General features: G+C 53.2%; 2 protein-coding genes and 1 long non-coding RNA gene across 3 annotated transcripts in view; 1 reads left to right on the top strand and 2 right to left on the bottom strand.

Moving 5' to 3' along the window:
- Nucleotides 1–26,244: 26,244 nt before the first annotated feature.
- On the bottom strand, nucleotides 26,245–46,172 carry LOC132321559 (maestro heat-like repeat-containing protein family member 2B). The gene is made up of 35 exons (XM_059835053.1): nucleotides 46,166–46,172; nucleotides 44,221–44,294; nucleotides 43,572–43,711; nucleotides 42,751–42,873; nucleotides 42,057–42,222; nucleotides 41,556–41,654; nucleotides 40,914–41,065; nucleotides 40,381–40,524; nucleotides 39,519–39,588; nucleotides 39,294–39,407; nucleotides 38,742–38,815; nucleotides 38,281–38,400; nucleotides 37,146–37,253; nucleotides 36,791–36,950; nucleotides 36,365–36,405; nucleotides 35,957–36,098; nucleotides 35,320–35,372; nucleotides 34,773–34,880; nucleotides 34,447–34,566; nucleotides 34,139–34,261; nucleotides 33,150–33,311; nucleotides 32,802–32,924; nucleotides 32,418–32,485; nucleotides 31,922–32,057; nucleotides 31,721–31,816; nucleotides 31,159–31,263; nucleotides 30,810–30,933; nucleotides 29,757–29,857; nucleotides 29,174–29,326; nucleotides 28,473–28,618; nucleotides 28,063–28,225; nucleotides 27,570–27,766; nucleotides 26,817–26,954; nucleotides 26,514–26,625; nucleotides 26,245–26,358 (listed from the first exon to the last, which is right to left on the bottom strand). Exons 2-35 carry the CDS (start codon nucleotides 44,234–44,236, stop codon nucleotides 26,320–26,322), a joined length of 3,936 nt encoding a protein of 1,311 aa, XP_059691036.1. The 5' UTR covers nucleotides 44,237–44,294; nucleotides 46,166–46,172; the 3' UTR covers nucleotides 26,245–26,319.
- A 1,615-nt stretch (nucleotides 46,173–47,787) lies between these two features.
- LOC132321561 (uncharacterized) lies at nucleotides 47,788–61,667 on the bottom strand. The gene is made up of 4 exons (XR_009484788.1): nucleotides 61,582–61,667; nucleotides 59,308–59,417; nucleotides 56,240–56,410; nucleotides 47,788–48,773 (listed from the first exon to the last, which is right to left on the bottom strand). It is a non-coding gene; the product is annotated as an uncharacterized LOC132321561 (long non-coding RNA).
- A 3,629-nt stretch (nucleotides 61,668–65,296) lies between these two features.
- Nucleotides 65,297–68,621, top strand: part of LOC132321558 (maestro heat-like repeat-containing protein family member 2B) — a 17,163-nt gene continuing 13,838 nt past the window's right edge. Inside the window, exons 1-3 of the mRNA XM_059835052.1 lie at nucleotides 65,297–65,434; nucleotides 67,209–67,282; nucleotides 67,793–67,932. Of these exons, the coding sequence (XP_059691035.1) occupies nucleotides 67,267–67,282; nucleotides 67,793–67,932 (156 nt within the window). The 5' untranslated portion in view covers nucleotides 65,297–65,434; nucleotides 67,209–67,266. The remainder of the gene's footprint in view (nucleotides 65,435–67,208; nucleotides 67,283–67,792; nucleotides 67,933–68,621) is intronic.

Genomic DNA, 68,621 nt, shown 5'->3' with positions numbered 1-68,621 from the left:
CCTCCTGGGGAGGGAAAGGGTTAAGGGGGGCTGGGCCACCCCGGCCCTGGCAGGCGGCTGTCAGGGGCTGTGGGTGTAAGTGCCTTTGGCTGGAAGCCTTGGTGCCTTCCCAGAGCTGGGATATCCTTGGGATTAGTGGGACTTGGTGGAAGGGGTCCTGCTGGGATGGAGGGTCCAGGCTGTTCAGGAGGGGTGGGCAGGGCAGGCGAGGTGGAGGTGTCGCGCTGTATGCGAGGGAGAGGTTTGATAGTGGAGCCCTTACAGGCGGCGATGACGTGATCGAGAGCCTCTGGGTGAGGATGAGGGGGATGGAAAGCAAAGCAGATGTTGTAGTGGGTGTCTGCTAGCCATCGCCCAGCCGGGATGCCAGCGCTGGGGAGTTATTCTACAGGCAATTAGGAGGAATCTCTGGATGGGCAGCCCGTGTCCGTATGGGGGATTTCAAGTCCCCAGGCCCCAGCGGGGAATACCATACTGCTGTGAGGAGCAGGTCTGGGAAGTTCCTGAAGTTTGTGGGACAGAACTTCTTGTCACAAGTACTCAGGGAGCCAACTAGGAAAGATGCCCTGCTAGACTTGCTGGTTGGGAATGGAGGAGGACTCGTGGGAGATGGGATGCTCTTGGCCACAGTGATCATGAAACGGTTGAGTTTAAAATTGTCAGTGTCATGAGAAAGAAGGACAGCAGAGTTGCTACACTGCATTTTGAGAGAGCAAACCTTCCGTTATTCAGGGAGGTACTTAGCAGAGTCCTCTGGGTGAGGGCTGTTGAGGGCTCAGGAGTCGGCGAGTGCTGGTCAGTCTTTAAGAAGCACCTTTGATAAGGTCAGAAGCAGGCAATTCCCCTGTGTCGGAAATCAAGTGAGCGGGGCAGAAGACCACTTGTTGAAGATGGTGGCCTGACTGATAGGGACGGAGAAAAAGCAGAGGCATTCAATGCATTTTTTTGCCTCAGCCTTTAATAATACTGATAGACCTTGGGCTGCCCGGTCCCCTGACTCGGTGGAGCACGAGTGTGGGAACAGTGACTTTCCATTTGTGGAATAGTGAAGCTGTCAGGGGCCCGCTGTATCAGCTGAATGCTCACAAGTCCATGGGGCCTGATGGGATTCACCGCAGAGTACTGAAGGAGATGGCAGATGTTATGGCAGGACCCCTCTCGGTCATCTGCCAAAGGTCTTGGGACCCAGGAACCTACAGACCTGTGAGTCTAACCTCAGTTCCTGGAAAACTTCTGGAGACGATGGTACTGGGTCCTCTTGAAAGGCTTTAAAAGAATAATGCAATCACCAGGCACAGTCAACATGGGTTCACAAAGGGAAAGTCCTGTTTCACTCATTAGATACCCTTCTAGGATAAGGTCACCCCGCCAGCGGATGAAGAGACGGCGGTGGTGTCGTGGTTTAAGCCCAGCTGGCAACTAATCACCACACAGCCGCTCGCTCACTCCCCCCCTGGCCCAGCGGGGTGGGGGAGAGAATCGGAAAAGTAAAAGTGAGAAAGCTCGTGGGTTGAGATAAGAGCAGTTTCATAAATGGAATTGAACAAAATAAAATAATAATGATAATAATACTGAACATTGTAATGAAAAGGAAAATAACAACAACAACAAATAAAAGCCAAGAAAGACAAGCGATGCAAAGGAAAACAATTGCTCACCACCCTCAGACCGATGCCCAGCCTGTGCCCAAGCAGCGGTCCTCTGGCCAGCTTTCCCGCTAGTTCATATACTGAGTATGACGTCATATGGTATGGAATATCCCCTCGGTCAGTTGGGATCAGCTGTCCCGGCTGTGTCCCTTCCCAGCTTCTTGCACACCCCCATCCTCCTGGCTGGTGGGGTGGTGTGAGGAGCAGAAAAGGCCATGACGCTGTGCAAGCACTGCTCAGCAGTAACAAAAACACCTCTGCGTTGTCAACGCTGTTTTCAACACAAATCCAAAACATGGCCCCATACTAGCTACCATGAAGAAAACTAACTCTATCCCAGCCAAAACCAGCACGACAGGTCAAAACACTCCACGAGATGCCTGGGAGAAGTCTTGGGTGCATTCCGGAGGAGAGAGCTTCCTTTAAAGGACAAAAAACATCTTGGGAAGCTTTCTTGGAGGAGTCTGGGGCTGCTACCCGAGATCTCAGGTCCCTAAAGGAGAGGAGAAATACTCCGGGATGTGCCTGGGAGGCATCTCAGGTGGATCCCGGAGGAGGGAGCTTCCTCCAAAAGAGGCCCAACACCTCAGGCAGCTGCCTGGGAGGAGCCCTTGGTTGCTGCCTGGGCTTACAGACACCTGCCAGAGGACGAAAACCACCTCGGCTGTCCGTGCTGGGAAGCCCCTGAGGTGCCTCCAGTGGAGGGAGGGAAGGGCTCAGGCAGCGCTGGTGTCCCCTGCAGCCGGGGCAGCCCTGGGCCCTGGGCGGCAGCTCTGGCTCCCGTGCTCAGGGAGCAATCGCCAGTTCTGGGCTCAGGAAGGAGGTTTTTTTCCCCCAGGCAGATTGGCACAGGTCCCCGGGGGTTTTCCGCCTTCCCCCCAGCACTGAGCAGGGCCCCTTGCCCGCGCTCCTCAGGGCCGTTTCTGGCCAGCGGTTCCCCGCTGTTGCAGGAGCAGGAGTCCGGCTGTGCCCTCCATCCCGCCGCCTCTCTTCCCTGTGCCAGGCGGGCAGGGGAGCCTCCAGGACTTCCCCGCATGAGGTCCCCTGGGGCTCTTCTGCCCTGTGCCAGACGTGGCCCGCTTGGAAAGGCTGCAGGCGTGCTGCTCCGTCGGGAAGGAGCCGCCGCTCGCTGCGCGGCCGTGCGCGCAATAAAAGCGGAGCGTCCGTCTCCTCTGCCGGAGCTGCCGTGTGTGTCTCGTCTGTCCTGGTCGCGCTGCCCGGAGCTGTCTGTACCCTCCTCCGAGGGGGGCATCTTTTATTATTAAAATCACTAACTGAGCGTAGTTTAGCATCCCAGTCTTGATGAAATCCCAGACTCCTTCTCCACAACAACTCCCACGTCCCCACACGCCATCGCACACACTCAGTAGGTTGTTGCTGTTACAGGACATGTTGAAAAACAAGGGTTAAAAGTAAGTGAGAAGAATGTAAAGAAGATACTTCATAACAACTGCACCTGGCACTTAGACATATTAGAGATAAAGACTGCCTCACTAACTCTCTGCTAACTAGCAATAACGATTAGCACAAGGACGAATAGAATGGACTGCCAAAATAGTGCCCTAGAGTTAACTCGTCTCATTATAATCTCATTCTAATGCTAAGGCACACACCTCCTGGCTAGAAAAGCCCCAACCCAATTTAGCCCCCTACTCTCTGAGCATGCGTGGTGAATTAAAAGAGAACTGTAACTTTAAGATGAAGTAAGAAAAGTATTAACCAAGAGTTAATTAAGGGGTAGGACCAGGAGGCGTAACTAACTTTGTTAACTGTTTTAAATACCTGTCATGATTTTAACCCGCTGTGCATGTTAGGAGGAGAAACCCCCTTGCACCCGGTGCCGCAATAAACCAATGTCGGCTTTATAACTCTGTGTGAGCTGTGAAGTTTGTTTCCACGTGTCAATTTTGGCACCCCAGATGGGACCCTCTCTGCCCGGCTGCGGGACCGGCTGAGAGGGGGACATCCTCGGCGCGCCCCAAGATTTCTCGGAGGACCTCCCTCGCTCGCCCGATCACTGCAGGGAAAGACACGGACCATCAGCGGACCCGGTGTGTTAAGGGAGGGGAACCTGTAAGTCGTGAGGAGACGTCCTACGGGAGGTAAAGAGCGTTGTGCTCGCCCCGGGTGGGATTCAAATCCAGAAGTGAGGGCGCGGGAACCCCTGGATAGGGAAGTACGCGGGCGCGGGAATCCCTGGATAGGGAAGTACGCAGGGGGGTGCTCTTCGCTGAAATTGCAGGAGTGAAGGATACCTACACGAACGCGGGAATCCCTGATTAAGGGAAGTACGCGGGGGTGCTGTCGTTTGTACCAACTATTATAACCCATGGGAACTGAAATTCATATTATTGTGGCTATAATTGGCATTTTATGATAGTCATTACAATCTATATACTTAGGAAGTTTTGTGCCCGGTACCGTGTATTCTGTGAAAAGTGCTTCATTATACAATTAATGTTGTTGTAAGTTGGGTGAGTGTTTGAGTGAGTGAGGCGCAGTCGGACTGCGGGGCGAGTGCAGAGTCCTGATCCGCGGTTCCGCGTTCTCTGCGGGGAGAGCGGCCGGAGACGGACGAAGCGTATGACGGACTGTGTTAATCGAACCGATTGTTAACCCTTATTGTCCTATACACAGATATCAGGATTTTTCATGCAACCCAATATATGTTTTTGAATGTTTTGGTTGTAAACAGAACGTTTGAGTACGGTTTGGGGACGAGACGATTTTTGGTGTAGTGGGTGTCAAGGAAACTGGTCTAAATGGAATAAGATTGAGCGCTCAGGCCAGCTTAAGCAAGTGCTTTGTAGAAGTATAAAAGGTATAAGGAATTAGTAAGAATGTCGCTGGTATGGAGGGGGATGTAGAACAGAATAGTGACGGGTTTATTTGGCGTGGAACATTGATTTGCCATTGGTGTTGCTTGTTTGTTCGTGCTAAGTGTTTGGAGTGTCATAAGTACATTATTTCCTTTTCAACAATTGTCTTGAATTTCGGTGCATTCGCTGTGGGGCGAGTACGCCCTTGTGTCTTTTGCCTCGGATAGGGTAGTATTGCTGTCAGTTCAATCAGGTTGTATTGTTAGGCTGAGGAATAAGCCCCTGCGGGCAGGGTGTTCATTATGGGAGGTAAACAAAGGGGCGGAATCTTGAAAAGGAGCCCTCTAGGCTGTATTTTAGCTCACTGGGAGGAGATAGGAGAGCAGCCAGGAGGAAGAGTGAGCAGAAAGACTTTAATAAAATATTGTCATCAATGGTGGCCTTTGTATAAATTGGATGATGAGGAGAAATGGCCCTTCAATGGAACCTTGAATTAGAATACCTTGTTCAATTGATGTTGGTTTTGAGGGGGAGCCGGTGCCGCGTTTCCCGGATGGGGGGAAGCAGGGAAACGTCCCCGCGGCCTCCCCCGGCTGGGGAGGGAGCTGGAGCCCAAAAAAACCGCTGTGACGAGGCCCGAGCGCGGTGCTGTGTGGTGTGTGCCCCAACCAGCGCCCAAGGGGGCCCCTCCCGCCTCAACGGTGCTTCTCGGAGGCAGCAGCCCCGCTGCTCAGAATGACAGAGAAAGGGCAGACCCTGTCCTTGATTTTATTTTCTCAGGATGAAACCTATCAACCAAGCTTTAACACCTACGGATGATGATTTTGTAACGGTAAAAGGAGCTACTGGCCAAAGTGAAAAGGGGTATTTTTTATAAACCTCCTTAATTTAGATTGAGAAAACAATTGGGAATACACAAATTCTTATCTGTGCCTAAGTCACCAAAACCTCTGTTGGGGTGAGACTTATTGGAACAACTAAAAGCGGAAATAAAATTTGAGAAAGGAATTAAGGAACTAATTATAAATGCATTAGACGCGGCTCAGACTAATGTTTCTACAGCACTTAGTTGTATCTAAGCTCAATTATGGATACAGACAATAGCAGCTGCAATCATTAGGGAAGGTGAAGACGGAATCCTACCAAAAGAAATCCGAAAAGTGATTTGGAATAACACAACGGAATTCAAATATTTGCGTTTGCAACTTTGTTAGTCTTACAGGATGTGATTTTAACTACACGGCTCCTGTTACTACTTATCAATTGCTACAGTTTAATTATACGTTGATTCAGGACATACAGCCCACCCCTATTGGAATGAATCTCCCTCTAATAAGAAAACTATTGCATCACGAAAATTTAAAAAGGTTGTTAAAACAAGTTGAAGAAAGTGGAAGAAAGACTTTAATTACTGTCCATCATGATGCCGAGGAAATACACCAAGCAGTGGAATGAGTGAAGTCAGAGGGAGAGCACCATTGGTGGGATGTGTTTAGGGGTTATTCCCCATCAGCTACCAAAATCTTTAACATAATGACCCACCCGATATTGGTGACAACATTAACAATAGTAAATCTTATCCTTTGGTGTAAACTCAAGGAACTTACTGGGCAAGTATGGACACTAAAAATAATAATGAAACATAACGAACCACTTTTAAAAGCCAAAGAATTTGCTTAGGGGAAAGAAAAGGGGAGAATGTTACAGGACATCTTGAAAAACAAGGGTTAAAAGTAAGAAAGAAGATGCTTCATAACAACTGCACCTGGCACTTAGAACTATTAGAGATAAAGACTGTCTCACTAACTCTCTGCTAACTAGTAATAACGATTAGCACAAGGACGAATAGAATGGACTGCCAAAATAGTGCCCTAGAGTTAACTCGTCTCATTATAATGTCATTAGAATGCTAAGGAACACACCTCCTAGCTAGAAAAGCCCCAACCCAATTAAGCCCCCTACTCTCTGAGCATGCGTGGTGAATTAAAAGAGAACTGTAACTTTAAGATGAGGTAAGAAAAGTATTAACCAAGAGTTAATTAAGGGGTAGCACCAGGAGGCGTAACTAACGTTGTTAACTGTTTTAAATACCTGTCGTGATTTTAACCCGGTGTGCATGTTGGGAGGAGAAATCCCCTTGCACCCGGGACCGCAATAGACCACTGTCGGCTTTACACCTCTGTGTGAGCTGTGAAGTTTGTTTCCGCGTGTCACCGCCCCCTCGAAGGCCCTCGCACAGCACCGTCCTCTTCGCCAGGACGCGTGTCCCAGCGACCGGGGTGAGTCCCCGTCCCCGTCCCCGGGGACACCCGAACCCCCTCGCTATGGCGCGGTCCCAGACACGGCAGGAGGGGCGGCCGAGGGGGTGCGGTGCCTCCGCCCGGCAGAGTGGCGGGCGGGTCCCGCAGGAGAGAGCTGCTTCCAGCACCGCGGGAAGCTCCCCCGGAGGGGCCTGGGGCCGCTGCCCGGCTGTGGCGGAGAGGCGCGGGCCGTGGCCGGGGCGAGCTGCCCCGCAGCCGGCCCGGCCCGCAGCGGAGCGGAGCGGAGCGGAGCGGCAGGTCTGGGCGCAGCGGGGGGCTCCCGGGGCGGGAAGCGCCCGGGCCGCGGAGAGAGCCGCCGGCAGCTGCCGCCAGAGCCGCCGCGGGGCCGGGGCGGGGCCGGGGCGTGGCCGGGGCGGGGCCGGGGCGGGGCCGGGGCGGGGCCGGGGCGGCGGCGGGCGGTCGCCCCGCGCTGTAACGGACAGGAGCGGCCGGTGGCCGAGGGGAGCCGCTCCGGAGCCGGCCCGGCCCGCAGCGGAGCGGAGCGGAGCGGAGCGGCAGGTCTGGGCGCGCCGGGCCGCGGCCGCCCCCGCGGCTCTCGACAGCGGCCGGGGCAGCGCTGGCGCCCGGAGCGGGCGAGGCCGGCGTGGCAGCCGGGAGGAGCTCGGCTGCGGTGCCCCGCCGGCAGAAAGCCGCGTCCTCTGCGCTCGCCAGGCCGGCGGCGGCAGCCGGAGAGAGCCCCCCCGAGAAGGGGCAGCCGCCCGGGCCTCGGGCTGCCGGGCGTGCCGGAGCCTGGGGCTGGTGCCGGCGGGCGGGAGCGAGAAGAGCTGCGGAGGGGTGACCCAGCGGAGCGCCTGCTCGGCCCGGTGGGAGAGCTGCGGGGGGAGGGAGGAAGGTGGGGGGGCGTCGGGGGGCTGAGACGGAGCTGGTCTGGGGGAACCGCACGCTGGAAGAAAACAGACGGACCCGGTCTCTTAATACAGGTCTCTGTGACTCCTGTCACCATCACAGTTTGGGGTTTTTTGATAATGGGAAGGCCGACACGGCACCAGGCCAGCTGGTGTCGGATGGGATTTCTCAAAGGGGGAAGAGGGTCTTTGCTGCCGAGCTAGCGGGTCTCATTGACAGAGCGTTAAACTAGACTTGGAAGGGGAGGGAGATGATATCAGGCTTGCCCTGACAAGCTGTGGGATGACACGCCAAGGTTAGCGGGACAGGGTGCTAGCGAGGGCCCTCGGCCTGTTGCTCTGAGATGTGCTGGGTACAGGGCAGCAGACGTGAAGTCTTACGGAGATGAGCCAGGGGCTCCTGAGGTAATAGGAGCCAAGAGGGAAACAACAGTGAAATCACAGAATCATAGAATGTTGTGGGTTGGAAGGGACCTTTAGAGGTCATCTAGTCCAGCCCCGCCCCTGCCATGAGCAGGGACATCTTCCACTAGGTCAGGTTCCTCAGAACCCCGTCCAAGCTGACTATTTCCAGGGATGGGGCATCTACCACCTCTCTGGACAGCCTGTGCCAGTGCCTCACCACCCTCATTGTAAAACATTCCTTCTTATATCAAGTCTAAATCTACCCTCTTTTAGTTTGAAGACATTACCCCTTGTCCTATCGCTACAGCCTTGCTAAAAAGTCTCTCCCCATCTTTCTTATAAGCCCCCTTTAAGTACTGAAAGGCCGCAAGAAGGTCTCCCCGGAGCCTTCTCTTCTCCGGGCTGAACAATCCCAACTCTCTCAGCCTTTCTTCATAGGAGAGGTGTTGCATCGCTCTGATAGTTTTCGTGTCCCTCCTCTGGACCTGCTCCAACAGGTCCGTGTCTTTCCTGTGCTGAGGACTCCAGAGCTGGATGCAGTATTCCAGTTGGGGTCTCGCCAGAGCGGAGTAGAGGGGCAGAATCACCTCCCTTGACCTGCTGCTCACGCTTCTTTTAATACCTCAAAGGAATTAATGTGTGTTCCTCTGAGGAGGTGACATGCTGAAGTGCCTCTGCACCAATGCATACAGCATGGGCAGCAAACAGGAGGGGTTGGAAGCCACTGTGCTGCTAGAAAGCTACGACCTAGTTGCCATTACTGGAGGAACTCCATGACTGGAGTGGGGCTATGGATGGCTGCAGGCTGTTCAGAAGGGACAGGCAAGGAAGGAGGGGGTGAGGGCTTGCCCTCTATGTCAAGAAATGGATAGATTGTGAAGAGTTGTCTCTGGAGGACAGCCACGAGCAAGTTGAAAGCTTGTGGGTGAGAATTAGAGACTGAGGAAACAAAGGTAACCTTATGGTTGGTGTCTACTACAGGCCACCAGATCAAGGGGAGCCTACTGACGAAGCCTTCTTGCTCCAGCTACAGGAGGCATCGCACTCGCAGGCTCTCGTCCCGCTGGGGGACTTCCACCACCCCAACATCTGCTGGAAAAGTAGCACGGTGAGCTGTAGGCGATGCAGGAGACTCCTGGAGAGCACTGAGGATAACTTCTTAAGCCAGGTAATGGACAGCGTGTCGTGGATGGCGTGATAGATGCACTTTGCTCCTAAGAGAGAAGCAGCAATATGTTTATTGATATCAAACTTTGTTAAATTGCTGTTTCATAGTAAATGTGACAGTGTTTTAACAAGATTTGATGGCAAGGGACACTTGATTATTTACTGCATAGAGCTAGCTGTGGCTGGATCCAAACTTAGTCTTGGACTTGGTCAACGTTTTATGTCTAAAGGATTATATGTGCACAAGCAATCGAAGATATAATCTTAGTGAAGCTTACAAAGTTTAGCAAGCTATTAGTCACTTACTGAGGATCTGCTGCGGCAAGGACTCTCCCAACACCAAGGAGTAAGGGATCTCTGCGGCAGGCGTAACCTTGGGAGGCGTCCCTGCTCAAGGGGAGATCCCGTCGTGCAGCCCGCTGCCGTGCAGGAGAGCTCAAAGGGCTCTTGGGCTGCTCACTGTTTATGGGGGTAAGATGACTGACTCCTAGTCATATTTGCATACCGACCACAGAGATCTTAGTTTCTTTCTTCCAGATTTGGCTTGAGTGGGACTTTGACCAGCACTGTGGTTAGGTGGGCGCATTGCCCACATCAGCCCTTGGCTATTGTGTTGTTATCTGTCTCCCGAATCCACTTTGAGCCGGATGCAGCCATCACGACCAGACGCAGCCATCACGACTGCCACTGGTGTTTATCGCTCGAGCAGAGTTAAGGGCGATAAAGGTCAGGTTGTGGAGGTGGGCTAAGCACACAATGTCACCCAGCCCCACTGGAGCGGGTGCGATACTGGACCTGACGGTCACCAATGCAATTGAGCTAATTGGTGACATTAAGAGTGGAGGCAGCCTGGACTGCGGTGATCATGCACTGGTGGAGTTCACAGTCCTGAGGGATGTGGGTCAGGCAAAGAGTAAAGTTAGAACCCTGAATTTTAGGAAAGCAAACTTCCAGCTGTTCAAGGAATGAGCCAATAGGAGCCCCTGGGAAACTGCCCTCAAGGGCAAGGGAGCAGAACAGAGCTGGCAGATCTTTAAGGACACTTTCCAGAGAGTGCAAGAGCTCTCAATCTTCAGGTGTAAGAAATGAGGAAAGGAAGGCATGGCTGAGTTGAGACCGGCTGGTCAAACTAAAGGGCAAGAAGGAAATGCACAGGCAGTGGAAGCAGGGACAGGTATCCTGGGAAGAGTATAGGGACGCTGCCCGGTTGTGCAGGGATGGGGTCAGGAAGGCCAAGGTGTGGCTGGAGCTGAACTTGGCAAGGGACACAGAGAATAGTAAGAAGGGCTTCTACAGGTATGTCAGCCAGAAAAGGAAGGTCCAAGAAAGCGTACCCCCCTGATGAACATGACTGGGAAACTGGTAACAACGCACGAGGAGAAGGCTGAGGTACTCAGCAACTGTTTTGCCTCAGTCTTCACGGGCAACTTCTCTTCCCACACCTCTCGAGTGGATGGACCGCAAGACAGGGACTGAAGGAGCAAAGTCGCTCCCTCTGTAAGAGAAGATCAGGTTTGTGACCCCCTGAAGAACCTGGACGTACATAAGTCTACGGGACCTGACGAGATGCATCCCGGAGTCCTGAGGGAATGGGCTGATGTAGTTGCCAAGCCACTCTCCATACTGTTTGAAAAGTCACGGCAGCCAGGTGAAGTCCCTGGTGACTGGGAAAAGGGAAACATTGCACCCATTTTTAAAATGGACAGGAAGGAGGATGCTGGGAACGACTGACCTGTCAGCCTCACCTGTATGCCTGGGAAGATCATGGAACAGATCCTCCTAGAAGCTATGCTAAGGCACATGGAGGACAGGGAGGCGATTCGAGACAGCCAGCATGGCTTCACCAAGGGCAAGTCTTGCCTGACCAACTTAGTGGCCTTCTATGACGGAGTGACTACAGCAGCGGACAAGGGAAGAGCTCCAGATGTCATCTACCTGGACTTCTGTAAGGCCTTTGACACAGTCCCCCACAACATCCTTCTCTCTGAATTGGAGATGGATTTGATGGAAGGACTGTCCGGTGGATGAGGAATTGGTTGGATGGTCGCATCCAGAGGGCAGTGGTCAACAGCTCAATGTCCGGATGGAGATCAGTGACAAGCGGTGTCCCTCAGGGGTCCATACTGGGACCAGTGCAGTTTAATATCTTCATCAGTGACATAGACAGTGGGATCAAGTGCACCCTCAGCAAGTTTACAGATGACACCAAGCTGAGTGGTGCAGATGACACGCCAGAGGGATGGGATGCCATTCAGAGGGACCTGGACAAGCTTGAGAAGTGGGCCCATGCGAATCTCATGAGGTTCAACAAGGCCAAGTGCAAGGTCCTGCACCTGTGTCGGGGCAATGCCCGGTATCAATACAGGCTGGGGGATGAATGGATTGAGAGCAGCCCTGCAGGGAAGGACTTGGGGGTACTGGTGGACGGAAAGCTGGACATGAGCTGGCAATGTGCGCTCACAGCCCAAAAGCCAGCTGTATCCTGGGCTAGATCAATAGCAGCATGGCCAGCAGGTCAAGGGAGGTGATTCTGCCCATCCACTCTGCTCTCCAAAAGAGGAAAAAACGTCTTGGGTAGATTCCTTGGAGGAGTATGGGGCTGCTACCCTGGGTCTCAGTTCCCTAAAGCACACGTGAAAAAACTCCTGGAGATGCCTGGGAGTCGTCTTGGGCAGATCCTGGAGGAGAGAGTTTCACCCAAAGGACAAAAATATACTCTGGGTGCTTCCTTCGAGGAGTCTGGAGCTGCTACCCGGGATCTCAGGTCCTTGAAGCCGTGGTCAGAAGACTCCAGAAATTGCTTTGGAGGAATCTGGGGTGGACCCGGAGGAGAGAACTTCCTCTAAAGAAGAAAAAACATCTTGTGAATCTTTGTTGGAGGAGTCTGGGGCTGCTACCTGGGATCTCATGTCACTACATCAGAGGTCAAAAGACTCCAGGACATGCCTGGTAGCAGTCTCGGGTGGATCGCAGAGGAGAGAGTTTCCTCCAAAAGAGGGAAAAACTTCTTGGGTATCTTCCTTGGAGGAGTCTGGGACTGCTATGTGGGATTTCACATCACTAAATCAGACGTCAAAACACTCCAGGAGATGCCTGGAAGGAGTCTCGGGTGGATCCCAGAGGAAAGAGTTTCCTCCAAAGGAGAAAAATATACTTGGGAAGCTGCCTTGGAGGAGTCTGGGACTGCTACCGGGGAACTAATGTCCCTAAAGCGTATCTCCAAACACTCTGGGATCTTCCTGAGAGGAGTCTAGGGTGGATCCCAGGGGAGAGATCTTCCTTTAAAAGAGAAAAATCATCTCAGGAAGCTTCCTTGGAGGAGTCTGGGGATGCAACCTGGAATCTCATGTCCCTGAAGCAGAGGTCCAAACACTCTGGGAGATGCCTGGGAGGAGTCTCGGGCAGATCCCTGAGGAGAGATCTTCCTTTAAAAGAGAAAAAATATTTTGTGAATTTTCCTTGGAGGAGTCTGGGGCTACTATGTGGAGTCTCAGGTCCATAAGAAGTGGTCAAAAGACTCTGGGACACGCCTTGGAGTAGTCTTGAGTGGATCCCAGAAGAGACGTGTTCCTCTAAAGGAGAAAAAACATCTCAGGTAGCCTCCTTGGAGGAGTCTGGGACTGCTACCTGGTATCTCAGGACCGTAAAGAAGAGGTCAGAAGACTCTGGGACATGCCTGGGAGGAGTCTCAGGCATATCCCGGAGGAGAGATCTTCCTCTAAAGGAGGAAAAACATCTGAGGTAGCTTCCTTGGAGGAGTCTGGGGCTGCTACCCGGGATTCCACGTCCCTAAATCAGAAGTCAGAACTCTGTGGGAGATATTTGGGAGGAGTCTCAGGTGCATCCCAGAGGAGAGAGTTTCCTTTAAAGGAGAGAAAAGACATCTCGGGTAGCTTCCTTGGAGGAGTCTGGGGCTGCTACCTGGGATCTCATGTCCCTAAAGAAGAGGTCAAAAGACTCCGCGAGATGCCTGGAGAACTCCTGAGGAGGAGGAGGATTACAATGAGTTCTGAGGAGAAGGAGAAGGGGGAGGAAGAGGAGAAGAACTCCTGAGGAGGAAGAAGAAGAGGAGGAGGAGGACAAGGACACCTGAGGGCATGGAGGGCTCCAGGAAAAAGGAGGAGAAGGACTCCTGAGGCGGAAGCAGAGGAGGAGGAAGAGAACGATGAGGAAGAGGATAACTCCTGAGGATGAGGAGGAGGATTTCTGAGGAGGAGTATGAAAGGGAAACCTGAAGACAAGGACTCCAATAGGGGAGGAGGAGGAGGATGGGGAAGACTCCTTAAGATGAGGAGGAGGACTCAAGAGGAAAAGGACTGTGGAGGAGGAGGAGGATGACAATGACGACAACTCCATAGGAGGACAAGGACTCGTGAGGAAGAGGACTCTAGAGGAGGAGGAGGAGGAGGAAGAGGAGGACACCTGAGGAGAAGACCTCCTATAGATGAGATGGAGGAGGACACCATAGGAAGAGGAGGACTCATGAGGAAGGGGAAAAGGAGTCTAGAGGAGGAGGAGGAGGAGGAAAACTCCTGAGGAGATGGAGGAGGAAGAGGAGGAGGACTCCTGAGGAGGAGAATCGAGACAAAGAATTGAGTCCTGAGGAGTAGGAGGAGGAGGAGGACGACACCTCTAGAGTAGAAGGAGCACTCATGAGGATGAGGACTCCTGGGGAGCATAAGGCCAGCTGAGGAGGAAGAGGAGGTGGACTCCTGAGGAAGAAGAGAAGGAGTCCTCCTCTTGAGGAGGAGGTTTCCTTAGCAGGAAGAGGAGGACTCCTGAGGAAGAGAAAGAGAAGGAAGACTCCTGAAGAGGAGTACTCCTGAGGAGGATGAGGACTCCTGAAGAGGAGAATTCTGTACAAGGAGTCCTGAGTAGGAGAAGGAGGAGGATTCCAGAGGAGGAGGAATAAGAAGAGAATGACGAGGAAGAAGATAACTCCTGAGGATGAGGACGACTCCCAAGAAGGACAATCTAGAAAAGGAGGAGTCCTGAGTAGGAGCAGGAGGAAGGCTCCTGAGGAGGACGACTTCTATCGAGTAGAAGAAGCACTCATGAGGACAAGCGGGAGGACTCCTGAGGATGATAAGGCCTCCTGAGGAGGAGGAGAACTCTTGAGGAGAAAGAAGGAGTGGACTCCTGAGGAGGACGAGGAGGAGGATTCCTTAGGGGGAAGAGGTAAACACCTGAGGAGGAGGTGAAGGAGGACTTCAGAGGAGGAGGCGGCGGAGGAGGAGGAAGAGGAAGAGGACTCCTGAGGAGGAGGAAGATAAGGAGGAGTTCTGAGGAGGAGTACTCCTGAGGAAGAGCAGCACTCCTGAGGAGGAGAACTCTGAAGAAGGAGGCATCCTGTGGAGGAGGAGGAGGAGAAGAAAGAGGAGGACTCCTGAGGAGGAAGAGAAGGAGAAGGACTCCTGAGGAAGTGAAGGAGGAATCCTGAGGAGGAGGAAGAGATGGACTCCTGAGGAGGAAGAGGTAGAGGAGGAGGACTCCTGAATAGAAGGACTCCTCTAGGAGGAAGAGGAGGACTCCTGAAGAGGAGAACTCTGAAGGAGGAGGAGTCCTGAGGAGGAGAAGGAGGGGAACTCCTGATGAAGAGGTGGAAAACTCCTGGACAGGAAGAGAACTTCTGAGGACTCCTGAGGAGGAGGAGGAAGAGAAGGAGGAGGACTCCTGAAGAGCAGGACTTCTGAGTAGGTGAAGGAGGACTCCTGAAGAGGAGTACTCCTGAGGAGGACGAGGACTCCTGAGGAGGAGAATTCTGTAGAAGAAGGAATCCTGAGTAGGAGAAGGAGGAGGATTCCTGAGGAGGAGGAGGAGGAAGACGATGCCTTAGGAGAAGAAGGAGGAAGAGGAGAAGGACTCCTGAGGAGGAGGAGGACTCCTGAGGAGGAGAATCTAGACAAGAAGTGCTGAGGAGGAGGCAGGGTCCTGAGGAGGATGACTCGTATGGAGTAGAAGGAGCACACATGAGGATGAGCGGGAGCACTCCTGAGGAGGATGAGGAGAACTCTTGAGGAGAAAGAAGGAGTGGTCTCCTGAGGAGGAAGAGAAGGAGAAGGACTCCCGAGGAGGAAGAGGAGGAGAAGGACACCTAGGAGTTGAAGGATGAATCCTGAGGAGCGGAAAGAGATGGTCTCCTGAGAAGGAGGAGGAGGAGTCCTGAGGAGAAGAACTCTTTTGAAGGAGGAGTCCTGAGGAGGAGAAAGAGGGGAAGTCCTGATGAAGAAGTGGAAAATTCCTGAATAGGAAGAGAACTTCTGAGGAGGACCTAGGAGGACTCCTGAAGAGGAGGAAGAGAAGGAGGAGGACTCCTGAAGAGGAGGACTTCTGAGTAGGTGAAGGAGGACTCCTGAGGAGGAGGAAGAGGAGGAGGACTCCTCAAGAGGAGTACTCCTGAGGAGGACAAAGACTCCTGAGGAGAATTCTGTACAAGAAGGAGTCCTGAGTAGGAGAAGGGGGATTCCTGATGATGATGAGGAAGAAGACGACTCCTTAGGAGAAGGAGGAAGAGGACGAGGACTCCTGAGGAGGACGAGGACTCCTGAGGAGAATTCTGTACAAGAAGGCGACCTGAGTAGGAGAAGGATGAGGATTCCTGAGGAGGAGGAATAAGAAGACTACTTAGGAGAAGAAGGAGGAAGAGGAGGAGGACCATTGAGGAGGAGGAGGAGGAAGAGGAGGACCCCTGAGGTGGAGAACCTAGAGAAAGAGAAGTCCTGAGTAGGAGGAGGAGAAAAGGGTCCTGAGGAGGACGACTTGTATAGAGCAGAAGGAGCACTCATGAGGACAAGCGGGAGGACTCCTGAGGAGGATAAGGTCTGAGGAGGAGGAGGAGGAGGAGGAGGAGGAGAACTTTTGAGGAGAAAGAGGGAGTGGACACCTGAGGAGGGCGGGGAGAATTCCTTAGGGGGAAGAGGTAAAGTCCAGAGGAGGAGGTGAAGGAGGACTTCTGAGGAGGAGGAGGTGGAGGAGGAAGAGGACTCCTGAGGGGGAGGAAGGTAAGGAGGAGTTCTGAGGAGGAGTACTCCTGAGGAAGAGCAGCACTCCTGAGGAGGAGAACTCTGAGGAAGGAGGCATCCTGTGTAGGAGGAGAAGTCCTGAAGAGGACACCTGAGAAGGGGGAGGAGGAGGAAGAGAAGGAGGAATCCTGAGGAGTTGAAGGAGGAAGCCTGAGGAGGAGGAAGAGATGGACTCCTGAGGAAGAGGAGGACTCCTGAGGAGGACTCCTGTAGGTGGAAGAGAAGGACTCCTGAGGAGAACTCTGTTGAAGTCCTGAGGAGAAGTCCTGAGGAGGTGGAGGAGGGGAAGTCCTGATGAAGAGGTGGAGAACTCCTGAATGGGAAGAGAACTTCTGAGGAGGACATAGGAGGACTCCTGAGGAGGAGGACTGCTATAAAGGAGGAGGAGGAGCAGGACTCCTGAGGAAGATGAGGACTCCTGAAGAGGAGGAGGAAGAGGAGGACTCCTGAGCACAAGGGCTTGTGAGGAGGAGGAGAAGTGGAAGAGGAGGAGGAGAGGGGGCAGGAGGCATCCTGAGGAGGAGAGGACTCTGGATAGTCACGCCGTCGATGCTGCAGTCGTTACCCAGCGCTCCTCCAGTGACGGGTGGCAGCGGCAGAGCCGCGGCAGAGGCCGTGTCTCGGTGCCGGTCCCGCTGCCGCACACGGCCCCTCCTCCCGGCGCACTTCGCTCCGTGGCGGCGGGCAGCAGCCCCGCTGCAGCGTGTCCCTGCGGGAGCCCCCGCCCCGCAGCTCCCCGCCCCTCCGCCCCTCCGCCCCGCGGCCCCGCGGCCCGGCTCCGTCCCCGTCCCCGTCCCTCCGCCGCCCCATTCTCCCCCGGCCCCGCTCCCCGCCGGGCCGCGCTGCCGGGGCTCCCCGCGGCGGGGGCAGAGCCGGCCTGAGCGGCGACTCATGAATATTCATGATATCAATATATGACATTCATGATATCAATATGATATCAATATATGACATTCATGATATCAATATATGACATCAATATTCACGGGCGGGGCCGCGGCGGGGCAGGTTTTTGGTGTCCGTGAGGGTACGTTGTGTCCATAGGGTTTGTCGGTCGGATGAACGGAGGGAAAGTTAATTTCCACCCTTTAGTTCAAGTGTGGAAAAAAGGACACGCTCAATGCTTGCTGCTCTTTGTGGTGACGTGAATTGGGTGGTTTTAGGGTGATGAAGCAGCCTCAGAGTGGTGTTGCAGAGGGTGGGAGCTCCCGGAGCCAAGGTGCATCCATCAGAAGCCGGCACGAAGCCGGGAGGCGAGAGCTGGCCCCGGGCGGGTTCTTGCCTTCTGCCTGCGGGACGGGTTTCCACAGCTCGCGGGTGCTGGGAGAGGCTGGGGGTGGGCACGGGGGTGTCCTGGGGCCCAGCGCCTTTGCAGAGCCTTGCTGCTCCTCTGGCTTCCAGGATGGAGAGAGTTCCGTTTCTGCGGTGAGCTTTTCAGTTGCACGTTTTTCAAAAGACCAAGTCTGGTTTTTCAAGTTCGAACATTCAGAAAATAATCTCCTTACACCTGCGGACGGAGCAGAAACCTGAAGGCATTAAGGTACAAGAAGTAATTGGAACGTGCTGAAAGTTTCTATGTGCTGGGAAGGTGGGAGTGCTTCTGATTGGGAAATATGGCAGCAGAACTTGCTCTGAGACTGGAAATAACTGCAGTAATGTTGTGGCTGTGGATGGCTATAAATGCGATGTCACTAATTGCCATCGTTTTTCTCTGCAAGCTTGTACCGCCTGATGTGCTGCCAGCCTGCCGGTTGTCACCTCGCTGCTGGGTGACCGCTCCTGGGTGCTTCTCTGGGGTCCCCTGTGCACCCAGGCTTTTAAGGCAGCCTTGCTGCTGCCCCTTCCCGGTACCCAACCCCTGACCCAGCCCTCCTGCCCCAGTGACACACATCCCTGGGCAGCCTCGGCGAGTCCCCGGTTCCTTCCTTGCAGCGGCTCCTCCGTGCTTCTCCTGCGCCGTCCTTCTGCCCAAGGGCAGCTCCTGGGGCTGCTCCTCGTCCTAAGGAGACAACGGGGACTGTCACAGGCTGCTCTGTGCTGTGCACTTCTCACAGCTGCATCTTCTTAAATGTTGAAAAAAAGCCTGTGTGAAAATAAAATTAATAATCAGAATAATTGATAAGGAATTACTAACCAAGAATTATTCGAGATTTAAACAAAATAGTTCTTCTTCCGAACACTTCTGTAGTTCAACTTGCTTATTTTTTCTTCACCTCGCCTTCAAGGTCCTGCTCAGTTCTGCTTTGTCCTGCATCTCTCGTTGTTTCTTGTACCGATCTCATGTAGCCAGGCAGACCGATTTCCTCCTCCTTTTCCCCCCTTTTCGCCCTCTGAATCTGTTCTGTCATCGCCTGGTCTTTGTGGAAAGACATTTAAAAACTGTGGTTGCACGCTCCGGCCTTCCAGGAGGTGCCTGTAGCTGCAGGGATGCCGTGTGAAGCAGGTGGGACAGGCCTGGTGTCTGCTCCGGGTCGGTGTTTCCTCCCCTCTGGTGCTGCTGAAGGCAGGGTGCTGTGGACACGCAGCTGCAGCTCGGGTTCAGAGCAGAACGGGTCTGCGGAGGGAAGAGCTGCCGGGTCCCGCTGGGTGAGCCGCCGTGCCGGGCTGGAGCAGCACCACAGTGCCGGCAGAGCTCTGGTCCCTGGCTGCCTCCTGCCCCGCAGCCCGGTCCCCCAGCAGCGTCCTCTCCCCTCTGCCAGCCTGCTTGCCCTGGGACTGAGCTTGGGCTCAACCTTTTGTTCCTCATTAGTGCGTCAGGGGTTTACCGGGGGTTTTTGTTTGTTTGCTTGCTTTTTATCTGCCATGCTCTGTTAAAAAAAAAAACAAAACCCCAAACCCAAACCCTTACTGTAGCTCTTTGGATTTCTGATATTGAATTAGGTAGTGTTTTATGGGCTGAACTAAAGGAAGTCTGTAGGATTTCTACCCAGGAGTGAAGTGACCAGAAAGGACTGTCCTGGTACGCTGCTGCCAGCCTTCAGTCTAGTGAAATGGCTGGTCGTGGTGTATGTTTGTTGCAAATACTCTGATTTTTAAATAATCAAGATTTGATAATATAGAAAGGTTAAGTTTGATTAATAAATAAAAGAATAAAATACACAGGTATAAGTTAGGATTGTTAAGTTTGAAACAATAACCATAGGAACCTCACCAGGGAGTCGCTGTTCCGTATTAAGGACCTACTTGTAGCAAGATGTTACTAATCGTAATGAGAGGGAACGATGAAGAATCGAATAGAGCAGTTTTGTCGGGGTCCCGTAACAATGTGACCTGGCCAGTGATGCTGCTTGGAAAGTTCCTTACCTTTCCCACCTTGATTCGAATATCAAGAATGCCAATCAATAAATATTAATAGAAACAACCATTGATTGTTTTAAGGATGGATATTGGTAGAATGGTATAATCCAGAGAGCGATTAATAAAAATTAAATTACATATATTCTGTATGAAGGTAACTAGATATGATTTATCTGTGATTTAATCATAAACTAACTGCTGAACAATGTAGCATTGTGAATAGGTAGGATTTGCTTGTCAAGAGAATGACAAATTGTAGGCCTTGTCGGTAAACCGAGGAAAACTTAGGAAGATTCCAAGAATGGAATTTTGCAACCAACCTGAGCCTGCGCAAAGATGGGGTTCGACTAAAGGACAGGATGAGGAAGACTATGGCCGACCACCAGAGGACATTGGACGACCACCTGTGTCCCTGGAGGAGCATGCGTCACGAGCATTTACATGTATTAATGAGTTCTCGGAAATGGTATGAGTATGTTAATTGTTGCTTGGAAATGTGATGAATATGTATACTTTGATTGTCTATAACTTTTGTAGCAGAGAAACTAAGCACGCACACGAGGTGGAGCGATCCCCTGTGCGTCCAGCGCTGCAATAAAGAAGTGTCTGCTCACCCTCGTACAGTGTGTAGGTGAGTTTTTCTATTACAGATTTGTAACATGTTTAACAGTGACGTAACCCAAATGCATGTTAAATAGACAAGTTTTGCCCTTGTTCCTGATCTGTCTGGGAGATAATTCTCAGGAGGTCATAAACGGTATGTTCTGCTGTGCTTTAAAATAACCTGTCGCCAGAAATGTCTTCCTTAGTGCCTGCGCAGAGCAAGAACCTCCAGTAGCGAGGGCATGCTGACCCTCGGGCAGCTTCAAAGCAACGAATACTTGTAAATAGGTTAAAAATCCAGTCCCCTGGTAGCAGTGTGTCTAAGTCCACCTCACTCTCCACATTACTCGGCACTCAGTCAAAAGTTTTTGTGGGTAGGGGTGGATGAAGTCGGTATACTCTAGAGGCAGGTGCTAAAACTGGCCAGGCAGTTTATCTAAATAAATCAAAATTTACCTTTGAATGGAGTGGCATGCCTTTAGATGTGGGGGTGGGGTGTGTATTGCTTTTTCCTTCCTTGGTCTGAGCACAGTGTTTCTGAGAGGTGTTTCCACCTGGGGGAGGGAAACTCATCCAAGAGCCATCATCAGCCTCAGGGCTTGTGGTCCTTGATGGAGGCCTAAGTGCTTGGGATAGCTTTAGTTGTGTGGTGCTTCTCATTCTGCTCCCAGCTTTTCCCATTAACGTTTGCTCTTTGGTTAATTTGTCTGTACAGTGTTTAGTAAACATTCTCCATTCAGAGCTCTGAGTCCCTTTTTTTTTTTTTTTTTTTTAAAGGCAGGTAAACTACATGTGCCTTTCTTTGAAACCCCATGAATAGCTCTGGAGTTTACCTTGGGGGCAGGGAAAATAGGGACCCTTTAGAGTAGAGAAGAGAATTTAATAGGGGAAGCACTTCAGTGATATGCTGCTTGTGAGGAGGAAAGTACCTGCTTCAACTTCTTTTGGTAGCTTCTGCACTGTTTAGCAATAACTACTTAAAAGACTGACTACTTCAGCAAAAGAAGAAGAAATCACTTCTGATTTCTGTGTCTGACTGAAAGAACTAACCTGAACATACAGAAAACTGATGTGAAGAGCCATTTTTGTCATTATTGGGTCATCAGTGGTGGCCTTTGTATAAATTGGATGATGAGGAGAAATGGCCCTTCAATGGAACCTTGAATTAGAATACCTTGTTGCAATTGATGTTGGTTTTGAGGGGGAGCCGGTACCGCGTTTCCCGGATGGGGGGGAAGCAGGGAAACGTCCCCGCGGCCTCCCCCGGCTGGGGAGGGAGCTGGAGCCCAAAAAACCGCTGTGACGAGGCCCGAGCGCGGTGCTGCGTGGTGTGTGCCCCAACCAGCGCCCAAGGGGGCCCCTCCCGCCTCAGCGGTGCTTCTCGGAGGCAGCAGCCCCGCTGCTCAGAATGACAGAGAAAGGGCAGACCCTGTCCTTGATTTTATTTTCTCAAGATGAAACCTATCAACCAAGCTTTAACACCTACAGATGATGGTTTTGTAACGGTAAGAGGAGCTACTGGCCAAAGTGAAAAGGGGTATTTTTTAAAAACCTCCTTAATTTAGATTGAGAAAACAACTGGGAATACACAAATTCTTATCTGTGCCTAACTCACCAAAACCTCTGTTGGGGTGAGACTTATTGGAACAACTAAAAGTGGAGACAAAATTTGACAAAGGAAAAGTAGAACTTCGAGTGGGGATGACCAGCTAATTGAACTTCTGAGTCTGGCCCTCAGAGATACTCCTGTTAGCTCAGAAGTACCTGAGGAAATCCAGAACCAAGTATATCCAGGGGTATGGGCCTCAGAAATACCAGGAAAAGCGAAAAATGCCTCCCCAGTAATGGTCAGGCTCAAATCAGGGGCGCGGCCTGTAAGAATTAAGCAATATCCCCTCAGAACTGAAGGTAGGGAAGGAATCCGACCAGTAATCAACCGATTATCAAATAGAGTAAGAACAGAGGAGGGGATAGAGGGTCTTCAGTGGCTGCAGTTTTGATCAGTTTTCTTCCCAGGGGCGCTGGTGCTTTGTGGGCAGAAAACTCTCCCTGGAAGTCCTCCTCCTGAAAGGTCTGTTATGCACTGTACCTCCCACCTAATTTTTGATCTTTCTTTAATAAACCTTTTTTGTTGTTGTTGTTTGGGGTGTTTCCCCCCTCTCCAGGATGTGATATGCCTCTGTTTTGGAGAAAAGCAAGTAAAAGAGCAGAAGCTGGGACAGGACTAGGTAAGTCGGAGGAGTGGTAGAATATCATGGGCAAAAGCGCATTTGGATTTTGGTCTGCTCCGAAATTTTCGTACTGGCCTTCCAACTCGCTTGTTACTAATGTGGAGGTGATTGTGAATGAAGAGAGGAGGGGAGAGACAAAGGAGTGGAGGGAGCGAGGAAGGGCTCAGGGGATTTGCAACACCTCGTGCTGCATTAATCCATTCAGCAGGAGATCCTCCCCACTGCTCCCGGAGCTGTAATGTGCCGCTCCTCTAGTGTCAGAAGGGGTGACTTGCCAGTGACACTGGAGCTGTCACTCCTCGCCCCTGACTTCATAATTCCCTTGGAAGCCAGGGCTACAGCCTCTCTCTTAAGAACGTGTGTTAGAGGTGCGAGTGCACAGGGGCAGCAACGTGAACGGCGGGCAGTGCGAACAGGCAACGTCTCAGTCCATGGACAGGGAACTTGTTATTCCTGTCTTCTGGTGACGGGATGTCGTGGGCTTTAGCATCTTGCAGAAGGTTGTTCTTGAGAGGATGAGAAACAGGGAAGTGCTCGTCCGTCTTCCTAAGGTGCGGCATTGGGGAGGCACAGTTGGGCTCCCAGCGTGTGGGAGAATCTGCTTTCATACTAATTAGTTAGTATGTATTAAAATGAATTTGTCCTATCCTGCCCATGTGAAACCAAAGTGGGGCTGGTCCCTGTGTGGAGCTGCTCCAGGCAATGCTGAGGCAGCCTAGTGACTTCATCCCCAAGGCTTTTCCTTATTTACCTTTTTGGTTCAGACTTCCCACCTTGTTTCCTGAAGTTTAAGACCCATCCCGAGACCGTGTTGCCGTAACTGTGGTTTGAAGAATACCCAGTGTTCTTGCAAGTGGTTGCAGAAATTGCTGAAGTGATGTCCAGCTTCCTCATTCAGGGCTGTTCTGGATGGAGTAGAAGGGGTGGAAAATTATGATTCCTGTCCTGGAGTTTTCCTGGGGAAGGTTTCCCAAACCCCACATGTTAAGGTTGAAAATTTTCACGGTGGAAATTCATTTACAAATGATCTGGTTCTCCTGAAATCAGAGCGCTCTGTGTTATGCCTCAGTTTTGATGTTTTTCAACGTTGGTGAGTCACTACAACGTTAAAGACATATTTTGGTTTGTGGCACACTTGCTTCCCTCTCAGGCTTTCCCCTCCTGACCCCAGGCTGTACTTTCCTCCCTGTTAACCACCTGCGTGAGGGTCCCTGCGGCAGTGTCCGAGGGAAAGGCTGTGCGGGTTTGTGTGTTGCAAGCCCTGCGGCTGGCCTGGCCCACAGCGGTGGGTCTGAGCCAAAAGTCTATTTTTCGTAAGGCGATGGAGGTGATTTGGGAAAAAAACTCCACTTGTTCATGAGACTTGATATGAAATTTTTCAAGGTGTTTCAGGAAAGGAAGTAATTTGAGTTGGAGCTAGTGTCAAGTATTTCTGATTGGTGAAAGTCTAATGATTTTCTCTCAAATATAAAACTTTCCTCCCAGAAAAAGCTTAAGCTTTGCAGAATATAAAATCTCTGTCAGGAAGATCTTACCAGTTGGTAATCTGCTCCTGCGCTGTGCGTATACACCCTCGTAGCACAGATCAGTTTATTCTATCATTCTGCATCTGCTCGTTGAGCGTTATAATCTCTGTCCAAGAGTAATTGAGCGTGCGTTTGCAAGATAAGCGTAAGTGACAGTATCACATTTGTGACAGCAAATAACCCTGTCTTGGCCCTATTGCTGGGAGATGGGCCTGTTTGCAGGGAGATGTAATTTGAAATGGCAGACACTGTGCTTCAGAACAGGAGTGGTGCATGGTGGAAATGGAGGCAAGCTTTGTTTACTTCTTCATTTCTAAGCCCTGCAGCTGAGTTCCTACCTTAGAGATGGCAATTCCGGTCGCAGCAACAATGCGGCACAAGGTTCTTGTTCTGGAGGTGCAGCGAGGTCAGTAAGGGACCCAGCCGAGGAGCCTGTCCGGCCGTCTGGGCCGTCTTTCCCCAGCTGACGGCAGGGTCGTGGCCTTTGACAGATGTGGAGTTGTTGTCGTTGGCAATCAATACCTCCTCTGCTCAACGTGTGAGGAGCAGCCAGCCTGCCTCTGTTACGATCTCAGGTGGAGCGGGTCTTTGCAGCCGAGCGGCCGTGCTGTAAATGCAGCTCTACCTCCTGCCCGGTCTGTCTGGCCATGTTCTGGTCTGGGGCAGGAGCCTCAGTTCACATCTGGGGGGTTTGGGCAGCTGGGTGCAGGCTTTCTGTCCTGGCTTTGGGTGAGACGTGCTGTGCCGTTGGTTTCAGCCACTCTGTTTTAGTGTCTTGGAGGCTGCACCCCCACGAGCCAGCCCCGTTCAAGAGCAAACGTGTGCAGGTCCGTGCATCTGGACTCTGCTCTCCTCGCCTGTCCTCTTGCAGTGTGGAGGAAGGTTACTTTAATAAAGTGAGAAGCCTCTTCCATGGCTTAGTCTGCTCCTCTCTGGTTACGCCCAGGGATGATCTCCAGGGACTCCACTCTGCAGGGACCTCTCTCCCCATGTCTCTGGCTTCTTGGTCCTTTGCTTTCTTTCAGGAGATGCAGCTGAACCAAGGCGTCTGGTCCGTGCGAGCGGCAAGTCAGGGGGAAATAGGAGTTACCGGCAGGGCTGAGAAGCTCTGTGGGGTTGGGAGGAGGCTCAGACCATTTGAGGGCAGCGCAAAGCCCGATGTGCAGGGAGCCAGGGCTCACACGTGCCTCAGACTGACCTGCAGCAGTGGGGCAGGACAGGGGTCCCTCTGAGCCCCCCTCATACAAATGCCTGCTGCTGGAGAAGGTCCAGCTCAGTCGCTTGCCCCGTGCCTGGCACGCTCACCTCCCAGGACTACCAGAGCCCTCAGCACTGCTGGTGCCCAGGGAAACCCCCAGCACCTCGGCCCTTGCTAGTGCCCCCTCCACAGCAGGACCCTCCCCAGGCCTGGTGTTCCACCCAGTCAGGGGCTTGACTCCCTCTTCCAGCTCCAGCCCCACCTCTGTCAAGGAACGTGACTGTGCAAGGCAGGAGCACGTGTTTGAGCAATCTTTGCAGGGTCTTCAGTTAGGAACACAGGGATGGTGGGACCCCCGGGACAGGGGACCAGAGGCTTACATGGGCTCACAGCGGGGCCAGGGTGCCCAGCAGCCTGAGGGATGAAACTGCATCTCTGCTGGTGGGCTCCCTGTGTGGAGCTGCCCCTGCCCCACACAGATGTGCCCAGGCCCGCCGGGGCTGGGGACCAGCACCAGTGGGGCCTGTGTTGGTGGGCAGGGGTCCGATGGGCCAGCCAGAGCCCTCTGCTACACTCTGTCCCTCTGCTCAGCCCCTGAGCCATAGCTGACCCTTTAAGATCCCCCCGACATTCCCTACTTGTCCCCCAGTGCCACCCTTCTGCCCCCTGACCACAGCCCTCTAAACTGCTGTGCCTCCCTTGGTTCTCCCCACCCATCCTCCAGTGCCCCCTACTCCCCCCAGTGCCCCCCTTTTCCCCTGATACCCCCCCACTCTGTCCCTGGGCAAGTGCTGTGGGGGGGCCCAGCATGGCAGGACACCGGGGAGGGCAAAGCCTGCTGTGGTGGTATGGTCAGGGTGTTCCCTGGGCTGTTCCCTGCACCAGCCCTTGCTGGTGCCAGAGGTGGTCGTGCCGTGGTGGGAGGGGTGGCAAGGGGATCCCCATGGGCAGTGGGAGGGCACGGCAAGGCCCCAGGACCCCATGGGGAGACCCCTGCTCTGGGGTCTGTCCCAGCATGACTGCGTTGTGCCCAGCCCATGAAGATCCAGGAGGGGCCATGCAGCTGGCAGCCCCCAGCCTCGGTGTCACCCACATGTGGTCCCGCCAAGCACAAGGGTGCCATCGGGGGAAAAAAGATACACTGCCCTTTAGGCATCTTGTGCTGAGCTTTATTTAATTAACTCCTTGGTGCTGGCTGGGGACAGGTATCGTGGAGAGACTCCTCTAGTGCCTGCTTCACTCGCGGGTCCTTGTTGTGCTGCAGTCCCAAGAGAGCTGGAAGGACACAGGCAGTGCTGTGGGGACCTGGTCCTGGCCAGGCGCTCCCCTGTCTGCTCCGCTCCAGGGATCTTCCCACAAAAACAGACGTCCCAAGGAGCCGGATCTCACTAAAACCCTCTGAACCCTTCCTTCCCCACCCCCTGCCTTACCTCAGCAAAGAAGGCTGTAGCTGTCACCCGCAGCTTAACTGAGCAGGAATCCAGCCATGGGAAGAGGGTCTGCTTCAGACAGGGTGATAGAAGCCCAGCATGGACCAGGACGCTGCGCAAGGGAGCACAAGCGAGGGACACACAGTTACCCAGGAAGGCCAGGTTGCCAAAATTCATGTACACCAATGCAGATACTATTCTTCAGCTCAGGATGGCTTCCCAGGCATGCTGGAAGGGTCCTGCAGGCACTTCCCTGGGCACAGCCCCGCAGGAGGCAGCCACGTGCATCCCTGGGGCTCTTACCTGGTCAGGAGACGCACCCCATCAGAATGGGTCAGGGGGTCTTCAAGGAGAGCCCACGCTGCCCGATTCATGAGCAGCCGCATCCACTTCTCTGCCATGCATTTGCCTAGCACCAACTCTAAAGCCATAAGGAAAACCCTGGCAAAAGAAACAAAACACAAACCCAGTCAAAACACAGTCAAACAAAACAAGAAAAAAATCAAAACAGCAGCAGCACCACAAAACCAAAGAAAGATCAAATCACTGCAGTTTAGGGGAAGATTTCTCTTTAGCAGAGCTAAATACCCCGGGAATGATGCTTCGTAGACTGCAGCTAACGACACTGGCATTTTCATCATGCCCCAAACCCACTGAAGCAGAAGAAACTCCACGCCCCTGGACTGACTCCATGCTAGAGAATCAAGGCAACACCTAATACCTCTTCCCACCAGCATTTTGTGAAGAATGATGCCATTGCCCGCAAGAGTCACGCTCCCCCCCGGTGGGGGTCCGCTGAGGGAGTGCAAAGCTATGGTGCATGCAAGGGTATGCAGAAGGCAAGATGACAGCCGTCCACAGCACGAGCTGCCTCAGACCTTCCTGCCTGGGAGTTGGAGTTTCCCCATGAAGGAGCAGAAGTAAACCCAACCACGACGAGCAGTTTGCTCATCTAGGAAGCGGGGCAGGCAAAGCCCTCCCTCAACCCCACAAAGGCACGTGCCTTGGCGAGGGGAACCGAAGCCAGCCCCTCCATCTGCCCCTTCGGCTCCTTACCTGCACGGCTTCTCCTCAAGCACCTGGCCCTTGAGGAACAGTTGTCTTCCGCCTTCTCCCAGGGGGGAAAGCAGCCGCTCCTCGCCCAGGGTTTCACTGGCCCACCTCAGGAGGCTGGGAAGGAGGTGGGGAAGCAGCTGCCTGAGCTCCTCTGTGCTCCTCAGGGCAAGCACCACTTCGGAGATGGCACGGGTGATCTGCAGAGAACCGTGACCAAGAAGCCCCTCTTCAGGCAAGGCCTTTTCCCACCAGCCTGGTTCCCCTGCCTGCCTGGGGCAGGGGGGTTACTGTCCGCAATTGTCACTTCTGCGACAGCCTTGTGGCTCAGGAGCACAACACTGTCCCAGCTCCCCACACTGCTTGAGGCTGGCCCAGCACAGCGCCCTGGGAGTCTCCAGGGGCATCTGCAAAGGGCACCTGACTCCCCCTTTTCCGAAGCAGGAGTTACAAAGCAGATGCAAAGCTACAGAAACGTGTCTGCCATTGAACGTACCATCAAAGTCTCCAGAGCAGTCTCATGGTTGTGCCACTCACAAGCGGAGGAGTTGGTCCCCAGGCAGTTGTTTCGTGCTCTGTTTAGTTTCTCCACTAAGCACCTCAGGACCTGAATCCCAATGGTGCTTCTCCCCAGGCTCCTCCACAGCTCCACCACGTCACTGCAAGGGAACAGATGTTCACCCCTGAGCCCGTATCTTCGCAGTCCTGCAGTGCCCTCAAACCTTCTCCTCCTCTGCAATGGGGCTTACAACGCCCCAGTCACGGCAGAGACACAAGCACACAGTCTTGCAACACTCAAGACAGCTCAGGCAGAAAAAAGACCTGCTTCTTAACTGGGCCACCCCAGTGCACGCAAGCTGTGGGGTCTCTGTTTGACTACAGTGGGGAAGTGGCTGGTGCACGTACCTGTCCATGGGCAGACCTTTCCGGAGGAGACTGCTGATGACGGGCTCCTGGTGAAAGTGGGCGAGGAGAAACACGGCCCAGAGCAGGAAGGGCCTGTGGGTGCTCTGCCGCATGTAGGTGCAAAGGGTCTTCAGGATTTTTGGCACCTGAATGGAAATGGAGGAGAAAGAAGGGCTCGGTGCATCCTTTACCCCCTCCTGCGGGGCCCAGACACAGTCATTCAGCACAGGACCAGTGCCTGCTCCCGTGACACAGGGTCCAGACCTAGCTTGAAACCTCACCCCTTCCACCCTGCCTGGCCCTGGCTCACGTCTGGAGCTGGGTGTGCTCTTGGCAACTGCGCACACGTACGCACACATGCACGTGCTCACACGCACAGACTCAGTCACTGCATGTGCCTGGGCCCAACCGTACGAGCAGCTGCGTGCCCTTGTGCACACAGAGGACACGGGCACGTTTCACACCCAACGCTTGAAGAACTCTCCCCACATGTGTGTAGCGATGCAAGAGCAAAACCAAACACGCTCTTTGAGACCCTGAAGTCGCCTTGCAGGGCCTCTGCAAGGGCACCTGACTCCTTCAGCAGCCCCTTGGCTCGACACACAGGTGGCATTTCTTGAGCCTGTGCCAACTGCACAGGGTGTCGTTAAACAGCCAACAGGAGCAAAGACAAAGTCAAATGGGAAAAAGGTCGCCTTTACCTCCTGGACTATTTCTTTCCTGCATTCCACCAGGAAGATGAACACCCACTTCCATAGTGGCTTCACACACGTGGGTGTGACGTGCAGCAAGCTGGGCAGGACCGCAGTCAGAAAGTCTGTAGCCTGCGCTGGAGGGATGCACTTGCAAACAGCCTGGAGAGAAGTCAGGAACAAGAGAGACCACGTCACAGCTCTGCTCCAGCAATTCAGAATGGAAAGGAAACTTGACAGAACTGTTAGTTCGGCAGTCGTGCAGGGGGCAATCACTTTTTCCTCCTGCTATGCATACAGTGCTGTTTACATCTGATGCAGCTACCCGATTGGGAAGTGTCGCCCCCCATGTTGTTTGCTTATTATGTACCAAATTTGTATTCTGACAAGAGCAATCACACACGCACACATATACGGTATCTGCTCCAGCATGCCTGAAGGACAGTCTTGTCTCAAAGCCTCCTGCTACTTGCTAACAACAGCCATCCTGGACAGCTTGCTCTGGACACAGCGAGGGACGCTGGAGGGGAGCAGGGAGACGTGCAGGAGCCCAGGAGCTGGGCCCCCACCCCGCTCTTTTGGGGCCAGTTACCTTTGCTATTTTGGCGCAGGTCTGCACGGTGTCTGGGCTGTTCAGCTCCTCACCAAGGCACCTGATCTCATCTGCCTGAGGCACCACCTCCATGGTCCTGGCTGGAACAAACACCAGGAGAAAAGGGGAGTCACGCCCACAGAAAGGCAACCTCTGGCCCTAGATACTGCTAAAGGAGAACCCAGGGGGTGGCAGTGAAAGCCACAGGGAAACCCAGGGCCCTCCTGAACTCGGTGCAGCAGGATTTCCCGAGCCCGATAAATGGCTGACAAATCCCGGGCTGGAAAGAGCCCTCTTCCTCCTTGAACCATTTGTTGGGGCTTCAGGGTTTCAGCAGCTACTGGCCTCTGATCCCAGCAGCTGTGTCCCCTGTTCCCACACAGGCCACCATTGTCTCTGGGAGGCAGGAAACCTCCCCGTGACTGCCTCAGCACAGGCAGACCCTGCTGCCTGAAGAGGAAACGGTTCAAACACAACCCTTTGCGGCACGCCCCGGGCCTGCAGTTCAGATCCCTCTTCCCTGCCCAGTTTGCTCTGGGCAGCAAATTGGTTTCCTCTCTTGTGCTCAGCAGGAGAGTTCTTCCCTGGCGGCGATGAGTTTGGATAGTTTGCCTGGGGAGCTGCCTGTCTCTCCAGGCTCAAGGCAGGGAGCAAGGGGGAAGGCACCCTCTGGAATGTCAGGGGCCTCATCCGAGCGAGTTGTCTGACCACCCTCTGTCTCTCCTGGAACATGGAGGGGGGCAGACATGGAGGGGGACAGTCCCCAGCATTGGTGGCAATGTCCTGCTCTCAGACAGCAGTGGGGGATGGCCCTGACCAACCGCACACATGCGCTGCGGAGGTGGGACTCAGCGACCCTCTCCCAGGGATCCTTCCTGACATGTCCAGGGAGGCAGAGGGCTAACAGGGTGGGGGCACAAAACCAGCCAAGCACGTTGCCTCCCGCTTCCCTCCTGGGGACAGGGCCTGGCCCTGCAGGATCCCAGTGGTGCCAGGCCGGGAAGGGAGGGAGGATCAGGCTGAGCAAGGCTGGGAAGCGCCCACTCTCCTTACCTTGCATTTGGAGAAGGTAGCCAAGGCAGACCCATGCCCTCTGGCGGGACGTGGCCAGGCAGTCGCTGGTCAGAGTCGCCAGCAATCCCACCAGGGAGCCGAACCGCTTGCAAGGACGTCCTCTCTGCAGGGCAGAGCAGCAGGAAAAGGGTCGCAGGCAGCCCCAGCACCCGCTCGCCTCTATCGCCCATCCTGCTCCCTGAGCAGCGACCGGGCAGAGGGGCAGGCAGAAGGGCTGCCCCGTAATCCCTGGAGCCCCAAAACCCAGCACCCAGTTGGGCAGGGCTCCCTTCTGGGGCCATGAATGGTGGGAAAAGGGCGCCAGGGCACGCGGGGGGGCTCTACTCACCATGAGCTCGAATCGCTCCTTGCAAGCTCCCAGCACGTGGGTGCAAACCTGCAGGGCTCTCTCCCGCTCCCATTCTTTGGCTGAGGTGAGCCAGCCCTTCAGGACCTGAGGCAGGGTGCATCTCTCTCACAACAGGCATCTTTCTCTCCCTGAGATCCCTCTCCAACTCCCTCCTTCTCTGGCCCCTTCCCAGTGCCCCACCGAGCACTGGCACTGCTGCCTCCACTGCCTCGCTCCCTCCAGCCGCCTCTGCCCTGAGCCTGCTGTTGCTACCCTGCCAGCATCTCCCCACTCCAGCCTTCCTCCAGGCTGCTCTCAGCCAGCTCAGGGCTGGCTCTGGGCTTTCCCTCCAACAGGGCCCACTGCTCTGCCTGGCCTGAGGCTGCAGTGGCCGGGCGCTCCCGTCCCCCAGCTCAGCCCCTGGCCCCGGCCAGACGCACAGCCTCAGAGTGAGGAGCCAAAGCCCCACTTTCCCGTAGCAAAGGTATCCAACTCCTAACACCCTCTAAGGTCTCCACTCTCTGCCCTGCAACACTTTCCCTCTTGCCGCACGGCTACTCACATGGACCACGTCATCAAAGCAGGCAGAGGTCACCTCTGCCTCCAGAAAGGTTTCTAGGAGATGGCCCAGATCTTCCACGCATCTCCTGTGCAGGAGCTGAAAGCAGGAAAGCAGAGCTGAGGTTCTGCATCATGGGGGCTGCCGGGGCGCACTGAGGTGGGATCCTGACCCAGGGGTGGGCAGGCACTGGCCAGTGGGTACCTGCATGTTCACAGCTGCCCTCACTGTCTTCCTGCCCTTTTTCATCCGCTCCTTGGAAGGACAGGACAAGACAGTCTGGCAGCACACTGCCAGCAGCTTGTGATTTTCCTCCCGCCTCAGAGGTGGCCTCAGCTTGCTGGCCAGATGAAAAAGGAAGAGAAAACACAAAGGAGATTTACTGTCTCCAGAGTGGCTCAAACCACATCTGGGTTCCTCCTAATCGAGGGCCCCAAATCCAACACCCCCGCCCATGCCAGCGAGCACTGCCTTCAGCGCCAGCAATTCCTGCCTCCTCCCAGGCAGCAGGCAAACCCCTGCCCCCAGGTTAAGGAACCCCGGGGGCTCCCTTCCTGTGGGAGACACCCGACATGGGGGACACCCTCCCACTCCACAGCCCCAGCAGCTCCCGGCCCCATGCTCAAGGCCACTGGGGCTGCCCCAGCCAGCTGGGATGGGGCACACTGGGAGTCCCCACAGCCCGGGGAACAGATCTCACCTCAACTCCTCCAGGGCCTGGAACACTCCATACACCAGGGAGTCCCAGGGCTCCCCCTTGATCCAGTCCTGCAAGTCCCAGAGAGAGAAGCACAGAGTTGGCAGGGGCACGGGACGGCCCTCCCGCCTCCCCTGGGGACACGTTCTGCTGCCAGGCCTGGGCAGACACTGCCCCGGCACCCCCACGCATCCCCAAAGGCACCGCAGGAGGGCCCCTGCTCCCCAACCACAGCCACCCAGCACCAGCACTCAAGAGCCCCACCAGCTCCGGACACAGCTCCAGGAGCTCACGTGAAGCCCAGAGACCATCGTGCCTCTGGGGTAAGGAGTCCGATGGCACAGCCCAAAACTCCCCCGTGCGACCGCCCCGGCTACAGGCACTCACCAGCAAGGTCCACGTTGCCTCCTGCTTTAAGGACAGCTCAAAGCTGCCGCAGTTGCCCACAGCCTGGATGGCACAGCTGACCTCGGTGATGCTCTGCACCAGGGCGAGCTTGAGCTGCAAGTCCTGAGGCCAAAGAGAGCAAAGCACCCCTTCAACTCTTTGAAGGGCTGAGAGGTGGAAGAAGAGCATGGGCAGGGGAAACCCATGGGGGGCTGGATCTGGATGTTGAGGACAAACCCTTCCTTGGGAGATCTTTAGAAAGGGACCGTCCACCTCAGTGCACCCCAGCCCCAAGGGCTGGAGCTGGGACACCCAGGCATCCCTGCCCTGTGTGCCCCATGCTCCTACCCTCTGTTTAGCTCTGGAGAGCCGCAGGATGTTGCCCACGATTTCTTTATCCACGCGGGTGAGCAGCTGCTCCTTGGGGGCACGCAGTGCAATGCCGCTGTAGGTGCGCATCAGAGCAGCACGAATGGCCTGGGCGCTCTCCATCTTCTGCCACTGCTGGACCTGTGTCAACAGAGATGCCCTGAGAGGTCAGCCCCGGGACTCTGGCAGGCTCCTGCGGCAGGCCCTGCCCTGCACCCTCACCAGCTCCTTGTTTCCCTGGGCACCTCCCAGCAGCTCCCCAAGCCACTCCTCGAGCTGCGAGTTCCAAGGCCAGAAGTTGTTCCCATCCCACAGCTTGGGATCTCGCATGGGGATGGGGACGAGGGGCAGCCAGCATCGCACACACTGCTGGCTCTTTTACCACTGATTTGAGAGGTCGGGGAGCTGCCTGGAACCTTTCTGTGGAAAGGTATCTGACAGAGCCTGTCACGGTCCTGCTCAGACACGCAGCCCGTGCTCGTCAGGGGTGCAGATGAGCCCACTCTGCTCACCTCCCCAGGCCAGGCTGCACCGCTCTCTCTGTAGGGCCCTGCCCTGCCCTGAAAGGCTTCCCCACAGCCCCCAGGTGGGGAGCAGAGCCAGTGAGACTTCACCAGGCTCCTGCTCTTGGCCCTCAGCTTTGGGGAAGGGTCAGAGTGTCACACCGTGCCCACCCCCTTGTCGCCAGCTCCTGCTGAAGTTAAGTCAGGGGCAAGGTGGCTGCAAGCAAGCAACCGCTGCAGCTGCCCCAGCTGGGTGGCTCTGATCCACCCGGTGTCAAACCCCCTCCTCTCCAAAGACACCTCAGGGGCCCCAATGTCAGGACGTCCCCTCTGAAACAGAGGTCTTGGCTAGCTCTTACACGAATGCTTATCTAAAGGCAGCTGCCACAACTTGGCTGCTGCAGGTGTAGAAGTGAAAGAAGGCCAAAAAAGGAAAGCCAAACAGGGAAACCCTGGCTCCTTTACCTTCCAGCCCATGGAAGTCTGATAAAACCAGCCTCTGGTGAAAGCGGTGGAGAACATGTTCACCGTGTCCAAGACCAGATGGAAGTGGCTCTCAGCCGTGTGGGACACAACAGAAATCATTCCCTGCAACCACAGAGAAACAGGGAGTTGGCTCCAGCACAGGCACTCGGCCATGGCCAGCAACAACGGCCAGGCAGGACATTGCGGCAAGGGGGAAATGGCAGCATGGAGGAAATAGAGGTCTAGAGCAGCCCTGCCTCTCCCCCAGGAACAGGCAGGGGATGCGCAGGACAGGAACATCACCTCACCTGGGCTTCAGACAGCTGCACAGGGTTTGTCTCCTGCAGGAACCTCAGCACCTGCCCTTGGACGTGTCTGAGATCCTGACAAGCTGCCAGCACTGTCCCAAGGGCCTTGTACAGGAAAAGCTGCAAGAGAAGAGGCCACGTCCGAGATGTGGTCACGGCCCGACCTGTCAGGAAAGGTCTGGCCCCAGACAGACCCGACCACCCCTGGTGGTAGCCAGCCACTGGAGTAGCCCAGGGAGGTGCATTTTGGGGGCAAGAGAAGGGGAAGCAATGAAAACCGCCTGCGTGGGCAGAGCCCCAGCCCTGGCGCGGGGCAGGAGACACACCTTCTCCCAGGAGCCGGGGGCAGAGCTGCCCAGCTGCTGGCTCAGCTCCTGGCTCAGGCCCATGGTCCAGGCCCTGTCCTCGATGGGCTCCAGTGACGCTCGCAGGAACTGTGGGGAACAGAGAGGAAGCGAGTGTTCCCCTGCCCTTGGCCAGGATGCTTTCTACGCTCGCATGTCCCGGGACACTGCTGAGGGGAGCTACTGGGAACGGCAGACTCTTCCCCTGCCCCACCCAGCCCTCTTTTCACCAGCCTCCCTCTTCCCCTAACACCTCAGGCGAGACCCTCCCGGCATGCCAGACATAGAGGAGGCGGCAGTGCTAAGGCGTGTGCCACAGCGATAGAGGGCATTAGCCATCAGCCGTGGCACGTGCGCAGACAGCAGCTCCTCTGAGCGGGCAGGCACCTACTGCGGGGGGAGGCACAGGGCACTCAGGAGGTGCCCCCACCTCCTGCTGCCTACACAGGCAGCCCCGAGCTTCCTCCCACAACTTTGTCTGTTCCCTCTTCTCCCCCTCTATTTGTGACACCCCCCAAGGATGCTGTACCTTGAGCACACGATGCTCCCACTCTGCAGAGTCCAGGGACCTCTTGGTTTTCCCTAGAAAGCAAGAGGAAGCAAAAGCCCTCGCTGCTATTTAAGCTCACACCAAAGACGAGCCCTGTGGTCTCCTCTGCGGTCAGACCTCCCAACATTCCCAGGCCATCAGGCTAGAAAGGGCCTACAAGCACCTACACCAAAGCCCTTGTGAGGCCAAAGACACAGGAGGGATCCCAGGAACATTTGTCAGGGCCACTGATTTGCAGCTCTTCTCCCAGGCTATTGCCAAGGACAGCTGCTGCAAACCTGGCCTGGCCTGGCAACTTGGTTCTCCAAAGCCAGGGGCTGCACCCCCTCCAGGAGCACCAGTCCTGTCCCTTCCCCAAACACCGTCCCGGCCAGGACATGGGGGTGCCGCCAAGACCTGCCCTCCAAAAGGACATCAACAGCCCCATCCATCCCCTGGGCCAAATCGACACTGGGGGACGGCTGCCCCCAGCCTCAGCTTTGGCTCCCTGGAAGGGGAAAGGCTGCAGAGCAAGTGCTGGGGAACTGGGGACAATTCTCCTCCGTCACGCTGGGAAGCTGCATTTTCCTGACCCCCTTCCCTCCCCCCAGCCTCTCCCTCCCCACCCGCACTTTACCTTCCAAGTACTGCAGCAGGAGGGGGATCTCGGTAGCCCACACCACCCCCAAGGCTCGGTGTATCCTGCCATGCAGGGCCTGCAGCAGCTGCAAGGCAGCGACTGCACGTTCGCCGCTCTTGTGAGGAGCTGCTGCCACCACCTAGGCGAGGGCAGGAGAGAAGGGTCACTCCTGCCACCAGAGCTGCAGTTTTTCCCGGGAGGGAGGGAGGGAGCTCGATGCCGCTCCTGCACCCGGGCTGCTGCTAGCCCCAAGAAAGGAGTGGGATACCGGACAGGCCCAGGCAGTCTCAGGCACACTGCCTCCTCCTTGGGGGATCCCGGCACGGGCCTCAACAGCATCTCTGCCCTGGGCTCCCCCACCACCCCTGGCCAGAAAAGCTCTTTCCCCCGGGCCCCACTACTCACCAGCAGCCGAGCCAGCAGGGCCTGGGGAGCCGGCAGCCGGGCTGTGGGGAGGAAGAAAGGCTGGGTGAGCCAACAAGCCCCCTCCGTGCCCTGCCCATCGCGCCTCCGATGCCCCACACAGGGCTGAGGGCTGAGAGCAGCTGTGCTGCCACAGCGCTGACCCGGGAGAAATCCCCAGGGCTGCCCAGCACGGGACGAAGGCAGCTCCAGCATGGCCAGGAACAAGCCCCGGCTCGCCAGGGGAGTGCTGCGAGCAGGAGAGGCAGGCCTCTGCGCTGGGCAAGGGGCAATGCAGGGCAGAGCCCCTCGTGCCCAGCAGCAGAGCCTGGCTCCGCCCTTTGGTTCTCCCAGGCTTCTGCTGAGGGCTGGCAGGGTGCATGTAGACACAGACTGGCCAAGCCCCTGGCTGAACCCATTAGCTTCTACCTCGCTCCTGGGAGTCCACGGCGTCAGGCTCCTCCTCGTCTTCTTCACACCCTGTGCTCTCCCGTCTCTCAACTAGGGCTCGGAGACAGCGGGAGAGCGGGATCAGCATGCCGCTGTACTGGGCTGGCACTACGTACTGCAGCAACCTCGGCCACAGGAGCTGCAGAGAAGAACCGGGCAATTCACCACATCAGCATTTCTATTCAGCTCAAAGACAAAAGTGACAGTCTGCTTTTCCCTGAGCCTTGTGTGCTTCAGCACATGTGAGGGGAGAGGTTCACAGCATGGGGAAGCATGAACAAAAATGTCCTGAAGGCAAGAAGTGGCCACAGCAGCAGGGCACAGGGTGACTTACTTTGGTCATCCCTCTCAGAGAGACGTCCAGCGAGCCCAGGATATCCACACACAGGGCTCGAAGAGCTCCTTCCTCCGGTGTTACCCAGGCAAAAAGGCCTCCTGCCACCTGTAAGACAGAGTTGGCAAAACCCCTGTTACTCTCAGCTCCCGACCGACAAGGCTCAGGCATGGCCTCACCAGTGCTCCTGCGCCAACCTCCCAGGAGCACTGACCTCCTGAAGGAGGACAAAAATGGCCAGACCCAGCTCGGGAACCACTTCCCAGACCCTGGGAAGGACTAGGAAGCCTGGGAGCAGAAAGAGACACTGCTTGTCTGCACGGTCCCCCAGGGCCCAAATGCTGCTGGCGTGCCATGGTGAGGAACGTGCCCTTCAGCAGGGCTGTGCTCGATGCCAGCCCTGGCAGCAGCACGCCCAGCCCGACAGATGTGGAGGAGAAGCTGGCTCTTTCCTTTGCCCTGCTCCCAAAGCAGAGCCTCCCCGAGCCCTGGAGCAAAGCAACACCCACAGATCCCCTGGTTGGAGGGAGGCTCTAGCCAGAGGGAAGATCCTCAGCAAGTCAGCAAAAGGCTCAGCCATGCCCATCCTTCATCTCCTGGGCACCCAGCTGGAAACACTCACCAAAGGGACTGCCAGACGGCCTGTCCCCTTGCCAGAAGGGATGCGGGTCCCCAGACTGCTATTGGATGGGCAGGGCATGCTTTGGAGGGCCAGAGTATGAGAACACCACAGAAAGATCCTCTAGCCAGGCCCATCTGGCTGCAGTGGCTGTGTTTTGCTGATTGTCTGTGAGCACTTAAGGATGGAGGATGTCCTGTCCCTAGAAGACCCCTCCCTTTGCAAGGCAGCTTTGCTGAAGGTGTCTGTGGGCACAGCTCAGCCTGTGGGGTGCGCAGGCAGCCCCACAGTCCCAGGTGGCACGCCTGGGTGCAAACCCTCATCATTCACTGACGTCTCCACCAACATCAGCACACACACACACACAAGGAACAGCCATTTGCAGGTCATTCCAATGGCAGCGCCGGCGCTGATGGCCCTGCAGCGTGGAGCTCTCCATGCTCAAGGATGCCTGCAGAAGCTCTCAGCACAGGCCAGGCACTGCTGGAAGCCCCAGGTGTCTCGCTCTGCCCTTACCAGTCTGCCTGAGGTCCGGCTGAACTCACTGAAGATGTGCCCCACCACATCCCATGCCCAGCAGCTCTGGGAGCCGGAGCTGAGCAGCTCCCGGATGAACTCCAGAACTGCCCTCCGCACCTGCCAGGGGAGAGCGTGGTTACGGTCCTCCTGTTCAAAACCCAAAGGGAAGCCGCCTTTGCTTGGGGGCAGCCTTTGTGGCTCGCGGAGAGATGACAAGCGCATGGCAGAAGCTTTCGCTCCGGCCATCAGGGCTGGGCTTTAGCACCAGGCTGGACGGGCATTTGCCCCACAGAGCACAGCGACCTCCCCGCTCCACTCTGCCAGCTCTCCCCGGGGACGAGCCATCACCCACTGCCTGGGCAATGTGCCGGCACTTCCCCAGGCACCCCAGCTCTGCCCTGAGGGAAAGGCTTCCTCTGCCTCCCCTGGTGGCACTGTCCCTTCCCAAACCAGCTCACCTGGGCACTGGGGTCGTTGCACACTGACCCCATGGCCTCCATCACCTGGGGCAGCTTCTCTCTCACTGCAGGTGCTGGAAGAGATATGGAGAGGTGTGCATTGAGGCAGAGCCCCAATGGCAGAAGCTTCCAAGTTTTTCGCACACCAACGGGACAGAAAAATGGGGCCTGACTCTGACTTCACAGGAGGCAGCGGCATAGCCAGAGCGACTCCATTTCTAGAGGCACAGCTGTTTTATAGGGACTGAAAGCTATGGTAATATGGTAACACAGAGCACGTGAGAAATGACTTGGGTACAAGCAGCTCCTGTGCACCAGCCCACCCGCCCACCCACCAGCCTGCCCGTGTTACTGAGCTTGGAGCATCATCCCTGGTGTGCACCATTTCTAACTGCTGGAGGAGAGCTCGAGCCCTGTCGCAGGGCGTCAGCTCGGCTGGGGGACCCGCTCTTTGCAGCTCCTTTTGGGTGCAGGTGCACCGCTTTCAGCCCGTTCCTGCTCTCAGCCCAGCAGCCCCAACCCCTGCCTTCTGTCCCTGCCCATGGCACTGACCGTCAGAGTGGGCCAGCGCTCCCAGCAGGCCCAGGGCTGCCACGCGACCGGCCTTGCTCCCACCGCTCTCCGGGGAGTGCAGAAACATGCCCGTCTCCTCAGGGCATATTCGTGCTGCAGGGAAGAAATCGCATTCTGCACTAGCAGGCAGCTGCCTCTGACTGCCGAGGACAGGGAGAGAGCCGCCACAGCACGACGGGGGATCGCCCAGTCTCCTCTCCTTACCCTGCAGCGCGATGCAGCGGGGAAGTTCTGCCTTAGGGGCCAGGCCAGGCTCTTTGGTCACGTCAGGGAGCTGTGGGAACAAGGTCTGTTTTAAAGAAATCTGCATCAGCATTGAGGGGGACTGAAAAGAGAGGGTGCTCTCTGCCCTCCTCTCCCAGAGTCCTGCTGCGACTTGGCTGAGAGGGAAATCACTGTGGGAACAGGGCTGCCCCTCAGGCCCATTCCGAACAGCCAGGATCAGGCCTCCTGCAGCCTTAAGGAACCTACGTGGCACCTGTCTCACAAATCCTGGCGTGTTCCTGGCCTGCAGGAAGGTCTGTGAGACAACGGGGGAGGAAGAGGAGGCTAAAGCTACCTAAAGGCACATCTGGGAGAAGGGGAGTCCCTAACAGCAGCTCCCAGGGAAAACCACAAACCCTCCTGGATGGGGCTTCTTGTTTGCCCTCCCCTCAGAGCAGCATCGGCAGGGTCTCTTTCCTCTGAACAGAGCCCGCTGTTGACAACTCCGTTTCCCAGCACTTCCCACTCATCAGACCTCAGCCCTCACTGGACGGGACTGGACACAGCCCTGGGCATTAGGGCAAAGCTCTTCCCACACACAGAGCCCTACAGAGATGGCAATGCCTCCCTTCCTGAGAAGACAAGCCCCGGGGACTCTTGCCTCCCTTCTGGCCCCTCCCCGCATTTCTCTTTTCTTGCCCAAAGAGTGCGGGGAAGTCTCAGGCCTCCTCTGCTCTCCCCCTCCCTGTTCCTTCTCTAAGGCCTTCCCAGCTCCTCCTGGCACCCCACAGCTCCCCAGTGCCTCGTGGCACTCGCGCAGACCCACCCCAGCAGCCACGCCGGGCCCTGCGCAACACCTCACCTTGTTGACCCGGGAGGTGTCTCGGACCTCCTGAGATTGGTGCAGCAGCCAGAGGAGCTGCTCCCAGGCATGCTCGCAGTGCTGCTCCTCACGCAGCAGGACCTCCATCATGGCAGCCACCGCCCTGAGCACAGCCTGCTTGTCCTGAAGAGGGAAGGGAGAGGCTCTGCTTGGAGGGCTGAAGGTCTGCCTAGCACTCAGCATCGCCTGCACACCAGTCTGCCCTTCCCACTGGGAGGGGTTTCCCTTTCCCTTCTGCCCTGCAGCAGAAGGGCTCACTCCAGAGGAGAGAGAGCAGTTCCCCACGCTCGCACCCCAGCCCTCCCTGCAGAAAGGCCCCAGGACTCAGCTGCTTCCTGCCAGAGAGCCTCCAGCCCCAGGCACAGTGACAGCAGGCTCCCGGCCTGGGATGCTTTCTCATTCAGACCGCTCCCTCCCCTCACCCCTCTGCTCGCACCCCACCAGCCACAGACAGACCCACCAACGTGGACATCCCTGCTGTGGCCCCAGGTGTGGAAAGCAGCACTTCTTACCTCTTCTTCCTCGCAGCCCAGCCAATTTACCAGCGCGTAACGGAAGACTGGGTAAATGTCTTCACAGAGCTGCGCTTCCCCGTTGCGAGGGAAGGGGCATTGCTCCTGGCTGCCGAAGTATGTATTGACCCCTTTTGACCATTGCTCCAGAACTGCACCAGGAGAAAGGGAAGGGCAGCACGTGAGAGTCTGCAGCAGGGACGGTACCTTGCACCCTCACCCAAGCCTGCTCTAAGGACGGTCCCAGGCTCGGCAGGGCTCAGCCCAGGACCAGATCTGCATCTGAGGCCAAGCTGTGCCCTTGAGGTGTCTGGTTTCAAACAGCCCACTGTTTCTCTCCTCCTCCCCATCCTTTTCCTCCTCAATGGCCTGTTCCCCTCCAGTATTTCCCAGGGGAAACAGGGGAACAGAAGCCATGGGAAGGCACTCAGGAGTTCCCCTGTGCATCACCGTCGCGTCCTACCCACAGAAACCTCCGGGGCTTCTCCCGCTCCTTCTGCACACTCACAGCTGTTTGGGATCGCCAAGGCCTGACCTCGCTGTGGGCTGACACCTGCCATGTTCCCTCTGAGATCACAGGGAGGCATCAAAGGCCACCCCAGCCCCTGACCCTGGGACCCCAGCTAAGGAGGGGACACTCACCACTGCAGACGGCGCGCAGGATCCGGCCACTCCCCACCCGGCTCAGCATGGCACGCAGGGCAAGCAGCGTCATTCCCACGAAGGGGATGCACCGCAGGGCTGCAGAGAAGGCAGGGACAGAGGGACCGAGAGGGTCAGTGAGAGACACGGGAGACCGGGGTCGATCCCTGGCAAGGCTGGGGCTGCTGGGCCATGTGGGACATGCCAGAGGGTGTGGGGAGGGCTGCCTTCCCCAAGGGGGACACAGGAAAGTCCTTTAGGGAAATGGGGAGGACAGTGCGGGGCAGAGACCCTGCGGGTTTGTCTCCAGTGGGTTCCCACCCTCCAGGAACCAGGACTGGGCTAGTAAGGCAGAGCTGCCGGCCAGCCCTGGCATAGAGCAAGGAGGCATGGCGACTTCATAGCCCCCCAGTTCAACACAGAGCCTTCAGGAAGGGGGAGGGTGCTTTCTCCCCGTTATCACAGACCCCTACCCAAACCAAGAGGCCCAGGGTGCCGTACCGTAGCTGCGGGCCATTTTGCCCAAGGTGAGGAGCACGATCTCATCAGGGACCTTCCCCATGGCCTTCAGGTGGCTCTGGAGCTCAGACATGACAAAGTGGAAGCGGGAGCGGGCCAGAGCCACCAGGACGTCGCTAGCAGCCATCTTCACATCATCTGTCACACCCTGAAAAAGTGCCACAAGTTAAACACTCCCGAGAAAAAGGCTGAGGCACTCGGACAGGCTGAACGCCCCTGCCTCACCTGCAAGACCCCTTGGGGCAGTTTGCTCAGACCGGGCGCCTGCTGCCTCTTGTACCCTGGGGTAGGCGAGCAGCTCCCCGGTGAGACGCGGGAGGCTTTTCCCTAGCACAGCCCTGTGCTGCTGCCTTCTCTCCCTCTCTGCAGAGATGCCAGGAACAAACTGTCACAGACTCAAGGACCCCCTGGGGCCTCTTCACGGGGCTGCTGGGCTCCCAGGGCTGTTCCTCAAGTGAGCTTGAACCCAGCTCTCACTCAGTTAGAAACAGCCCCGCGTCCACCTCTCTGCACTACTCTCTGCATCTCCTCTTCAAATTCCCTATAAGGAGGAGTCCCCTTCGGACCTCCACTGGGTCTGAATAGTTGAGGAACATCTCTGTGCTGCTCTGGATTTCCCCAAAAACCAGGGCCAGAGGCAGGCTGCTTTGGCGGCCTTGAAAGAGAACAAGCTCACCTGGGCTGCTCGCATGTCACTGGACACCTCTGCTATCAGGCGGTTCACGACACCGCTCTGCAAACTGCCATCGTCTCCTTGCAAGAAGCTCTCCAGCTCCCGGTATGTCTCCACTCGGTCACCCTGGGGACAGACCACACATAGGAGTGATGGGACTTGCTTTGCCCTCGTTGCCAGGGACCCACGAGAGAGACCTACTGCCCCCCAAATCATCTCTCTGCCATGGGCACGAGGTACGAGCTGCAGGCATCGGTCAGGACAGCCATGGGGAACGGCAAGATCTTCCACAGCACCTCTGACACTACCAGAGAGCCAGACAGGGAGGTTGATTCCACCAGGGTAAAGGGCCATGCGGGAGCCTAGGAAGTCGGTCCTGAGGATGGGGGATGGTGGAGGTCAGACGGACAGTGCCAGGCGAGGAAGGGGAAGATGTGGGAATGAGACCAGTCCCTGAGGAGGGGGAGCCATGAACTCCCTGCACCTTGGGGCACAGTGTCGCTCCCCTCGCACAGGCAGGAGCCCAGGCGCTGGGACAGTTCTGGAACCAAAGCTAAGGTGGGGCCTTGAGCACTTGGGCAAAGGTGCTGGAGAGATGCTGGGATTTATGCCAGAGGCTTTGCCTTGTCCAGGAGAGCACTGCAAGCTCCCAGGGAAAGGAGGGAGGGAGCAGTGGCATTAGTCCAGCTGGAGCAGCAGGATCGGCGCTTGGGGACGAAGCGCCTGCAGGAGGGCAGAGATGCCATCACGCGAGATCCCCCTCTGCCACGGCACCTGGGGAAGTCAAGGGCTTGGAGGGGAGCCCTCGAGCCCCCTTGTCTCACCTCACGGTCTTGCAGCCGCTTTAGCAGAGAAGCCCCACTAGCCACAAAGGTAGTGACGGCTTCAGGGACAGCCTTCTTTGCCCTGCCTCCATCCTCAGGATGTGCAGGTCTGGACTGAGAACCAAAGCACGGGCAGAGAGCTGGAAGAAAAGAAAGAAATGGTTTTGCTGGCTGCAGGGCTTTGCACCAGGGAGGGGGGAGGATCTTCCCAGCCCCTCCCAGCACTAACAGCCCGTGCTGGGCTGTACTGGCAAGAGGGCAGTCAGTGGGACGAGGGAAGGGAGTCTTCCCCTCACTGCGGCACTGGGAAGACCGCACTGGGAATACCACACTGGGGGACTGGATCCATTCTGGGCTCCCAGTGACAGAATGGCAGCAATGCGCTAGAGCGAGTCCAGCATGGGGGCCCCGAGCTGGGCGGGACATGGACATGGGACCCTGCAAGGAGGTGCTGGGAGGGCTGGGGCTGGGCAGCCCCGACAAGAGTTGGCCGGGCCAGGTCGTCTTTGAGCAGTCCCCAGATGCCCCACGGAGGGCAGGGAGAGGATGGAGCCAGAGCCCTCTCGGAGGTGCCTGGCAGCAGGATGAGAGGTGACGGCGACGCAGGCCCCAGCAGGCATCAGCCCCCAGCCCCCCACCACCGCCTCACCTCTGAGTGCTCTCATCCTCCTCAGGGCAGCAGGATCCCCCAGATGGACGCACTGCTCTCTCTGGGTCCTCCTCCTGCGAACGCCATGAGAAACTGGGGCAGCACCAGCCCCTTGGGAAGATATAGAGCCTGCCCACTGTGACACCCGTGCGGGGCGCGGCGCCTCACAGAGGGCTGCTGTGACACAGGGACACGTGCTGGGGACATGCCGTGGGGCGGGGACCAGACACGCAGCACCCTGCGGATCCCCACACGCCCCGAAATGCAGGATTTCCCCATTCTCCATCACTTGAACTCACTCATGGTCCTCGAACAGTTCTAGCAAGGACCTTCTCCCGAGAGCCCTTCCCAGCCCCGTCCCCGATCCACGTCCCCCTCCAGGGACCCGAGGCCACCGGAGCAGTTTGTGCCACCGCTCACAGCCGCACGGCGTTACTCAGCCATCTGGCAAAGCCTCGCTGGCACCCAGGGCCTGAGAGCATCAGGCCACAAGCCTCCAGTAAACACACACGGCAAAGTTTCTCCCCATTTTCCCATTTTCAGCCCAGAACATCAGCGCTGATGGGGGGCCCCAGCCCAGCCTGTCTGGGCCCTCGGGGCACAGCTGCTCCTGGCCCATCCCGCCCTGCGGGCCGTGCTGGGCCTTCTCAGGGGAAGGCGCGGGCCCTCGCCCTGAGACCTCGCAGCACGAACAGGCGGAAGGTGCCCAGCCCAGCCCCGGTCGGGCGCCCTCCTGCTCCCTCCCTCAGTGCCAGTGTCACCGAAATCGGGAATGAAACCCCTTCACACTGGTCTATTAAAGAGCAGGCATTACTTCATTCGGCACCGGGTGCGTGGGGGATCTCTCCAGCCAGCATGCACCCCGGGCTGAAATCATGACAGGGATTTAAAACAGGTGACAATGTTAGTTACGCCTACTGCTCCTACCCCTTAACTAACTATTGGTTAGTACCTTTCTTACTTCATCTTACAGATACAGTTCCAATTCCCTACGCATGCCCAGAGGGGAGGGGGCTTATTTGGGTTGGGGGCGTTTTCTAGCTAGGAGGTGTGGGTTTCACACGACAATGAGGCAGGTCAGCCTTAAAACAGTTTTCGCACTCTATTCTATTTTCCTAGACTTCGACCTTGTGGTAATCCTTACTGTTAGTTAGTGGAGACAGTTTTTAGCTGTAATTTTATGTCTACATACCAGGTGCACGCATTACAAAGTATCTTCTTCACATTATTTCCATTCCTTTTACACTACTTTGACCCTGCGTTTCGGGATGTTCTGTAACACCAGCACCAGGCCGAGCCACTGACTGCGGGGGCCTGGGGTTGCGGCCGTCAGCTCCTGCTGAGGCGTAGGAGCCCCCAGGTGCGGGGGGGCCTGGCTCTCAGCCTGCGGAGAAGTGGCCTCACCCTCAGCCTGCGGAGAAGTGGCCTGTGGAGAGGGTCCAGGTCGGGCCGGTGCCCTCCCCTGCCCCAGCCTTACTTTCAGGGGCGCAGCGTGATGCTGTGTGGTTACGCACGGGTGGGCCGGGAGCGGCGAGGGGCTTCTGCAAGTAGGTTCCCAAGAGCTCAGTTACTGTGTTGCTCCTCTTCCATACTGCCCCTTCTGCCTTCCGTGCAGCGGATCAGCCTGGGGCTGAGTCAGGTGGGGCGAGACCTTGGCTGTCCCAAACAGGTATTCCCCCCTCGGGGCAAGACGTCTTGGTGCCAGGCCTCTGCAAAGGGAGGACAGACTCTGGGTTGGAAAGGGCAGAGCCAGCCATCAGAGGGGTCCCTCTCTCTCCAGCCAGGTCCCCCGCAAGCCCCTCTCCGGCATCAGGGAGCTCCAGTCCAACGCCAGGCTCCAAAACCTGCTTCTGTCTCACGAGGAGTGTCAGAGAAGTCCCCTCTTCCCCGCCCCGGGCTGGCCCTGCAGCCGAGGGAAGCACCTTCCCTGTTTGGAGGTACTTACCAGGGCGGCTGCCGCTGCAGCTCTTGCTGCTGCCTGTTGGTCTCAGTGACGTGCTTGAATATGTCCCAGCCTGCTTGATGCAGCTCCAGCCTTTCCAGGACCCGGACCGCTCCTGGAGAAAGGTGGCTGCAACAGCAGGAAAAAGTCATCCCTCAGCTTCTGCTGGAGACCCCTTCTGCCTCCACGCCCGTCCGGCCTCTGCACCCACCCACTCCTCCGTCCACCCACACTTTCGCCCCGTGGTGAGTTTTAGGCCTTGGCTGTGGGGGGAACCCTGGTCATGCCCATGTTAGGAGGAATTAGGTACACTTGCTTACTCTTTTATTACATGAGCAACAAATCACACACACACACAGAATCACAGAATCACCAAGGTTGGAAAAGACCTGTAAGATCATCAACTCCAACCATCAACAAAAAGAAAAACAAACAAACAAAAAAACCCAACACACATCACACACCGCCATGCCCACTAAGCCATGTCCCGCAATGCCACGTCCACACGTTCCTTGAACACCTCCAGTGAGGGTGACTCCACCACTTCCCCGGGCAGTTTATTCCAGTGTGTCACCATTCTCACAGTAAAGACATTTTTCCTAATGTAGATGAACAGCAGAAAAGCTTTGGAGAAAAGCACTTCTTCAAATCTGTTATAAAGCTGTTGTCTTCAAAAGCTACATACTTATTGGGAAGAGTTGAAGAGATGATTTAAAGGGAATATGTGAGGGAGAAAAAATAGTCTGTCAAGACTTATACCTCCTGTGCTTTCTGCTGATTGTTGTATAGTGTGCAGCACTACATCAGTGATGACACCATGACACTGTGGTGCACTGTGCTGCAACTGGGGAAGAGCAGTCCCTGGGCACTGCAGACGGTTTTCCTATGCAGGATTATTACTGTGTTTGGATATGGTGTGGTTATGTGAGTAGGGAAAGAAATACCATTTCAGTGTGGTACAGCCAGGGATGGAGGGAAAAGGAACGAGGATCAGGGCAGGTCGCTCATGTGGGGATGAGGCAGTGGTTTGTTTGGGGGCTTAAAGATCTCTTCTGAGATGGAGATGGGGCTGTGTGTGCTTGAGACTGAGCTGAGGGATTCCTGTGAGGTGGGGGGGGGGGGGGGGGGCAACTGATGGCAGTGTGAATCTTGGCTGCATTGGAATTGAGTCTGGTGGTTTCTTGCATCAACAACCTTTTCTGCTGTCTTCTGGAGGTAAGAGCCAATTGAGGTGGAATCTCACTGTGACTGTTGGTGCTGAAGTTCTCATCATAGCCTAGTCGGAGAGCTCTGGAGGAGACAGGAGAGGTGTCTTCTTCCAAAAGTTTGGCAGCTTACTGATTTGCTTCCTCACAGTTTATATGGTACACAGGGCAGGCAGGAGACCATCTGATGCCTCAAGGCTTTTATGCACGACCAGGTGAAAGCCTTGTCCAGTGTCCGGAGACAACTTCACACAGCCACAGCTCCCGCCGCGTGACGTGTGCCCAGATATCTCGGGACAGTTGCTGGAATGGGGAGGGAAAATGGTGGTGGAAGTTTCCTGCTCTCTAGTAAATCCTTGTTATCGTCACATTGCTTGTTTTGCTTTTTCCCCTACTGTACATTTCCTGGTACCACCACCATCATACACTTTTTCTGGGACTTACAAAGTACTTTCCTTCTGTTTGTCCATGCCTGTGAGACTTCAGCTGCTCTGCCCTGTTGCACGGCTTATTTTGCTTCTCTCTGATCGTGCCTCTTAACTTATCTCTGAGGGCTTGATGCGCTTCCGTATTTTTTCCTCTTTGTCTTTCTCTGCATCTGTGGGGTTTTTTTATTTTTATTATTTTACACTCCTGTGCAGTGGACACCTTTCTTCCCTTCCCTCTGAATGAGCTGGGGCACTTCCTTGTCCCTGTCTGTGCCATTCCCCGCTCTCCTTGGGTAAACGGAGTCTCTGTGGCCTCCCAAGTCCTCACGTTCCTTTGGTGGCTCTTGGGGCCTTAAGTTTCACCGAAAGCCTTTCTCTTGCTGGCAGCGTGTGGTTTCAGATGCATCTTTCCCTTTCTTGTCACTCCTCTGTCCCATCAGAAAGAAGGGTCACATAGATGTTTGGACAAGGTTCTGGAGCAAGTGTTTTCTCATGGTTATTCCTCAGAGCGCCCTCAGTCACGAGGCATTCCCATCACCCTCTTCTTCAGAGCTGGCCTGGTCTCAGACATTGATTGCAACTTTCTTTGCTCCTTAGTTTGGTGCAAAACACCGCTGGGTACAAAAGAGAGGATGCTGCTCCTGGCAAGAGCTGTTGGTATCAAAACTCCCTTGCATGATGATAGATGCTGTGAAGGGTCTGTGTACGCCCTGTGTCCTGCCTCAACCCGTGTACACGGTGGTAGAAGTCCTGCCTTTTGCTGCTCTTGAGCTTTTGACTGTTAGTGGCCTCTCAGTGGAGTCTTTCTTCTGAGTCCCACTCTTTGTTTTACAACGGGTCTGCACTTGCACACTCCTGTCCTGGCTTGTGGGGTAGCTGCTGATCCTCTCTCATTGCAGCTGTGAGCAGGTGCTGGAGCCTTTTACTGGAAGAGCAGAAATGGATGGAGTGGAGCGATTCAAGACCGTCTTGGGTGGCCTGGAGAGTGGAAAAAAAATTGATTTGGCAATAAAAACTGGCAATCTAACTTGGTTTTTTAGCTGCATGCAGTTTGACTGTCTGCAGGGGTAAATTCACCCCCACGCACATTTAAGCAGTCATGCTTACAAGAAAAGCCAAGAAAGAAATCACCTTTATCAGGGGGAAGCATTCCTGCCTTTTTGTGAAATTTTATCCTTCAGACAGGTAAAAAAAAGGCCCCTTCCTTATACATTGTAAGGTCTTTATTGCACTTGATTTTAACCACACACATTTATTTCAACTCAGACTAACGTCTTCATTTGCCAAATTATAAAGACTGGGGATTTCGGTGCCACAAAAATCTTACTTAGCATCTGTATGGAAGCTCAGGCTGAACTAGCAAGTTACTCTCAAAACTCAGGGAAGGTTGTTTGCTTTTAGTTTGCATAGTAGATACCTGTATAAAAAGTCTTCTATGGGTAGGTATTTCCCGCAGCAAAAAATAGAAATTAAAAAGGAAAAACAACAACAACAACAACAAAAAATCTAAAAAATACCCAGAACATTTGATGAACTTTATTCTTTGACTAATAGCTGTTGCTATAACTAAGATCGGGAGACGTTGTTTCCAAAACTTTCAGACATTTTTCAGTACAGTTAGCTAAGTTTCATTAATCTGAGATTTGTTTATTTGTTTTGCAGCAGGTTTTATACTAATGTGTGTCTTTAAGAAAATTTCCAGGTTTTCTGTTTGGAAGGAATTGGGATTTGTACAGTCACATAGGAAGGAACTGCAATGAAATTACTTCAGAAAGAATTGGTAAGTGGTTGTCATCCTCAGGCCTGGAGGTACTGAAAAACCAGCACATCCTCTGCAATGTTAATCAGCTATCAATAATAAGCATAAAACTCATTTGTACAGAGGTGATTAAACCTGGCTGCGTACAGAAGCGGGCTGCGTTCCCAACAGCGGCCCCGCCACTGACTTCAGTCCTCCACCAAACTCCTTTTTTCTTCTCCACCGCAATAAAACCAGCCTTTCCTGTACTGCTGTAACCTTAGTTCCCCCTTACGGCACATCCATTTCTCCCACCCAGAGAATAACCCGTTTCCCTCCATACGCCGTGGTCTCCCTACTGCAATAGGTGCTGGGGCCCAGAAGGTACCATAAAGGGGCAGTTCCCAATTCCCCAAACAATAAATGCAAATAACTGCTGGACAGCAATACACCACGGAAGGTGGTATGAAAGTTATTTTACTGCAGCCGCTACAGTACGTCACCGTACGATGCTGAGCTAGAACACTGCAAGGGAATGGGAAATGGCTTGGAGAAAAACTCTTGTGATTGCCCCTAGAGCTTCAGCAAGAAATGCAAAGATGAAAGCTGAGTTTTAAAAAGCACCTGCCATTTTTGACATAATTATCAGTCTGATGCAAAACACAATTTTTCACTGCCAACTGGAAACTCTTCAAGTGATTCTGGATTCCAAGTAAGATGTACCTTCCGTCAAGATATACTGAGGATTTGATGAGTTTACTGTATAGCCACAATTCTTCAGATTATGATGGTTTATATTGCTTTGTGTATGTGAAAGTCAATGAACTTTTTTGTCCCTTGCATGAAGTAGTCAAAACCTTTCTCCTTGTAAAAAAAATAAAATAAAATAAAAAAGGTTGTTGAAGTGATCAGAAAAGACTCTACTCAGTTTTAAATATAGAATATACAATGGCCTAAACTCTGCAATAAAAAAATACTGTAACTCTTGATTTCCGTGACAGTCGAGCCAAACCGTTCACTTCACCTTACCATCAAAAGTCAGCAGTTTCCACAGTTTCAAAACTATGTGTTGCAGGACGCACGCAGTGCTCTTCAGGGAGGACTCGCTCCCTGACTGATCGAGCAAGGCTTTTAACCAGCAGGATTACAATTCCACCTCTTAAAAGTTCAGTTTTCTTCCCCTGAATCCAAACTCATCTAACTAAAGAGGTCCTTCTTGCTAACAACAGCTTGAGGGCTTCTGAGGGTGCTTCCTGCTCCTCAATGTCTTTTTTTACCCCCCTCGACCACACTGTTCTGAGCAGAAGTTTTTTATTTTTCTTTTTCAGCCTTTTGTCTACCCATCTCCTTGAGTCTCTGCTCAACAGGGCAGCTGAGCCCACAGACTTTGTCAGATCCCTGCTGACACAACTCCTAAGGATACTGAGGATAATTAGTACAAAAATAAATGCTTTTCATGTAAAAAGATACTTCAGTGGTGCATTAATAAGCGATGTCTCACAATGCAGCTACGTGTTTAAAGTGTTGAATCTTGAATTGGTACAAAGAAAGCCTCTGAGGTGTCATGGAGTATATTAGTGTTCATGTGGACTGATAATTACCCCATGGAACCTGATAATGAATCTGTTTGTTGCAAAACTAGTCCAGCAACTGATTAAATAAACCTAATCTACATTTTACTGCTAATTGGCTTTTCTTCTTTGCATGATGATGGAAAAAATTCAGTATAGAAATGGACAAAACCTTCACAAAGTGAGCATGCCAGGAACAGACCGAAGGGGAAAGAGGGAGGAGAAATTTTCTTTCCAATGTTATGAGACATTCACGAGGATGTCTTTTTTTAACTCCATTTGATGACTTGCACATCCTGATAATAAATGCTAATTTATTGAAGGCTTCCTGAGACAATGGGGAAAAAAAAAATACTTACCAGATTTGATCAGACACAGAAACACTAAAGTAAATATAAAACTATGTAACAACAGCAAAAGAAGAACCCAAACAACAAACACCACAGGTTTTCTTGGAAACCGGAATTTATCTAACAACAGTAAATTCATTCCCAGAGAGAAAGTAAGATGGCGACAACTAGGGAATGCACACAGAAGCATACGGAGCAATTAGCAGACACAGGAGTTCATACATGCATCCTTTCATCTAGCAAAGACATGGGACATGGTTTTTCCTGTTGTTATAAGGCAATATATTTGGTTTGTGACACTTGAATTTTTGAAAGGTTTATGCTAGCTCATTGGAAGACAATACTGAAGCTGTGCTTTGCATTCCCCTAACGGAAATGAAGTGAAAGGATTTGCACATGTATTATGAGACAGAACTTTGAACAATGACTTTGAACGCTGTCTTATCGTGGGCTTTGGTGACTTTTTTGCAAGATAATAATTTTTGCAATGATTATTAGAGGACTCAAAACTCAGTAGATTTATTTCTTTTCCCTCCTGGTCTGGGAACTTGTAAAGCAGTTTACTCCATCACTGTCATGGGCACTGAATCGGACTCAACAGGTAGCACTTCACAAGCAAATTTCTGCCCAGGGAAGCAATACCTAATCTAAGGTGCAGATCACAGGCTGTTAACTTAGCTCTGTGTCCGCGCTTCAGCAGCGGTGAGGCAGTTTAGCCCACACTTACCACTCACCTACCGCAGGATTAAGCATTCAGAATAGCTCACGTGCTGCAAAAACATCCAAAGTTTGTTTACTCTGAACTACGAGTTTCTGCCTCCTCTACAAAGTTGCAGAAGCACCTCACAAGCATTTGATACCAGAGGCACTGATGTTTATATGACCTTAGCTGTGATCCTAGACCTAGTAAGGCCATGATAGCAATCAATTACAGTAGCTCATTGGTGGCACTGCAAAAGTGACACTCACAAAACCAGGCAACCACCAATGAAGATCGTCGCACCTTGTGGCAAAGCTCGGTCGGTTACAGGCAGCACCCAGCTGACCGAGAAGGGACTCTCACAACATTTCACCCTATATGCACACCCAGAGAGGACCATGAGATGACCTTTGGCTCTGCTTGGAAGACCTGCAGCTTCGGGGGAATTTACACTGTCTGTGCAAATGGCAGAACTGCAAACCAGGTTTTTACAAGTGTATAAACTGTAATTATACAGCACTGTGCCCAGCCTGGAGCAGATTTAATAATATTATTAATACTGCCATGAGTCAGACCAACTCTCAGAGGGCATAGTGTAAACCTTGATATTGTTCTTCAGGAAAATAAATTGCTTCTCTGGTAACAAAGAGATCCATTAATTTTGCCGGCCTTTTCCATCTCTGCACACCAAAGACCATAAACAAAGCTCACACTGTACGGATTCTTCATTGCCAATCTATCCAACTGCTTTAGAGCGTCGAAGGGAAAGAAGCTTGGAAAGGAAATATGATTCTGACCTCAGTAAATTCATGGATAGATGCCAGCTAAAGGTAAGTAATTGCGCAAGACTGAACAAAAATATTATTCTTACCAGTTACATGAAATGCTTTACTTTAGGGGTCAGCTGAGTAGACGTCTTGCCCTGTAAAGCAGGACTTCTTTTTCAAGCTACTGCTTCTGAATAATTCATACTTCAACTTTGTTCTAGAGTCATTAATATTCCTTCTCATGTTCATTGAAAAATTAAAAAGCAAATTAAAAAAAAAAAAGATGGTATTGGACTAAAAATAGTCCTTTGGCCTATGTACTGGCTACCATCAAAAAACCCTCAGCAATCAGCATTCTGTTCCTTTTGCTACACACACTGGAGGTTCAACACCTACAGTGCAGTAAATTTTGATCTTTAAAAAAACCAAAACAACTGGTGCGAGTCACTTCAGACAAATCATTCTGAGGAGCGTATTGGCTACTATCAGCTTGTATATAACCTGACATCATAGTTAAAGTCTTACAGCATCACGGACTCAGATGGGTCTCGTCTATGTGGTGCAATGCAGCCGTTTCACATCACGCAGAAGGCTCCAACCTATCTCTGAACGAGGTCCTCTGCCCAGGCTGCTTTGTCAGATCAGAGCATCACAGGAGTCCACTGCCAGCCCCTGGCTAGTCCAGATGCTCAGGCTTCTCTGCACTTTATCACACTGCTTTTTGCAGCACAAATGTACTACATTTATTTACTAGCTGAATCTTTTTAGGTACCATCCATATCTTCTAAAGGAATTATCATTTACAAGTCAGGTAAAGATTTGAGGTACCAAGGTAAAACTTTGAGTTCAAACATCCTTCTTCCACTTCAGTTTATCAAAATTGCTACAGCACTCCAAATAGATAAACAGCAAAGAGCCGGTAGTTTATCAACAGAACCGGTTTCTCATTTCATAGATCAGATTTCTCAAAGTGCAGTTTGACACAAAAAAGCCAAAAAGCAAACACAAAAAGCCGACACCTGAACAGATTGTAGCTTATGAAGTTAAACGAATACATTTGGCAACTCAGCACCTAAATCACTAGTCAGATTTTTCCTAGCCTAGACACGCTCCTTGGCAGACACTGCTTTGTCTCCCAGCACAGCGTATGTGCCTGACGAAGGGCAGGAATGGATACAGAGCTGGATTCCTTTCATCTGTGAGAGCTGTATCAGGAAAATTCTATGATCTGCATTATACCTTAAGATAACCAGACAAAAACCAAGGTAACGACCAAACAGCGGTTATTAATAATTTCTGCCTCACTGCCTCTGTACTGGGCACTCCATCAGATCTGTGCAGATACAATGGGGTCATACTCTTGTCACCCTGCATAGTTTGGGTGCCCTAGTAACCCTGATGAGGCCGCATACTCAGCTGGACAGTAACTTGTGGTTGCCCAGTTTCCTTAAAATGACACTAAGCCCAAGCCAAATTAATGCAAAATTTAAAGAAAAGCATTTATTCACAAAGTCAAAAACAAACAACACAGTTACAAAGGGTTATCAAATGCCAACATGTAGAAGTGCAAAAAAAGAAGAGTAAGTCAATATAACAAGGTTAAATATGGAACATCTCTCCCCTTCCCTTTCACAGCTGATTTGCTGCTGTTACAAGCTGAATATCAAGGCTCCAGTCTTGCTACACCTTACAAATCAGGCTGCAGCTGTTAGGAAGTGATTCTCCAGTAGAGAGAAATCACCTCTGTTGGAGGTGCACGTGCCCTGCAAGACCCAGTCTTCTCCCAGAAGTTTCCCAAAGGGTCCAGACAGACTTATACCACCTCCCTGAAGCTTGTTCCAGCCCTCCCTTATCCAGAAGGCACACTAATCACACACCTTGATTACAATAAGCCCTGTCTTACCTCCTTGAGATTGCACTGGTTATTAAACCAGAGCCTGTACTGTTAACCTGTGCAAAAGCAATTGATCAACTGCTGTATATTAGACACAATTTCGGCTGGTCCTAAAATGAATAAAACAACTGTGGGAGATTCTGAAACTCGCTAAGAGTATCATCTGAATCAACCAAGCACAGTGGCAGCAGTGCTTGGTGACCCTGCTCAAGCATATTTGCAGCGGGACCCTGAGGCCAGACAAAGCAGGAAACCGTAACGTGCAGGTTGGCAAAAGACTACGAGGCACAGGACGGCAAGGATGAGTAAGGCAGAGAGGATGAGTAAGGCAGAGAGGATGAGTAAGGCAGAGGATAGCAAGAACCTCCACACTTAGAGCCTAAACCTCCCCCGTCTCCTGGTCGGAGGAAGCAGAACAGAGAGCGTGTCCTGCAATGAACAAGGGAAGTCATGATCTTAATGTCAATACTCAATGTTCTCTTAATGTCAATGTCAATCCGGAGGGGTAATACCTAGTGATTCAATTGGTTCTCCCTTTTCTTATTCTGAAATACATGAATCAAAGGTCATATATCAATATCAGTCAGGAAATTAATTCTTCTGCTTCACCCACCACAGAGACACACATCTCCATTATACCAAGCAGCAGTTCTCCTGTAAGGAAGGGGAGTTGGCACCATCTTTCATCAAGAAATTATAAAGCTCTCAGCTGCCCCTTTTTGTGATTCACTCTGCATGTTCCAGTGTGAAATGAGCCTCACGCTGACCTTTATCCCTACCCTAACTGACGCATTAACCGATCTACTTAGTGCAAGCATTTACATGAGAAAAAACATTGCTCTTTAGTGCCTCTTGATTGAAACCAGACCGTAGCAACACACAATCTTTTCAGGGACTAGTGACTAATGCTTCCTCTTCCAAAAATCTTTCTCCTAAGGTCTGTAACAAGCCTGAATGGAATAATGTGTCAAGTCCCTTCTCAAAGGTGCTTCTTCAGGGTATTTCGAGAGCAAAACACGGACACATCAGGAAAAGCAATTCCACAATTTACCAAATTTCAGAGAGACTCAGCCCTTGTAGGAAACAAGCAGTTTGCCACTGTATCAAAGCTAGAACTGCACCATCTAGTCCTACATACCTCTTACCACGGTTTTCTTTTGTTTAGCACATAAAATGTGGCATAAAGCGTACATGACCTTTCTAGTTACAGTTCTCAACTGTGTCCACAGAAAAAGACGACAGTCGCTTGCAAAATAAACGTATAAAAATAAAATGTATTTTATAACTATATATATGCATTTTACAATATATACAATATAATAATGGATTTTATATACATTTTTATATCTATTAAAAATATATATATAATAAAAATAACATAAAAAATAAACATATAAAACTCGCAAAAAATCAAGAGGACTTACAGGATCAGTCAGTTCTGGCAAGCTCGCTTGGTAGGTGAGAGGTCTACAGTCACAAGTATTATTCACCAAGACACAGGGAAGAAACATTGGTCCCACATCGTCCCCATCGAGCACATCTACTGTCAGGCTGGTTGTACTTGTCCTTCGCTCATTAAGATTCTGTCCTCAGTCCTGTGGAGCAAACGAGTTACATCTGGTGAGACTTTCTGAACTCAGAATCTACAAAAAAGTCTGAAGTTAAAGCGAAGGGCAAAACATATAAGCACCATAATTATCCAGGTTCTAGGAAATAGCTAATTACAGAAACTTCCGCCTCCGAGCTACAGCCTTTAATTTCATAAAGGCTCAGAAATACAATTAAGAGGTAAAAATTTACCTCTTGAATTAAGAAATAGTGTGAGACATCTATTACTCAGAAATAATACAGTTTTGAGAAATTAATTCTCAGGAAATGTGTGAGATGAAGATACATGTCTTGTTAAATATATATAAAAATGGAGCGTATTTGTATGACATAGAGAGTCCCTCGTGCCTTACTTAAAATCTGAAATGTACTCTTATGCTGCCTTGTGTAGCTCTACCGGATCCTATCTGTAAGTAAAAGGACTTTCACTTACAGAAACAGAAAGCATAAGCAGTAACAGCTACTTTTCTAATTGGCAGTGGGAAGGCCATGGACTGTAATGCTCAATCCACCTCTGCATGCCACATTTTAGGAAAGATTTAGCACCTCCTTCCCCGCCACCCCCCCCCCCCAAAAAAAATAACCAGCCAGAGGACAGCAATGAGATTGATCTAAGATCTCCAAACTGTACTCCATGTGGAAAGCTGATTTGTCTAGAGAATGAGTTATACTGCTCATGGTTTAAAGGTTGAAGAACGCTTCTGTCCACAATAAAGCAGCTACAATGCTGCATCCCAAAAAAGTCTCCATGCTGCGTGACAGGTTCTTTTCAATCTATCATGGTTTCACTTTGTTTGTTTGTTTGTTTGTTTTGGGTTTTTTTAACTCTTTGGGTACACAAGACACCATTGACTACTGCAACTTCTTTATTGTCTCTTTTTTCTCTTTCCAGATGGTACAGAATAAAACTATACTTTCCTGAATTGTGGGAACCACCCGGATTATTTTTACACGCTGAACAATGTACACGCTAGCAACAGTTCACCGTTCCTTTCTTTCTTCTTTTGTTATCATAGCAAAAAACCAGCATGACTCTCCAATACTTTTTTTTTAAATAGTCAAAAATATTTCCATTTTCATGAAGCAACTGTTGTGATAGCTTTTCTTTACAAAAAGAAAATCTTGCGGAGGGAGTATGGGCCATTAGCTAAGTCTTGCCCTCCTATCCGAGGATAACACTGACAGAAAAAAGCAATTTTTTTTAAGTATTTATGCTGTTTAATATCGTCATCTGCGTAAGACGAATAGGTCATTGCTCTGAATCAGACTGGGTACTTATATTTTTTTTCCTATTTTGGAGTCCACTCAGTTCTTGGAACCCCTTTACCTTTACAGTTACTAAATACGTGAATTTCTGAATTCAGTTTTCTTCACGGTCAATGATGAAAAACAGTAACAGCTACAAGGAGCAGCCTTCATCATCAACCAATCTTTTCTACATTCCCCCAATATGTGCTCTTGAGTAATACTGGGTCAAAGCACAGATACAGAGTTATTGATTTCATAAGAAAACACATGGCCTTGCAAGACATTTCCATCATGCAAGCTGCCCTATGATAAAAAAACACGATACAGAGGCTATCAGCACAGCTCTAGTCCCAAACCCAGTACCACAAAGGTGACAATTTACTGTCTAAGGACATATATTCAAAGGAACGAACAAATTAAGATGAGATTGCTTTGTTGTACTGCCACCATGGATCCCAAGCTGTGCCTTCACCAGTTACTCCCCCAGCGTGACAGGCTTCCCTCCTCACGCGAGGTGTTCGCACTGCTGCATGCCATGCCCGTCTCTTGAAAACCACGACCTGCTCAACTACCCCAGTTACTTTTCTAGGAGTGCTGTGTCTCATGAAACTCACAGCTCTGACATCAAAGGAAAAGAGCAGAATAAATGCAGAATAAATTATTGGTAAAACAACAAGGCAAATCAGTTCTGAGCCTTCACGTATTCCTTTTCAAGAGATCAGCAAGTTATGTTACCCGGGTAAAACGACTTGTTCCAACAGCTGTAACTGTGTGGGCCAGGAGCATCTTTAAATATATCTGAGTGCGAGAAGCACCGAGACATCCTCGGAGCCTGTCTTCTATTGGGGGAATGCTGAACATGCCACAAAATATGTAGGGAAGTGGATTGTAAAATGTATTTACAATTCTGTATCAGAAGGATGACAGTAATATAAATGCGTGAATTCAGGAGCAAGCTATCTAAAGTTGCTTCAGAGCATTCTCATTTTCCCACAAACAAAGTAGTGTCACAACAGAGGTAAACAACAGAGGAGAAGTTTTCGTTTCAGCTATTGTCGGAAGGACAAAAAGGGAAAAAAGCTTTCACAGCCTTCAAGGGCACCAAAAAACTTCCCTGATGACAGATACATAAGATACAGTTTAAACATCACTCTTCTCCGTATGCATTATCCACTGCCAGCCACTCTATCAAAACCTCCACATACGCTTGCAAGACAACTTGAAAGAAAAATCATACCTTCATAGAAAAATGCATTTCAAACCTGAAGGATACAACCAAATTATAGCCATTAAACTCGTTTGAGATCAAATTAGCATCGCTAGATTTGTTAGAAAATGAACACTTAGTGACACCAGAAGGCACTTTTCTGCATGGGCTGTACTATGAATTTGCAACTTGCTCCTTGTGCCAAAAAGGTTGTCTTGTTACACACACTGAGCAAGCTTTTTTAACCAGTAATAATATGTCTAAGCTTTCAGCAACCCAGATAAATCTTAAATAAGATCTTCAGGAGAAGAGTATTATCAGACCTGGTAGTTCAGCGAGACTTTTCCTTTCCTTTGAAAAATCTCAATCTCCAAACTAAACCCCCCCCAAATCAGTGGCACAAATGGTCGTTAAGAGAGCTATACTTACATTTGCTTGAACAATGACAAAATAATGTGTCTTTTCTTCGTAATTTAGTCTTTCCCGTAGAATACTGCTCCAGACAAAGTGAGAGGAATATCAAAGGTGCTGCTGGAAGTCTGAAAAAGTTAAAACAGTACGATAAAATTGAACATGCTTCGAAGTTAAAACATGTTTCAGATAGGACACAACGAGATGATCGATTGGATGGCACACCAAAATTGCATATGCTTTCCACATTAGAGATTTTAAAGTCTTCTATGTTTTCTCCCCGCCCAATTTACTCTTTAAGAACCCCACAATAAATAATCTGTACGTAACAGAATTCTGATTCTTTGCATATACATTATTACTTCCAACCACAAACTGAAGTCTAACTATCCTGCTTCTTGCAGATTTGCCATGCTGAATTAGCAGCTGTGTGTTCAGAAAAGCTTTCTCTATTTGTCAGCTGAGAGTTCAGGTCTTCCGTTTCTACGGTTTGGCGTGCCTTCATCTATTTTTTCCCACTATTGTAGAAAGTATCAAGTATTAGAGATTAAGAAATCCACGTCACTGTACTTACCTTCTCTTTATTCTGGCTTTCAAGAGGGCAAGGAAGTAGTAAACATGCGGAGAACATTAAAGCTACACACATAGGTGCCAGTTCACAGTGGCAGTTATGCACTTGTTCATAAGGTAGTAAATTCAGATTTCACAGTGCCCCGCCAGCGAGTAGGCTGGGGGTGCACAAGAAGCTGGGGGGGTACACACGGTTGGGACAGCTGACCCCAACTGACCAAAGGGATTTTCCATACCATAGGATGTCGTGCTCAGCAATAAAACTGGGGGGGAGGGTGGCAGGGGGGCCACTGCTCTGGGTCCGGCTGAGCATCGGTCAGTTGGTGGGGAGCAATTCTTTTCATTTGCATCACTTGTTTTTCTTGGGTTTTATTTTCCTCTCTCTGTTGTTTGGGGGTTTTTTTCCTTAGTTTTTTTTTTTTTTAATTTCTTTTTATTTATTAAACTTTTTATCTCAACTCACAAGTTTCTTTCTCACTTTTACCCTTCTGATTCTCAACCCCATCGCACCAGATTTTGTTATTACCATCCTGCTAATGACACAATAGATCCTGCCAAACCTACAACCTGCAAAATGTGAAGACCAACTTAGGCAAGACACGTTCCAGAAATTACAGTCAGCACAGGGAACCAGATGTATCTATCTTGTTCTGTCCTTGCCAGAACTGCTGGGTGACCTGTCATCAGCCCCAGTGACTAACAGCAAGCAACAATCTCTAATCTGCCTTAGCTGAGATGCAGCTCCTAGGAAAACAGCTCTTTCAGAAAGTCACGCCTTGTGATTTTGGGAAAGTGTTTCAAGGAAATGTTTTTAACACTCTAGAATGGTAAGACTAAGCATGGGAATCTCACTCCAAGTTCTAGCTCTGTCACAAATTACCTTTTTCTTTTTTTCTTTTCACCAGAAGCATGGCACTTCTTTCTGAATGCAAGATGAGTTACATGGGCTACACAGACAGCCCAATGAAAACTGAGAAATGAGTCATTCCCATCCCCCTTCCTTGGCACTCCAACACTCCTTTCACACTCCCTTCCCTGCCCGCAGGCAGGCCTTACGCAGTCTGCGCAACACGTACAAGAGGATGACTCCACCAGATATTGCCCAAATCATCTCCTATTTGAGTTTGATCAGCTCAGCTGCTGCCACAGCCTTTTCTGGCCTTACTGCAGTCTTGCCCCATTCTGGCCCTCTCAGAAAGCTCCTACAGGGAGTATCTCACTCGCTGCCTTAATCACAACTGACAGACTCCTTAAAACCCTCAAGGTGTTTCCGTCACTTCGCACATACAGTTAATACGGCCTCTCCTGGCTCCAGTAAAACCATCCACCCCCTGTACCCCCATTTCCCAAAAGCCGGCAGCACAGCGTCGGTGGGGGGAAAGGCACATATCAGAACCTGGGGCTGAGAGAGAGGCACCAACATCTGCCAAAGGGAGCTGCCTCCAACCAGGGCCGCTCCCCACCGAGTTCTCTTACAACAAAGCCCCGGTGCATGGTCTCACCAGGAGCGAGAAACAGCTTCCACGTCTGGAAAGCCCCCTTTATGAAAGGCTGTCAACAGCGATGGGGTTGTCCATGAGCATGAGACCCGCTTCAAGGCCTGGGGACAGCAAAGGCACCCGGTCTGTCCCCACCAGAGCACGCCTGCTCCACAGCTTGGAGCCGCCCCTCGGCGAGGAGGCAACTCTGCCCTCCCCTGGCCTGCCGACAGGCAACACTCACCTCCAGCTGTCCGGGCTCCAGCTGGGGACCCCCGGGGCAGCAGCAGGAACCGCTCTGACCCTGGCTGTGGGGCTGAGCACTCGGGCCCAGGGCTGGCGAGGGCCCCGCCCTCCCCTCCTCCTCCTCAGCCTGCTCAGCCTCTGCCCCCTCCGGCCCCGCCTCAGGCTGCCTGGGGCTGACAGGCTGCCGCCAGCTCCGCTGATTGGCTCAGCCACGGCCAATGGCGTGGCTGTTGTTGGGTGGGCACAGGCAGCCCGGGCTCCTCGCCGAGCTGCCCCGTGCCTGCTGCCCCGCTGTGCTGCAGCGCAGTGCTCAGCCGGCCGGGACGCCGGGCCTGGGGGAGAGGGCCTTCGAGCAGGGCCCTTCGAGCAGGGCCCTTCGAGCAGGGCCCTTGCACCGGGGGCTGTTCGCTCCGCAGCACGAGGCGCGTGCACAGCTCTGCCCTCCCTGTCCCTGAGTGCTCTCAGGGCTCTGGGCCTGCTCGGGGAGGGGAGAGGGAGCGGGGCAGGAGGGGCGCTCCCTTGGATCTGCTCTGGCGTGGTCAGTCTCTCCAGAAAAGCAGGTGTGCCTGTGCTGCCAGCCACAGCCCTGGGCAGGAGGAGCTGCGTGATGGGAGCCTCTCGCATCGGCCAGGCCGGCACCTGGCAGGAGGCAGGGCTCTGCGCTGAGCCCAGGGCCTTCCTCAGGCCTCGCCTTCCTCTGGGCAATGAGGAGGAGAGACACCCCGTCCTGGCGCGGCCCAGGACATCCTCCTGTGGCCGGAAGGAAGGACAGAGCCCCCGTCGCTCTCCCCGCGGGGACTGGCCGCTGTCCTTCGCTTCTGTTCCCGAAGCTCCCCCGTGCTGGCAGGCCCCACAGAACTTCAGGGCCAAGCAAATGCCGGAGCGCTGGGGGCTCCTGGGGCTCAGGGCAGGTTTGGGCATCTCCGAAGCCAAGGTGCGGCTGCCCCTTTGCTTCTGCAGATGCAGTTACTTGCTGCCCCCTTAGTGGTCAAAACTGCTTCTCTTCATGGCACACGGACTGGACAGAAGCCACTTCCCTGTTAGTCTGAGAGGACTTCAGGGAAACGAGGAAGTCAAAGCATGCACGCATGTATGAGGACAATGAAAAGGAGCTGTGTCAAGGTTTTTCTGCTGTTCCAGATCTGAACTCAGACATTTGTGTGCATCCCAGCACCAAGTCAGGTTTTCTTCCTCCAAGCTGCACAGCTTTTTGCCAGCGAAAGTGAGTTGGGCTGAGATGGTCTTTGGGATAACTCGGCTCCTTTCTTTTTTAATTGGGTGCCTACACTTCCCTTTTTTTCAGCAATTTCTTTCTCTCTCCCCCCCTTCCCCCCCTTCAGTTCCACCCTCTTTCAAAGGTAATTATGATTTGACTTTCTGGACAGATCATCGCACAGGCAGACACAAGATATAAGTATGGGCTGGTCTATACCTTCAGAGCTGTAGGCTGAGCTATTCTACTCTACCTTTGAAGGCTAGATAGGTATGGGCTATGGGTAGAGTTACTCTTTGCCAGTTATTATTTCTTTTGGGGTCCTGTGACAGGGATGGTAAGGTCATCAGCCTGCAGCTCACTGAAAGAATTTTGATGGCGAATGCTGTTCTGTGTGTTTCATTTTCAATAATCATTGCATTGAGCTAGAATTATTTCTATGCCATTAGGTGATGGGAATCTTCTTGCACTCGTCTTCTGTTTCTGGATCGCGTCCTGACAGCCATTGTCATTCAAAGCTTTCCTGTCTGTTCCCGAGAGGAGTGATGGCCACGACATGGAACAACTCCTGTGAGTAATGGCTTCACCAGTAGGCTTGGATTTAGTGAATCCCCATGGACAAAGGGATGTAGCAGGTGCTCCATCCAAGAATTTTGATGTGCTGACACTCTAGTGTGAATGTGGAGGTGTTTCTTCCTCCTCCTCCTCTTCCTTTTCCTCCTCCTCCGCTGGTTCTTCGTCATCATCATCGTCCTCCTCCTCCCATTCCTCTTACTCCTGTTCTTCCTCCTCCTCCTCCTTCCTCCTCCTCCATCCTTCTCCCTGCTTCTATTACCTTCTGTTTTTCTTCCTCCTCTTCCTGTTATGCAGTTATGCTGTTAACACTCCTCTTCCTTACCCTCATCCTCCTGTTCCTTCTGTTCTTTTTCTTCATTTTCTTCCTCTTATTCCTCCTCCTCTCTTCCTCTTTCTCTTCCCCCTCATCCTCCTATCCCCCCTCCTACTTTTTCTTCCTTCGCCTTCTCCTCCTCTTCTTACTGCTGTTCCTTTTCCTATTTCTTCTCCTCCTGTTCCTCCTCCACCACCTCGTCTTCCTCCGCTTGCTCATTTCTCATTTTTCTCCTCCTCTGCCACGTTCTGTTCCTTTTCATCCTCATCCTATTTTTTCCTCCTCCTTATCCTCATCTTCCTTCTTGTGTTCCTCCTTCTCTTTCTCCTTCAACTTTTCTTGCATTTTCTCCTCATCCATTTCCTTTTGTTTCTCCTCATCCTTTCCTTGCATTTTCTCCTGGCCAATTGTATGAGGTTCCACAAGGCCAAGTGCCGGGTCCTGCACTCAGGTCGTAACAACCCCATGCAACGCTCCAGGCTTGGGGAAGAGTGGCTGGAAAGCTGCCCAGCAGAAAAGGACCTGGGGGTGTTGGTCGACAGCCGGCTGAATATGAGCCGGCAGTGTGCCCAGGTGGCCACGAAGACCAGTGGCATCCTGGCCTGTATCAGAAATGGTGTGGCCAGCAGGAGTAGGGAGGGGATCGTGCCCCTGTACACAGCGCTGGTGAGGCCGCCCCTCAAATGCTGTGTTCAGTTTTGGGCCCCTCACTCCAAGAAGGACATTGAGGTGCTGGAGCGTGTCCAGAGAAGGGCGACGAAGCTGGTGAGGGGTCTGGAGCACAAGTCTTGTGAGGAGCGGCTGAGGGAACTGGGGTTGTTTCGCCTGGAGAAGAGGAGGCTGAGGGGAGACCTCATGGCTCTCTACAACTACCTGAAAGGGGGTTATGGTGAGGTGGGTCTTGGTCTCTTCTCCCATGTAACTAGCGATAGAATGAGAGGAAATGGCCTCAAGCTGCGCCAGGGGAGGTTTATAATGGAAAGCACAGGAGGTGTAAGTCTTTACAGACTATTTTTTCTCCTTCACATATTCCCTTTAAATCATCTCTTCAACTCTTCCCAATAAGTATGTAGCTTTCGAAGATAACAGCTTTATAACAGATTTGAAGAAGTGCTTTTCTCCAAAGCTTTTCTGCTGTTCATCTACATTAGGAAAAATGTCTTTACTGAGAGAGTGGTGACACACTGGAATAAACTGCCCAGGGAAGTGGTGGAGTCACCCTCACTGGAGGTGTTCAAGGAACGTGTGGAGGTGGCATTGCGGGACATGGCTTAATGGGCATGGCGGTGTGTGATGTGTGTTGGGTTTTTTTGTTTGGTTCGTTTGGGGTTTTTTTTGTTGATGGTTGGACTTGATGATCTTACAGGTCTTTTCCAACCTTGGTGATTCTGTGACTATGTGTGTGTGTGATTCGTTGCTCCTGTAATAAAAGAGTAAGCAAGTGTACCTAATTCCTCCTAACATGGGCATGACCAGGGTCCCCCCACAGCCAAGGCCTAAAACTCACCACGGGGCGAAAGTGCGGGTGGACGGAGGAGTGGGTGGGTGCAGAGGCCGGACGGGCGTGGAGGCAGAAGGGGTCTCCAGCAGAAGCTGAGGGATGACTTTTTCCTGCTGTTGCAGCCACCTTTCTCCAGGAGCGGTCCGGGTCCTGGAAAGGCTGGAGCCGCATCAAGCAGGCTGGGACATATTCAAGCACGTCACTGAGACCAACAGGCAGCAGCAAGAGCTGCAGAGGCAGCCGCCCTGGTAAGTACCTCCCTGACGCCGGAGAGGGGCTTGCTGGGCACCTGAATTGGCTTTTTGTGGGGGACCTGGCTGGAGAGAGAGGGACCCCTCTGATGGCTGGCTCTGCCCTTTCCAACCCAGAGTCTGTCCTCCCTTTGCAGAGGCCTGGCACCAAGACGTCTTGCCCCGAGGGGGGAATACCTGTTTGGGACAGCCAAGGTCTCGCCCCACCTGACTCAGCCCCAGGCTGATCCGCTGCACGGAAGGCAGAAGGGGCAGTATGGAAGAGGAGCAACACAGTAACTGAGCTCTTGGGAACCTACTTGCAGAAGCCCCTCGCCGCTCCCGGCCCACCCGTGCGTAACCACACAGCATCACACTGCGCCCCTGAAAGTAGGGCTGGGGCAGGGGAGGGCACCGGCCCGACCTGGACCCTCTCCACAGGCCACTTCTCCGCAGGCTGAGGGTGAGGCCACTTCTCCGCAGGCTGAGAGCCAGGCCCCCCCGCACCTGGGGGCTCCTACGCCTCAGCAGGAGCTGACGGCCGCAACCCCAGGCCCCCGCAGTCAGTGGCTCGGCCTGGTGCTGGTGTTACAGAACATCCTGAAACGCAGGGTCAAAATAGTGTAAAAGGAATGGAAATAATGTGAAGAAGATACTTTGTAATGCGTGTACCTGGTATGTAGACATAAAATTACAGTTAAAAACTGTCTCCACTAACTAACAGTAAGGATTACCACAAGGTCAAAGTCTAGGAAAATAGAATAGAGTGCCAAAACTGTTTTAAGGCTGACCTGCCTCATTGTCGTGTGAAACCCACACCTCCTAGCTAGAAAACGCCCCCAACCCAAATAAGCCCCCTCCCCTCTGGGCATGCGTAGGGAATTGGAACTGTATCTGTAAGATGAAGTAAGAAAGGTACTAACCAATAGTTAGTTAAGGGGTAGGAGCAGTAGGCGTAACTAACATTGTCACCTGTTTTAAATCCCTGTCATGATTTCAGCCCGGGGTGCATGCTGGCTGGAGAGATCCCCCACGCACCCGGCGCCGAATGCAGTAATGCCTGCTCTTTAATAGACCAGTGTGAAGGGGTTTCATTCCCGATTTCGGTGACACTGGCACTGAGGGAGGGAGCAGGAGGGCGCCCGACCGGGGCTGGGCTGGGCACCTTCCGCCTGTTCGTGCTGCGAGGCCTCAGGGCGAGGGCCCGCGCCTTCCCCTGAGAAGGCCCAGCATGGCCCGCAGGGCGGGATGGGCCAGGAGCAGCTGTGCCCCGAGGGCCCAGACAGGCTGGGCTGGGGCCCCCCATCAGCGCTGATGTTCTGGGCTGAAAATGGGAAAATGGGGAAAAACTTTGCCATGCGTGTTTACTGGAGGCTTGTGGCCTGATGCTCTCAGGCCCTGGGTGCCAGCGAGGCTTTCCAGATGGCTGAGTAACGCCGTGCGGCTGTGAGCGGTGGCACAAACTGCTCCGGTGGCCTCGGGTCCCTGGAGGGGGACGTGGATCGGGGACGGGGCTGGGAAGGGCTCTCGGGAGAAGGTCCTTGCTAGAACTGTTCGAGGACCATGAGTGAGTTCAAGTGATGGAGAATGGGGAAATCCTGCATTTCGGGGCGTGTGGGGATCCGCAGGGTGCTGCGTGTCTGGTCCCCGCCCCGCGGCGTGTCCCCAGCACGTGTCCCTGTGTCACAGCAGCCCTCTGTGAGGCGCCGCGCCCTGCAGTGGTGTCACAATGGCCAGGCTCTATATCTTCCCAAGGGGCTGGTTCTGCCCCAGTTTCTCATGGCGTTTGCAGGAGGAGGACCCAGAGAGAGCAGTGCGTCCATCTGGGGGATCCTGCTGCCCTGAGGAGGATGAGAGCACTCAGAGGTGAGGCGGTGGTGGGGGGCTGGGGGCTGCTGCCTGCTGGGGGCTGCGTCGCCGTCACCTCTCATCCTGCTGCCAGGCACCTCCGAGAGGGCTCTGGCTCCATCCTCTCCCTGCCCTCCGTGGGGCATCTGGGGACTGCTCAAAGACGACCTGGCCCGGCCAACTCTTGGTGGGGCTGCCCAGCCCCAGCCCTCCCAGCACCTCCTTGCAGGGTCCCATGTCCATGTCCCGCCCAGCTCGGGGCCCCCGTGCTGGACTCGCTCTAGCACATTGCTGCCATTCTGTCACTGGGGAGCCCAGAATGGATCCAGTCCCCCAGTGTGGTATTCCCAGTGCGGTCTTCCCAGTGCCGCAGTGAGGGGAAGACTCCCTTCCCTCGTCCCACTGACTGCCCTCTTGCCAGTACAGCCCAGCACGGGCTGTTAGTGCTGGGAGAGGCTGGGAAGATCCTCTCCCCTCCCTGGTGCAAAGCCCTGCAGCCAGCAAAACCATTTCTTTCTTTTCTTCCAGCTCTCTGCCCGTGCTTTGGTTCTCAGTCCAGACCTGCACATCCTGAGGATGGAGGCAGGGCAAAGAAGGCTGTCCCTAAAGCCGTCACTACCTTTGTGGCTAGTGGGGCTTCTCTGCTAAAGCGGCTGCAAGACCATGAGGTGAGACAAGGGGGCTCGAGGGCTCCCCTCCAAGCCCTTGACTTCCCCAGGTGCCGTGGCAGAGGGGGATCTCGCGTGATGGCACCTCTGCCCTCCTGCAGGCGCTTCGTCCCCAAGCGCCGATCCTGCCGCTCCAGCTGGACTAATGCCACTGCTCCCTCCCTCCTTTCCCTGGGAGCTTGCAGTGCTCTCCTGGACAAGGCAAAGCCTCTGGCATAAATCCCAGCATCTCTCCAGCACCTTTGCCCAAGCGCTCAAGGCCCCACTTTAGCTTTGGTTCCAGAACTGTCCCAGCGCCTGGGCTCCTGCCTGTGCGAGGGGAGCGACACTGTGCCCCAAGGTGCAGGGAGTTCATGGCTCCCCCTCCTCAGGGACTGGTCTCATTCCCACATCTTCCTCTTCCTCGCCTGGCACTGTCCGTCTGTCCTCCACCATCCCCCATCCTCAGGACCGACTTCCTAGGCTCCCGCATGGCCTTTTACCCTGGTGGAATCAACCTCCCTGTCTGGCTCTCTGGTAGTGTCAGAGGTGCTGTGGAAGATCTTGCCGTTCCCCATGGCTGTCCTGACCGATGCCTGCAGCTCGTACCTCGTGCCCATGGCAGAGAGATGATTTGGGGGGCAGTAGGTCTCTCTCGTGGGTCCCTGGCAACGAGGGCAAAGCAAGTCCCATCACTCCTATGTGTGGTC

This window comes from Gavia stellata, unplaced genomic scaffold (genome assembly GCF_030936135.1).
Source record: "Gavia stellata isolate bGavSte3 unplaced genomic scaffold, bGavSte3.hap2 HAP2_SCAFFOLD_91, whole genome shotgun sequence".
Taxonomy (NCBI): Eukaryota; Metazoa; Chordata; class Aves; order Gaviiformes; family Gaviidae; genus Gavia; species Gavia stellata.
Note: the sequence above shows the minus strand (reverse complement) of the source record. Positions and strands in the feature narration are given on the sequence as shown.

Coding starts and splice junctions, on each gene's coding strand:
- LOC132321559 (XM_059835053.1), bottom strand. Junction 40,525..40,913: donor TGGGCTGCGAGGAAGAAGAG/GTAAGAAGTGCT, acceptor TTCCCTCTTCAG/GACAAGCAGGCTGTGCTCAG. Junction 35,373..35,956: donor CCTGCTGCAGTACTTGGAAG/GTAAAGTGCGGG, acceptor CTTGCTTTCTAG/GGAAAACCAAGAGGTCCCTG.